This window comes from Lathyrus oleraceus, chromosome 5 (genome assembly GCF_024323335.1).
Source record: "Lathyrus oleraceus cultivar Zhongwan6 chromosome 5, CAAS_Psat_ZW6_1.0, whole genome shotgun sequence".
Taxonomy (NCBI): Eukaryota; Viridiplantae; Streptophyta; class Magnoliopsida; order Fabales; family Fabaceae; genus Lathyrus; species Lathyrus oleraceus.
The window spans coordinates 399,938,609-400,010,697 of record NC_066583.1 but is presented as its reverse complement, the minus strand read 5'-3'; the positions used below and the strand labels follow the sequence as shown (position 1 = coordinate 400,010,697).

The following is a 72,089-nucleotide window of genomic DNA, read 5'->3' as shown; positions in this document are numbered from 1 at the left end:
TTCACTTTGTTTAAAACAGTTTATAAAACTTTATTTGTTTAAAATAATGATATTTATCAATTAAAACATGCAAACATTTGTTAAACGGAAACCAATAAGAGTGCAAAGAATTGGATAAAGGCTCAAATTTATTTGATAGAATGGTAGTCCACAAATGGTGAGACTCCATGGATCTTTACAAATTCGAAATTGGTGATATATATTGGAAAAAGGGCTACATTGAACATAATGACCATTTCTCCACCAACTCTGAATCCAATGTATTTGAAGCTTCAGTTGATGATGACTAAGCGAGAATCTTTGATAGACAACGGTTATAGAACAAAGTCTTGTCAAGATGCAGTTACTTGCCAAATCCCTAATTTTTGCCTAAATTTCCCCAGGGTGAGGTACTCAATCTAGCGGGATATGTATATTTTATTTTATGTCTCTAACTTTTGCCTGGACCGCCCTTTCGGGTTTTCAATCCACCGAGACGCTCATTTTTGCCTAAGCCGCCCTTTTGGGTTTTCAACTTAGCGAGCTATTCTGTTTTTATTTTTAGGCAAAGTATTTCTTGACTGCATCTGAATTCACAGGACGAGTGAAATCCTCCCCATCCATAGTTGTAAGCAACAAAGCACCTCCTGAAAAGGCTCTCTAAACAACATATGGACCTTCATAGTTTGGAGTCCACTTACCCTGGAATCGGGCGCGAAAGACAAGACTTTCTTGAGCATGAGATCACCTTCTCGGAACACACGAGGTTTGACTTTTTTATCAAAGGCTTTCTTCATCCTTTGCTGATACAACTGACCATGGCACATGGCAGTTAATCTCTTCTCTTCAATCAAGTTCAACTGGTCATAAAGACTCTGAACCCATTCAGCCTCAGTCAACTTGGCTTCCATCAAGACTGTCATTGATGGGATCTCAACCTCCACGGGGAGCACAACCTCCACGCCATATACAAGGGAGAAAGGGGTTTCCCTTGTTGAAGTGCGGACAAATGTACGATAGTCATGCAAAGAAAATGGCAGCATCTCATGCCAATCTTTGTATGTAACAACCATCTTCTAAATAATCTTCTTGATGTTCTTGTTAGCAGCTTCAACAACCCCATTCATCTTGGGTCTATAGGGAGAAGAACTATGATGTGCAATCTTGAACTCGCTACACAGCTCTTTCATCATCTTGTTGTTCAAGTTAGATCCATTATCAGTAATAATCTTGTCTGGCACCCCATATCGGTATATGAGTTGATTCTTGATAAACTTCACAACCACCTGCCTGGTCACATTCGCGTATGATGCCGCTTCAACCCACTTGGTGAAGTAATCAATAGCTACGAGAATAAAACGGTGACCGTTTGACGCCTTTGGTTCAGTCATGCCAATCATGTCAATTCCCCACATGGAGAAAGGCCATGGTGAGGAAATAACATTCAGAAGTGTCGGGGGAATATGAATCTTATCTGCATAAATCTGACACTTATGGCATTTCTTCACATACTTGCAGCGGTCAGACTCCATTGTCAGCCAATAGTAGCCTATTCTCAACATCTTCTTTGCCATAGCATGTCCATTGGAATGAGTACCAAATGAACCCTCATGGACTTCAGTCATCAACAGGTCTGCTTCGTGTCTATCCATGCATCTGAGCAAAACCATGTCAAAATTCCTCTTGTAAAGCACATCACCATTAAGGTAGAAATCGCCAGACAATCTCCTCAAAGTCTTCTTATCTTTAACAGATGCCCCAGGCGGGTAAATCTGACTCTGAAGAAAACACTTGATATCGTAATACCATGGCTTATCATCTTTCACTTCTTCAACTGCAAATACATGAACTGGTCTATCCAAGCACATCACAATAATATTAGGAACTTCATTCCAATACTTCACCACAATCATTGAAGCAAGCGTAGCGAGAGCATCCGACATCCGATTCTCATCTCGAGGAATATGATGGATGTCAACCTCAATAAAGAAAGTTGAAATCCTCCTCGCATAATCTCTATATGGGATGAGGCCAGGCTAATTCGTCTCCCATTCACCCTTAATCTGATTAACAACAAGGGCCGAATCACCATAAACATCAAGATGTTTGATCCTAAGATCAATACATTCTTCCAAACCCATAATTCAAGCCTCATACTCCGCCATATTATTCGTGCATTTGAAAGTTAGCCTTGCTATAAAAGGAAAATGTGTGCCTTGAGGAGTAATAATCACTTCCCCAATACCATTTCCATTCTGATTAACAGCACCATCGAACACCATACCCCATCGGGAACCAGGCTCTGGCCCTTCATCGAGCGTAGGCTCATCGCAATCTTTCATCTTCAAATACAGAATCTCCTCATCTGGGAAGTCGTACTGAATAAACTGATAATCTTCAATTGGTTGATGTGCCAAATGATCAGCCAAGATACTACCTTTAATAGCTTTTTGAGCTCGATACTCAATATCATATTCAGATAACAACATCTTCCAACGGGCAATCCTCCTAGTTAAAGCAGGCTTCTCAAAGATATAATTGATTGGATCCATTTTGGATATCAACCAAGTTGTATGATTCAACATATACTGGCGTAAGCACTTAGCAGTCCAAGCCAAAGCACATCATGTCTTCTCAAGCGTTGAGTATCAAGACTCACAATCAGTGAACTTCTTACTTAAGTAGTATATCGCAAACTCTTTCTTCCCTGATTCATCTTGCTGACCTAGTACACAACCCATGGAATCATCAAGCACAGTCAAGTACATAATCAACGGTCTCCCTTCAACAGGCGGGGACAGAATCAGAGGCTCGGACATATACTCTTTGATACTGTCAAAGGCCTTCTGGAAATCCTCGGTCCAATCATGACGATGATCTTTCCGGAGGAGCTTGAATATAGGCGCACATGTGGCAGTCATGTGGGATATAAATCTCGAAATGTAATTCAAGCGGCCAAGAAACCCTCAGACTTGCTTCTTAGTTTTGGGCGTATGCATCTCCTGTATTGCTTTGACCTTGGCAGGATCAACTTCAATACCTCTTTTGCTGACAATAAAGCCCAATAACTTGCCGGAACGGACTCCAAATGTACACTTGTTCGGATTCAGATGGAGTTTGTACTTTCTCAAACGCTGAAAAAGCTTCAACAAGTGTTCTACATGTTCAACTTCCATTTTCGACTTTGCAATCATATCATCAACATACACCTCGATCTCCTTGTGCATCATATCATGAAACAAGGTAGTCATAGCACGTTGATACGTGGCTCTGGAGTTCTTCAAACCGAAGGGCATCACTCGATAACAGAATGTTCCCCAAGGTGTGATGAATGTTATCTTCTCCATAAATGAGAAGACATTGAATTTGGTTGTATTGTCTACCAACATATCAATGTGTGGTAGAGGAAAATCATCTTTCAGACTAGCTTTATTCAAGTCACGGTAGTCTATACACATTCGGCCTTTTCCATCTTTCTTAGGCACAAGCACAATATTGGCCACCCATTGAGGATATGTAGAAGTCATCAGAAACCCTGCATCAATTTGCTTCTGAACTTCTTCTTTAATCTTCACTGCCATATCAGGATGAGTTCTCCTAAGCTTCTGCTTCACATGCACACACTCAGGCTTCAGCAGTAAGAAATGTTGCACAATATCAGTATCTAGACCAGGCATGTCTTCATACGACCAGGCAAAGACGTCGACATATTCTCGTAGCAACTCAATCAACCCCTCCTTAACAGACTCTTCAAGGAGTGCCCCAATCTTCACCTCACGAATGCAATCTTCAGACCCCAGGTTGACTGTTTCCAGATTCTCAAGATGCGGCTGAATGATCTTATCCTCGTGCTCAAGCAGACGGGTAATCTCATCAGGAATCTCTTCAACATCATCTTCTTCTGCCTCAAATGCAGAGAACTCAAAGTTGGGAGATGGTGTTGGATCATTATGTTCAATGGGTTTAATTAACCTGCATAATGATTTTAAGTATAAAAGAGATTTCAGAATTCAAACAAGGAAAATCATTATGTAGATGAAAAGATTGATTTTATTCTCTTTTTTAGGGTTTTATGGTGATCACCAATTTCATGCAAAAAGCAAAAAGGGAAAAATAATTTTGATAAAACAAACATTTAACATGTGATTATTGAATGAATATCATTGTATTAATCAAATTTTGCCAACAATGTCTTCACTTCTCCTTTTGGCATGGGAGAAAGGTTTTTAAACAAAATGAACACATTACGTTGACTTATGGATAACTGTTGGAAAATCAACAGCGACCCAATTATAGCAGATTCCGCCAGGTATGACAAAGTTGCCAAGGTCTTCCTCTTCATCATCTTCAACAATGGCAGCAGCTTCCTGATCCTCAACGGTGTGGATAAAACCACCACTCTGGAACAGCCCACGCTCATTGGAAACACCAGAAGAATACCCTATACCAGCTCGGGACTTATTATCTTCCAACTTGATCATTTTCCCCAAACCAGTAGTTTCACCATACTCAATGGCCAACTTTTCATTGTTGTAGGAGAAAAATGATGAAAGTCCTTTCCTTGAAGGTTTAGCAATAGACAAGGCTTGGAACGGAGTCCCAACCTCATCCTCAGCATCAATATAGGAGAAGGAAGATAAATGACTAACCAAAAGAGTCTTCTCTCCCCCTATCACCACCAACTTCTTATTCTTTACAAACTTCAATTTTTGGTGTAGGGTGGATGTCACGGCGCCTGCCTCGTGAATCGATGGTCTGCCAAGCAAACAGTTGTAAGACGGATGAATATCCATGACCTCAAAAGTGATATGGAAATCACTAGGTCCAATCTTGATCAGGAGTTCTAATTCGCTGATCACAGTTTTGCGCGATCCATCAAACGCCTTCACAACAACTCCACTCTGCCTCATGGGAGGCCCTTGGTACGAAAATTTAGCGAGAGTGGATTTTGGCAACACATTAAGAGATGATCATGTGTCCACCAACACATTGGACAGGGCATCATCCTTACAGTTCATTGATATGTGTAAAGCCAAATTGTGGTCTTTTCCCTCCTCGGGAAGATTAGCATCGCAGAAGCTCAAATTGTTGCGAGCGGTTATATTTGCAACAATGCTATCAAATTGCTCTATTGTGACATCATGGTCCACGTATGCCACGTCCAACACCCTCTGCAAAGCTTCACGGTGTGGCTCAGAATTCATCAACAAAGATAAGACAGATATCTTTGATGGAGTTTGTAGCAGCTGATCAACAACGTTATATTCACTCCTATTGATGAGCCTCAGCATCTCATCACCATCCTCTTTCAGAATGCCAGACTGGCCAACTAGGATAGGAGTGTTATTATTTTTGACAACAACAAGGTCAACAACAGGAACAGAATTATTAGAAGAAGAAGTCCCCACAAGACCGGCAGGATTAACAACAGTTATTCTCATGACGTCTTCGTAGGATTTCGGCTGCACCGAGAAAACACGACCACTACGGGTCACTCCACTGACGTCTAAGATGCTCACCATGGAAGTTGAGGGCAACAACACCTCCTTTCCATCTTCTAGCATCACAACGTTAAATCGGTAGGGAACAACTTTGTCAGATACATACGGGACCGGACCCGCTGGCTTGATCACAAGAGATGGTGATACCATCTTCTTGCTGCCATCATACTTGACGACAACAGGCTCAGGAATTTTAAACACCGGGGTGATAACATAAACTTTGTCCTCATTACGGTTCTGAAGTATTTCAATCATCCTTTGATCAATCATCTCTTGGATGTCCTTTCTTACTTGTCGGTATCCTCTCTCATTGATAGTGCACACCTGGCACCTATCATGGTCATGCTCGTAATGACTGTGTTCACACAATAGCTTATGCATCTCGACCAAAGATTGCCTTATGTCATTAACATACAGGACTTTATACTTGCTAGGGCATCCCTGGACCATGTTAACAACTGCCTTCCCATGCTCGGGCAATGGGTTCTTCTTAACATTAGGACCTACGTCCTCGAAAAACAATATCCCACTTCTCACAAGGTCTTGCACCTTGGTCTTCAATGGATAACAGTTTTCCACGTCATGTCTGGGAGCACCGGAATGATATACACAATGAAACTCTGGCTTATACCACCATTGAGGGTTGGTTGGTACATCAGGAGGGTCTCGTGGAGTGATCAACTTCCTATCAATTAAGGAAGGATAAAGCTCAACATATGTCATTGGAATCGGGACAAAGGTTACCCTCTTCCTCTCGTAGTTGTTGGTGCTTGTGTTATTATTATTGCGAGGCTGGTAGGCCTGTTGTTGTTGACGATGTTGTTGTTGTTGATGATGATGAACTTCTCTAAAAGCAGGTGCTATATGAGCCACCTGGTGTTGGTTGACGGCAGGACGCACATCCTTCCTCCTTATAAAGGGCCTTCTCTTAATATGGGAGGACACAACATGAGTCTCTCCCTCCTTCTTCCTAGCAAAGCCTCCATATTCCTTTGCTGAGGAGCTATCTTCTTTAGATAACCGTCCTTCACGGACCCCTTCTTCCAATCTCATCCCCATATTCACCATTTCGGTGAAGTATGAGGGAGAACTGGCGATCATTCTTTCATAATAGAAAGAGCTCAAAGTCTTTAAAAAGATCTTTGTCATCTCCTTCTCTTCTAGGGGTGGCACTATCTGAGCTGCCAATTCTCGCCATCTCTGGGCATACTCCTTGAAGGTCTCTTTGTCCTTCTGCGGCATCACCCTCAATTGGTCCCTATCCGGAGCCATATCCATATTATATTTGTACTGCTTGACGAAGGCCTCGCCTAAGTCGTTGAAAGAGCGGATGCTTGCAGTCTCCAACCCCATATACCACCGGAGCGCAGCACCAGTCAGGCTATCCTGAAAATAGTGGATAAGAAGTTGATCATTGTTGGTCTGAGTTGACATCTTGCGAGCATATATCACAAGATGGCCGAGAGGGCATGTGTTTCCCTTATACTTCTCAAAGTCAGGCACTTTGAATTTAACAGGGATCTTCATGTTAGGCACTAGGCACAACTCAGCAGCAATTTTACCAAAGAGGTCCTTACCCCTCAGAGTCTTTAGTTCCTTGCGCAACTCAAGGAATTGGTCTTTCATCTCGTCCATCTTCTCATAAACATCCGGACCCTCAGACGGTTCAGAATGATAGATGGTGTCTTCAACACGATGTAAGGTGTGCATTACGGGAGGTGGCACAGATAGGACCTGGCTAGTGTAACACGGTGGGAGAACTGACTTTAGTTAAATGTTGCGGATAGCAAGAGTCGCCACCGACTTTTATTTTATCCAAAAGGAAAGGACATAAAAGAACAGGAAAGACCTTAAAAAGATTTTGAGTTCGGGGGGTAGGTTATACAAAGGGAAGGTATTAGCACCCTTTATATCCATGGTTATCCATGGGCTCTTAGTTACTTAGCTCACTTTGTTTGTTTGCAAGAGTGTAGTGTGTGATTAGAAAAATTTCTTTAAGTACTTTGTAATGACCCTCGTATGGGTGTATACAAAGCCTAGTTTAGAAATTGTGAGGTGTAAAAGTAATTTTGAAAAGTGTGAGCAAGTAACTATGAGATACCTACCCTAGATTAAGTCTTTCGTGTTCTCGTATATTCTTTCAATGGTAAGACTGTCCCTATTATTAAGGAATGGGTAGTCATTACTTTGGATGTGTTTAAGGGACGGGCGTAGGGTCATCGTATGGTCAATGAAGGCAACATAAGGGGTGTCTTTAGCAACTCGTAGGGACTATCATCATATTTACCGAAGGGACAAGATCATTATATCGTAGGCAACCTCGTAGGGACTTGATCTTTTATGTTTATAGGGACTTGATGATTTTTCTGTTTGAAGGGACTTTGCTTAAGGCACCCCTATTTTCGAGGGACTTGACCATTTAAAGAAGGCAACCAAGAGGAATACCCTAGGAAGTACAGATGGCGATCAAAGATCGACTTACGTGTGTGAGTGTTATTTTTCAGATATTTGTCTTGAATTTAATTTTCTAAGTTCAATTATTTACAGTTAGTTTTTTTTGCACTCCCTAAATTACTAACCACGCTATAAATATTTACAAAAGTAAAAGCAAGAAAAATAAATTCCTAAACTATTACATGGCTATGGGACAGATACATAATAATCAGGCGAGAAAGAATAAATTTACAACCTATACATTTGTTCATAATATTATAAATAAAACGAAATTAAAATAAGGAAAATGATGAAGCAAAAATAGAATAGATAAAAGCAAATAATAATAAAATAATAAATAAACGATGGTAATAAAGCAATAATAAAATAACAATAATAATAAAGTGATAATAAAAAGGTTAGAATTTTAAAAGAAATTATTTTAGGTTAGACAAGTTAGATTTTTTTAGAAGTTATTAGAAAAATATGAGTTTAAAATAAATTAGTAATAATAAAAGAATTTAAAATATATTAATGTACAAATTATAAAATAAAAGAGTTATATGAAAAATATTAAGTTTGTTATTTACAAAATAAATAAAGGTTATAGAAAATATCAAATTATTAGATTAATAGGTTTATTATTATTATTCAATTAGAAAAATGGTCAATTAGATTTTATTTACAAAATATATAAGGATTTATTATTATAAGTAAGTAATAAAAAAAAGTTATTAAAATAGTTAGTATTTATTATTTATTTACAAAAAAAAATAAAGGTTATAGAAAAATATTAAATAATTAATTTAGTAGGTTTTCACGCCCTACATTACTAAACCACGCAGTTAATATAGGATCAATGGTAGGAATTTAAATGGCAGAAAAATAAATGGCAGAAAAATAAAATGGCAGAAAATCAATGGCAGAAAATAAAACCCTAATTATTACAACGCTTTGGTGCAGTTACATAATAAAGATGGCGAAAAGTAAAACTGAAAATAATACAAGTTAAAACTTAAAATATTACAAGGGCGAAGCAGTTACAGTGTATGAATAACATAAATATGAGCGAAAATAGGAAATAATAATAAGGTTTGTTAAGGTTTAAGAAAAGGTTTATGGTTTAGAGGAAACAACACGGTTAAAGTTTTAGGTTTGAAATTTAGAGTTTGTGGCGAAATTGTCAGGGTTTAGGAAAAATCAGGGTAGTTAGTTATGAAAAAAAAAAGTGCAGATCTAAATATATGTATATATATAAAAAAAATGAATTAAAAAAAACAACGGCGTTGCTAGCGCAAAATTGCGATCATCGCAACTGGATCGGATAACACAAATGTCACGCCTCATACACGTATATGTGAAAACGGCGTATTGACACGATCCGATCCGAAAACATAATCAAATATATCAACAAAATAGATAAAGTATATATCATATATAAATTATTACCAAACTGTGTGTATGATAGTATAGATCAGCCACTCTCAGTTTCTCTTTTTTGTTCTGTCTTTCGGTCTCCCTCTATCAGTCATGCTAGTAAATATATATAGGAACAAATTAGGTTAATGATAATGGGCCTAAGTTTATTTTGAAACCCAATATTAAATTAAAAACTGAATAAAGTTAAATAATTAAAATAGTTAAAATTAAAATGAAAACTAATTAACCTATTTATTTATTCTAGACCCAATATAAAAATAAATAGACTCAAAAAAAAAATCAGGCACCAAAATGCTCGAAAAAATAAAATGAACACGTCAAAATAATCAGCGCGAAATAAATGACTCGGAAAAATACAGCGTTTGGTCGGATTTTGAAATAAAAATTATGACCGTTTAAACTGCTCAGACTGATCAACATATGACCAAAAATAGTCGTAAAAATATTTTTAGCATGTCAAATTAAACCACGTGAACCGCAGATTAATGTTACCGACATTTGCAAACTTAAACTTGACATTTTTTCGTTGACTAATTTTAGGCACAGTTAAAAAGTTAATTTGACCAGTCTGTTTGTAAATTCCGAGAAACTATTCTGGCTAATATTAAGACAGAAAAAATGTTATGCTATGAAGATGATGCAAATGAATGTGAAACAAAAAAATTGGTTAGAGTTAAAAATAGAGGGCAAATTTTGGGGTGCAACAGCTAGATGCCGACAAAGAAGCGAGAGTAGGAGCAAAACCCTCTGGCACAAAATTAGCGGGCATTCTCCAAGGGAACCCGACTGGCATAGACGGAGAAAAATGGGCTATTGCAGCAGACCCAGTGGAAGTTGCTATCTCTGATAGGACAGTCCTCGCGGGAGGAGTTACAGGAGTTAGCGAAGCTTGGCTCTGGACGGCCAGCACTAACTCCATCATGGCAGTTAGCCTAGAAATCTCTTCCTTCAGATCCCGGTTCTATTGTTCTAAGTTCTCCATTATCCTTGGATGATTAGCTCTAGTATGATACCAGTGTGTCAGCTTGTCTTCAAAATAAATGAAGAGCAAAGAGTTAGACCACTGATCAAGAGCTTGGAACAAAAACTGCTTATGCATATGATGCATGCAATGTTTGTGCATATGATTTGTTTTTTATTTGAGGAACTTTATAGAGATCTATTTGCAAATATTTGAAGATATTTAACTTTTAAGACATATATGGAATACTCATAGCAATAATATTTGGAAACTTTTTACACCAATGAAGTAGTACAGTTTTGGTAACCAAATACAATACAAGAGGAAAGGAGAATAAACATCCTATGGAGCCCTAGAAACAATCGTCCAAAGCTCTTGAGATCGGAAGATAAGTTGCACAAAGCCTCTTCACCTCTCTCTCATAAGTTGCTTCCATGTCGGCCTTCTCCTTGGCGAGCCGATCATACTTTCTCTTCCAAAACCTGGATGACTGAGGAAGAAGAGAAGTAACCACATCACCAGGCTCATCAATAACCTAATGCTCTAGAAATTCTATCACTGTATCCTTATCTTTGAGCTGCTGAAGAAGTTCCTCACGCTCACGAATCCAAGCACGTGACCGGTCTTCATCTCTCAACTCCTCAACTCCTTGATTAGGTAGGGTTGAAGGCCCAACCATAACCATAGGGGTAGGTCTCGGATAATCATAAGGAATTCGGTACTCAAGAGCTCTCTTCCTCACCCAAGCGGTGTAGGGTTCCAAAGCAATACAATTCTTCGGACCAAGCTCCTTCCTTCCCTTCCTATGAACTTTGCGCTAGGTGCGGACCATCCTTTCCTTCAAGTTCTGGGGATCTTTACCCTCTTGAAAGAACACACCTTCCAACAAAATATTGTTAGGTTTATCCTTTAAGGGGAACCCAAGCTGACGGCGAGCCAAAACAGGGTTGTAGTTAATTCCACCATATGTACCAAGAAGAGGTACATTGGAGAATTCACCACAAGAGTCAATCATCTGAACGCCATCATAAACACGATTATACCAAAAGATATCATCATTAGTGAGAGACATGAGTCTCGCAGACCACCGTAGACATCCCTTGTTCTCCTTGAAGGCAAGCGTCTGAGGCAAGTGAGAAATAAACCACTTGTATAACAGAGGCAGACAGCACACAATGGATCCACCACCCTTTGCATTCCTCATATGCAAAGATAAATAAGTGTCGCCCAACAGAGTTAGAACGAGATTAAGAGAAGAGAAAATCCTAATAGCGCTCACATCCACAAAATTGTCGATGTTGGGAAATAACACTAGCCCATAGATGAGTAGTACAAATATGGCTTCAAAGGCGTCCTCACTCATGGCCTTCCCAAACAAAGTAGCTTGGGCAATGAGAAAATCAGATGGGAGACCTTGAATTCCTCCTTTGGTAGTCATATTAGCAACAATGTCAGATACATCCATATGAAGCATATCAACAATCTCCTGAGAAGACGGAATCTTCTCTAAGCCACTGAACGGAAACTGATCAAGAATAGGTATACCCATATGATAGGCATACTCCTCAAGTGTAGGCAAAAGCTGGAAATCCGGAAAAGTGAAGCAACGATACAGAGGATCGTAGAACTGTACCAACACACTCATCAGACCCTCATCCACCTTGGTAAAAAGAATAGACAGAAGCTTCCCATGGCGAGCTTTGAACTCCAAGGGCTCTAATACATAAGATGTCAAACTCCTTAACTCTTTCAAGTCGGGTTGTCTGAAACTGTACTTCTTCATATTCCTTCTTTGCTTATCCATGTCTGAAAATTTGCAAATAGACCTCTTAAGTTCCTTGAAAATTTTATTGTCAATGATATGGAAGCAAGTGAATGCATGAATGCATGGATGCAATAATCACACTCAAGGATCAAACGATTCACACCATACAAAGGTCACGGGATGGCTCACGTCATCGTCAATATCAATCATCCATTTTGGTGGATTATGGTTTACACCTTATCAACATCCAAGTTCCATTGATATTGAGGATATACGAGAACGGATCAACCGCAAATCAAGGGTTTGTTGTAAGTCACGAGCATGGAGTCTCGGTTAAGAACCACCCAATGGAAGTGTACTATGGTTAAACCTGACAATCATGTTCTAAAAAGGTCCCCATAGTCATCATACCATCTTTCGGATATTATCAGATAAAACGACTACTCGTATTCCAAGAATATTCTCAAGAGAGACTCTTATGAGTGTAGTATCGTGTAACAATCGTATCAAATCTTACACTTGAACGACCTTTGCACTACATCCTAAAATAGGCCAAGATGGGCTAGGTATCTAAGGTCCTTGGTGTAACACCCCGATAAAAATAAGATAATTATTTAAAATAAGTTAATAATATATTTATTAATTTAATTAAATAATTGGATTATTATTATTGGAATATAATGTTGGAATCAGTAAAAAGAGTCCCATTTGGCAAAAAGAGGTTTTCACGTGAAAACAGAGAAACGACTCTAAAGTGGAAAAAGGGCAAAGAGCAAGAGAACAAGGGTTGAAGGAAGGAAAAGCTTGAAGCTCAGAGATTTGCCGGATTAACTCAGGTAAGGGGGGTTATCGTCGTTTGATGGGTATTATGGGTTAACATGTAATGGGTAGTGATAAACCATTGATTTGACTCTGATTAGAATGATGTATGCTGAAATTTGTGAAATATTGGATGAACGAAATTTGGATTATAATTGAAGGAAATTCGTAGGAATTAGAGGTAATAAGGTTAGAAATTGTGAGATTGAAAGTGTATGATCTGTGTTAGACAATATGAATGAATGTTGTGTAAAAATTGGAATGTGGAAGGTTGGATCTGAGAATCTCGTAGCAGAGAAAACCATAGCAGATCTGGAAATCTGGTTTCTGGTCATACGCGTATGGCACTAGGCAATACGCGTATGAGATGGTCTGGTACGCGTATGGCACTAGGCAATACGCGTATGGATGAAGAAGATGATGATTTTAACGTAGTTTTGTCTCTGTTGGTACGTGTATGAGGATGTGGTACGCGTAGCATACGCGTATGAGGCAAACAATACGCGTATGGGATTGGCTGAGAAATGGGCCATACGCGTATGGGACTAGGCAATACACGTATGGGCAGAATTGTGATTTTTCTGTGCTGTTGTTGTGCAGTTTTTGGTTGTTCAGCTGAGTAATGTAATTTTAGCTGATGTATGATATAGTAGGGATCGTTTCCCGTTGTTTTGAGCAGTGTAGGTATTAGTAGAGTGTGCTAATACGGTGATTTATTATTTAGCATGATATGATATGATTCTGTGATAAACATGCTGATGATGTATGATGGTATACATAATACTGTGAATGTATCTGTTATGTATGCAATTGTGAATGGACTGTTTATGGCTTAGAGTGTGAGCATATGTCTATTTTGAATTGTTGTTGATGTTTGCATACTAGGTGATTTAGCATGTATATTATGGCCTTTACGGTGGTAGCTAATTCCCATGGTGAGGAATTAGTGAGTGAGTTGTTGTGGATTGTTGTTGATGTTTGCATGCTAGGTGATTAGCGTGCATATCATAGCCCTTGGGGTGGTAGCTAATTCCCATGGTGAGGAATTAGTGAGTGAGTCACTAGGTCTCAAATGAGTGGGACTAGTGAGCTTGGTAGCCGTATCTGGATTTGATCGGTGAGATTGAACTATATGTTCACGAATAGTCGGTACCGCATGCATGGAGTCTCATTGCATAATGTATGTATGGCGTATAATATGAATGGACGTATTCCAATATTATGCGTGTGTTTTGTGTTTGTGTTGAATATGATTTTGAGTTGATGTTACCATTGCTGAATGTGTAATCTGATTTGGGTGATGAATGCGTTAAGTTACTTAGCATTACATGATATTTTATAATGCTTATTATATCGATTGAGGAACTCACCCTTACAACTATGTTTCAGGTAACGAGCAGGTGATTGAGTAGAAGCTAGTCCTTGGAGTCTAGTGTAGTTCCTTAGTGGGTCATGCTCTGGTAGATGTAACATCGGGACGGGATGTTTTACTTGTTTTTCATTGTTGATTGTTGAACAAGTTTACATGTAATGTGTTACATGTTTTGCATTGTTGTTAGATTTTATCCGCTGCGAATTATGCAAATGTTTTATTTTAATTAAATAAATGAGCATGACAGGATATTTTGGTGAATGGTGTGAAGTGTTTGTGTGACACCCTTAATGGCATATCTACTCTGATTATATTTTGTGGTTTTAATTAAATATTTGGGGTATTTTTAGAAGGGTGTTACATTAGTGGTATCAGAGCATAGTCGGTCGAGTCAAGTCGTAATTATTCTGTTTCCCTGTATGTGATAGGTGTTGTGCAACCCTATCAGTACTTATTGTTTTAGCTTGTTGGGTTTTCAGAATAGAGATGGCTGGAAGAGGTAGAGACGATGCTGCGATTGCTGAGGCTCTGGGTATGCTAGCTGGAGTACTTGGAGGGAATCCGAATGTTGTGGGAATGGGAGCTGCTCGTCAACTGAGTGAGTTCCAGAAGAATAATCCTCCAATGTTCAAGGGAACATACGATCCAGATGGTGCTCAGAAGTGGTTGAAAGAGATTGAGAGGATCTTCCGAGTGACTGAGTGTGCCGATAACCAGAAGGTCAGGTTCGGTACGCATATGCTGTCAGAGGAAGCAGATGATTGGTGGGTTGCTACCCGCACTGAGTTGGAAGCTGCTGGAAGTACTGAAATCACGTGGGCGGTGTTCAGAGAGAGATTCCTGAGGAAGTACTTTCCAGAGGATGTTAGAGGAAAGAAAGAGATAGAGTTCTTGGAATTGAAGCAGGGCAACCGGTCTGTTACTGAGTATGCTGCTAAGTTCACAGAGCTGTCGAAGTATTACACTCCCTATGATGAGGCTACTGGGGAATTTTCAAAATGTGTGAAGTTTGAGAACGGGTTACGTCCCGAGATCAAGCAGGCTATTGGGTATCAGCGGATTAGAGTGTTTTCTTACTTGGTTGACTGTTGCAGGATTTTTGAACAGGATACCAAGGCCAGAGCGGAGAACTATCAGCAAAGGGTTGATAGGAAAGGCAAGAATCAGAATGATCGTGGGAAACCGTATGCAGCTGGCAAAGGTTTCCAGAGACAGAGTGGGATGAAGAGGCCTAGTGGGGGAGACTCCAGTGCCCCTGCTAAGTGTTACAGATGTGGTCAGGCGGGACATCGTATCCATGAGTGTACCAGTAATGAGAAGAAGTGTTTTAAGTGTGGAAAAGGTGGTCACTTGGCTGCAGAGTGCCGGTTGAAGACTGTGACTTGTTTCAACTGTGGAGAAGTGGGTCATATCAGCCCACAGTGTCCTAAGCCGAAGAGAGAGAACTAGTCGGGAGGCAAGGTCTTTGCTTTATCGGATTCTGAGACTTCTGCAGATGATCGTTTGATCCGAGGTACGTGTTATATTAATGGCTTTCCTCTTGTAGCTATTATTGACACAGGTGCGACTCATTCCTTTATATCTTTGGATTGTGCTGTGAAACTTAATTTAGAGATATCTGAGATGCATGGGAGTATGGTGATTGATACTCCTGCGAAGGGTTCAGTGACTACTACTTCAGTTTGTTTAAATTGTCCTTTGACTATTTTTGGTAGAGACTTTGGGATGGACCTTGTGTGTCTTCCACTAGTGCAGATTGATGTTATCCTGGGTATGAACTGGTTGGTGTTTAACCGAGTCTATATCAACTGTTTTGATAAGACTGTGATCTTTCCTGAGATTGAGGAAGAAAAGAGTTTGTTTCTATCAGCAAGGCAGGTGAATGAGGCAGTAGTAGACGGAGCAGAGTTGTTTATGCTGCTAGCGACTTTGGAGGCTAAAGATAAACTGGCGATTTGTGATCTAGCCGTGGTGTGTGGACTACAGGAAACTGAATAAAGTGACGGTCAAGAATCGGTATCCTTTGCCGAGGATTGATGATTTGATGGATCAGTTGGTTGGTGCGAGTGTGTTCAGCAAAATAGATTTGAGGTCTGGGTATCATCAGATACGTGTGAAAACTGAAGATATTCAGAAGACTGCTTTCAGAACAAGGTATGGACATTATGAGTATTCTGTAATGCCTTTTGGTGTGACTAATGCGCCTGGGGTATTTATGGAGTATATGAATAGGATTTTCCATCCGTACCTAGACAAGTTTGTGGTGGTGTTTATTGACGATATTTTGGTGTATTCGAAATCTGAAGAAGAGCATGCTGAACATTTGAGAGTGGTTTTAGGAGTTCTACGAGAAAAGAAGTTATTTGCTAAATTGTCCAAGTGTGAATTTTGGTTAGAAGAGGTTAGTTTTCTTGGTCATGTGATTTCCAGAGGTGGTGTTGCTGTTGATCCTTCTAAGATAGAAGCGGTATCTAAGTGGGAAGCTCCGAAGTCACTTTCTGAGATAAGGAGTTTTCTTGGACTTGCAGATTATTATAGGAAATTTATTGAGGGATTTTCTAAGTTGGCGTTACCGTTGACGATGTTGACTAGAAAGGGGCAAGCGTTTGTTTGGGACTCAAAATGTGAAGAAGGTTTCCAAGAGTTAAAGAGAAGGTTAACTATTGCTCCTATTCTGATATTACCGAGTCCGTCAGAACCATTTGAGGTTTACTGTGATGCTTCATTGTTGGGTTTAGGTGGTGTTTTGATGCAGAATAAGCAGGTTGTAGCTTATGCTTCGAGACAACTGAAGGTTCATGAGAGGAACTATCCGACACACGATTTAGAATTGGCAGCTGTGGTATTTGTTCTGAAGTTATGGAGGCATTACTTGTACGGGTCAAGATTTGAGGTTTTCAGCGACCATAAAAGTTTAAAGTATTTGTTTGATCAGAAAGAGCTGAATATGAGACAGAGGAGATGGTTAGAGTTTCTGAAGGATTATGACTTTGGTTTGAATTACCATCCGGGTAAAGCAAACATAGTGGCTGATGCATTGAGTCGGAAATCATTGCATATGTCTATGTTAATGGTTAAGGAATTGGATTTAATTGAGCAGTTTAGAGACTTGAGTTTGGTGTGTGAGAGTACTCACAATAGTGTTAAATTGGGAATGTTGAAGTTAACAAGTGGTATTTTGGATGAGATTAGAGAGAGTCGGAAATCCGATGTGCTTTTGGTGGACAAGTTGACTCTAGTGAATCAAGGTCAAGGTGGTGAATTCAGAGTTGATGAGAATGGTGTTTTGAAATTTGGTAATCGGGTGTGTATTCCGGATGTTACCGAGCTTAAGAAGAGTATTCTTGAGGAAGGACATCGTAGTGGCCTGAGTATTCATCCTGGGGCTACGAAGATGTATCATGATTTGAAAAAGTTATTTTGGTGGCCGGGAATGAAAAGAGAAATTGCGAGTTTTGTTTATTCTTGTTTGACTTGTCAGAAGTCAAAGATTGAGCATCAGAAGCCGTCTGGGCTAATGCAACCGTTGGTTATTCCAGAGTGGAAGTGGGATAGTATCAGTATGGATTTTGTTTCTGGTTTACCGAGGACAAGTAAGAATTTTGAAGCTATTTGGGTGATTGTTGACAGATTGACAAAATCGGCTCATTTCATTCTGATCAGAATGGATTATCCGTTAGAGAGATTAGCTGAGTTGTATATTGAGAAGATTGTAAGTTTGCATGGTATTCCGTCGAGTATTGTTTCGGATAGAGATCCTAGATTTACATCGAAGTTCTGGGAAGGTTTGCAGAGGGCTTTGGGAACTAAGCTGAGATTGAGTTCTGCATATCATCCGCAAACTGATGGTCAGACTGAGAGGACGATTCAGTCACTAGAGGATCTTTTGAGAGCTTGTGTTTTGGAAAAGGGAGGTGCTTGGGATTGTTATTTACCTTTGATTGAGTTTACCTACAACAATAGTTTTCATTCGAGCATTGGTATGACATCGTTTGAAGCTTTGTATGGTAGGAGATGTCGGACACCTTTATGTTGGTATGAGTCCGGTGAGAGTGTTGTGGTTGGACCGGAGATTGTTCAACAAACTACGGAAAAGATTAAGATGATTCAGGAGAAGATGAGGATTGCTCAGAGTCATCAGAAGAGTTATCACGACAAGAGGAGGAAGTCACTTGAGTTTCAAGAGGGAGATCATGTGTTTCTTCGTGTTACTCCGATAACTGGGGTTGGTCGAGCTTTGAAGTCGAAGAAGTTGACACCTCGATTTATTGGTCCTTATCAGATTTTGGAGAGGATAGGGGAGGTAGCCTATCGTATCGCTTTACCGCCGTCACTTGCGAATTTGCATGAGGTTTTTCATGTGTCTCAGTTGAGGAGGTACATTCCTGATCCGTCGCATGTGGTCCAAGTAGATGATGTACAGGTGAGAGATAACCTGACTGTTGAAACATCACCTATGAGGATCGAGGATCGAGAGTTGAAGCAGTTGCGGGGTAAAGAGATTGCTTTGGTAAAGGTAGCTTGGGGAGGACCAGCAGGTGGCAATGTGACTTGGGAACTTGAGAGTCAGATGAAGGAGTCTTATCCTGAGTTGTTCGCTTGAGGTATGTTTTCGAGGACGAAAACTCTTTTAGTGGGGGAGAGTTGTAACACCCCGATAAAAATAAGATAATTATTTAAAATAAGTTAATAATATATTTATTAATTTAATTAAATAATTGGATTATTATTATTGGAATATAATGTTGGAATCAGTAAAAAGAGTCCCATTTGGCAAAAAGAGGTTTTCACGTGAAAACAGAGAAACGACTCTAAAGTGGAAAAAGGGCAAAGAGCAAGAGAACAAGGGTTGAAGGAAGGAAAAACTTGAAGCTCAGAGATTTGCCGGATTAACTCAGGTAAGGGGGGTTATCGTCGTTTGATGGGTATTATGGGTTAACATGTAATGGGTAGTGATAAACCATTGATTTGACTCTGATTAGAATGATGTATGCTGAAATTTGTGAAATATTGGATGAACGAAATTTGGATTATAATTGAAGGAAATTCGTAGGAATTAGAGGTAATAAGGTTAGAAATTGTGAGATTGAAAGTGTATGATCTGTGTTAGACAATATGAATGAATGTTGTGTAAAAATTGGAATGTGGAAGGTTGGATCTGAGAATCTCGTAGTAGAGAAAACCATAGCAGATCTGGAAATCTGGTTTCTGGTCATACGCGTATGGCACTAGGCAATACGCGTATGAGATGGTCTGGTACGCGTATGGCACTAGGCAATACGCGTATGGATGAAGAAGATGATGATTTTAACGTAGTTTTGTCTCTGTTGGTACGTGTATGAGGATGTGGTACGCGTAGCATACGCGTATGAGGCAAACAATACGCGTATGGGATTGGCTGAGAAATGGGCCATACGCGTATGGGACTAGGCAATACGCGTATGGGCAGAATTGTGATTTTTCTGTGCTGTTGTTGTGCAGTTTTTGGTTGTTCAGCTGAGTAATGTAATTTTAGCTGATGTATGATATAGTAGGGATCGTTTCCCGTTGTTTTGAGCAGTGTAGGTATTAGTAGGGTGTGCTAATACGGTGATTTATTATTTAGCATGATATGATATGATTCTGTGATAAACATGCTGATGATGTATGATGGTATGCATAATACTGTGAATGTATCTGTTATGTATGCAATTGTGAATGGACTGTTTATGGCTTAGAGTGTGAGCATATGTCTATTTTGAATTGTTGTTGATGTTTGCATACTAGGTGATTTAGCATGTACATTATGGCCTTTACGGTGGTAGCTAATTCCCATGGTGAGGAATTAGTGAGTGAGTTGTTGTGGATTGTTGTTGATGTTTGCATGCTAGGTGATTAGCGTGCATATCATAGCCCTTGGGGTGGTAGCTAATTCCCATGGTGAGGAATTAGTGAGTGAGTCACTAGGTCTCAAATGAGTGGGACTAGTGAGCTTGGTAGCCGTATCTGGATTTGATCGGTGAGGTTGAACTATATGTTCACGAATAGTCGGTACCGCATGCATGGAGTCTCATTGCATAATGTATGTATGGCGTATAATATGAATGGACGTATTCCAATATTATGCGTGTGTTTTGTGTTTGTGTTGAATATGATTTTGAGTTGATGTTACCATTGTTGAATGTGTAATCTGATTTGGGTGATGAATGCGTTAAGTTACTTAGCATTACATGATATTTTATAATGCTTATTATATCGATTGAGGAACTCACCCTTACAACTATGTTTCAGGTAACGAGCAGGTGATTGAGTAGAAGCTAGTCCTTGGAGTCTAGTGTAGTTCCTTAGTGGGTCATGCTCTGGTAGATGTAACATCGGGACGGGATGTTTTACTTGTTTTTCATTGTTGATTGTTGAACAAGTTTACATGTAATGTGTTACATGTTTTGCATTGTTGTTAGATTTTATCCGCTGCGAATTATGCAAATGTTTTATTTTAATTAAATAAATGAGCATGACAGGATATTTTGGTGAATGGTGTGAAGTGTTTGTGTGACACCCTTAATGGCATATCTACTCTGATTATATTTTGTGGTTTTAATTAAATATTTGGGGTATTTTTAGAAGGGTGTTACACTTGGCTTCTAAGGTTTATATTGGAAAGAGTAATGCCTAACCACGACTACTCGTGTGACATTATTGATCCCAATAAGACCTTCACCAATTGAATGGGCTTGCAAGTCAACTTGCTAAGGAATAACTCCACACAAGTCAACAAGACTATGTCATTCTCCTATCATAAGTGCACTCGAGTTCGGGTATAGAACTCATCTCACAAGAAACCACCAAGCATACAAGCAATTAGTATATCAAGCAATTCATACATTACAAACAATACAGTCATCCCAAATTTACACAAAAATATATCACAAATAAATATAAACATACAATACATACAAGTAAAAAGTAGGCTAAACCCACTAGGAAGAGCATCCCCAGCAGAGTCGCCACTTTTCTGTAGCAGGGTATTCGTTGCCTTATGGTTTATTGATTAAACCAAAAGTAAACATACAATTCGAGTCGCCACCGTACTTTTATTTGTCCAAAGGAAAGGCTAAAAAGCGAACAAAAGCCAAGTAAGAAGTTTTATCAAATAAAAAACTAATAAAAATGTCAGAGATCTGGGTAAGGGGGTTGGTTTTCAATTCAGCAGCACTTCAGATCTCCACTTGGTTACCATTTGAATGAGAATGAGCTTCTATTTATAGCTGAAATGTGATGCAAGGCAATGCTTGGCTCGTGTGCATGAAATTTGGATCCTCCATGCATGGGCCTGTATAGGCGTATGCGAGGCCCAAGAATGAATGCAAATCCATGTTGAACTCATATGGAAGTGAATTGGACGTGCACAAGGCTTGGCATTTGCTTACACATGAAGTTATGATGTGAAATGCAAAAATGAACATAAACATTAAGCTCTTCGAAACTCACTCATGGAAAGTCCAAAAAATTAATGTGAGTAATGGTTGGAAAGCCCTTGAAATAGGAACAAAAGTCATGTTGGGCAAAACTTCATTTGGAGTTTGGAAAATTATGAAAACTGGCTGTGAAGTTTTGGGTACAAAACATGTCTAGGTTCCCTTTGAAATTTTTTACCAAAAGCAAGCATCTTCAAGCCCTTATGTTTCAGTTATCCAAGTCTCAAATGGAAAAACCTCCAACATCAAAGTTGTAGATATTTTCAATATGATCAATTTAGACTCAAATTTTTCATCATTTGGATTTTTCATGAGAAAGTTATCGGCACTTGAAATTGGACATTTTTCAAATTCAATGACCTAGGTCCAAAGTGACCTATAATGTTTTGTATTATCACATGTGTTTCTTTTAGGATTATGAAATTTTATCCAACATAACATTTGAATTAGACATCGTAAGATTTCCAATGCATTTTGTCTCACCTCAAAATCACAAAAATTAAGGAAGTTAGGTCCTTGGGAAGTTGACCCAAAATTAGGTTTTCAGTCAAAATGACCTATAATGTTTTAAAATAAATTAGTAATAATAAAAGAATTTAAAATATATTAATGTACAAATTATAAAATAAAAGAGTTATATGAAAAATATTAAGTTTGTTATTTACAAAATAAATAAAGGTTATAGAAAATATCAAATTATTAGATTAATAGGTTTATTATTATTATTCAATTAGAAAAATGGTCAATTAGATTTTATTTACAAAATATATAAGGATTTATTATTATAAGTAAGTAATAAATAAAAAGTTATTAAAATAGTTAGTATTTATTATTTATTTACAAAAAAAAATAAAGGTTATAGAAAAATATTAAATAATTAATTTAGTAGGTTTTCACGCCCTACATTACTAAACCACGCAGTTAATATAGGATCAATGGCAGGAATTTAAATGGCAGAAAAATAAATGGCAGAAAATCAATGGCAGAAAATAAAACCCTAATTATTACAACGCTTTGGTGCAGTTACATAATAAAGATGGCGAAAAGTAAAACTGAAAATATTACAAGTTAAAACTTAAAATATTACAAGGGCGAAGCAGTTACAGTGTATGAATAACATAAATATGAGCGAAAATAGGAAATAATAATAAGGTTTGTTAAGGTTTAAGAAAAGGTTTATGGTTTAGAGGAAACAACACGGTTAAAGTTTTAGGTTTGAAATTTAGAGTTTGTGGCGAAATTGTCAGGGTTTAGGAAAAATCAGGGTAGTTAGTTATGAAAAAAAAAATGTGCAGATCTAAATATATGTATATATATAAAAAAAATGAATTAAAAAAAACAACGGCGTTGCTAGCGCAAAATTGCGATCATCGCAACTAGATCGGATGACACAAATGTCACGCCTCCTACACGTATATGTGAAAACGGCGTATTGACACGATCCGATCCGAAAACATAATCAAATATATCAACAAAATAGATAAAGTATATATCATATATAAACTATTACCAAACTGTGTGTACGATAGTATAGATCAGTCACTCTCAGTTTCTCTTTTTTGTTTTGTCTTTCGGCCTCCCTCTATCAGTCATGCTAGTAAATATATATAGGAACAAATTAGGTTAATGATAATGGGCCTAAGTTTATTTTGAAACCCAATATTAAATTAAAAACTGAATAAAGTTAAATAATTAAAATAGTTAAAATTAAAATAAAAACTAATTAACCTATTTATTTATTCTAGACCCAATATAAAAATAAATAGACTCAAAAAAAATAAAAGTCGGGCACGAAAATGCTCGAAAAAATAAAATGAACACGTCAAAATAATCAGCGCGAAATAAATTACTCGGAAAAATACAGCGTTTGGTCGGATTTTGAAATAAAAATTATGACCGTTTAAACTGCTCAGACTGATCAACATATGACCAAAAATAGTCGTAAAAATATTTTTAGCATGTCAAATTAAACCACGTGAACCGCAGATTAATGTTACCGACATTTGCAAACTTAAACTTGACATTTTTTCGTTGACTAATTTTAGGCACAGTTAAAAAGTTAATTTGACCAGTCTGTTTGTAAATTCCGAGAAATTATTCCGGCTAATATTAAGACAGAAAAAATGTTATGCTATGAAGATGATGCAAATGAATGTGAAACAAAAAAATTGGTTAGAAGTAAAAATAGAGGGCAAATTTTGGGGTGCAACAGCTGCCCCTGTTCAATTTTCTGAAACCTGAGGAGTTAGATTGGCCTGTGTGCCATTCGTGACTTGGAAGGTTGAAGGGGATTGAACACAAAAGCCCAAAAATTTGCACTCGCCGGTGCGTAAAGTAACACTGATGACTGGTTGTATATGCTTAAGTGGGCTTGAAGATGCCACTTGGAAGAACTGGAGATGGGCTTATAGATGCCATCCATAATATCAGGAGGTGATAATATCTTGATGTTGATACTGGATATCAGTACTAGGTCTTCGTATAGGCCGTCTCTGAATCGTATCTAAGAACATACTTTTAATTTAAGTGTCAGAACCAAATCTTCATGGCGATTTCTTTCTGAATTAAGTATCAGCACTAGACCCTCATATAGATCGTCTCTGAACTGTTTTGAACTGTTGAATAGACCAGTAGAAATAAATCTTCGTGATGATTATCTCTTCTGGAAATATCCTGGATTAGGGAATAGATCTTCGTATAGACCGTTTGCCTAATATCCAAGAACAAAAGAGTGTCAGGATGAAATCTCCTGAAAATATCCTGGACTAGGGAATAGATCTTCGTATAGACCGTTTGCCTACTATCCAAGAACAAAAGAGTATCAGGATTAACTCTCCTGAAAACATCCTGGACTAGGGAATAGATCTTCGTATAGACCGTTTGCCTACTATCCAAGGACACCTTGAGTAATGATTAAGTATCAGCACTAGATCTTCGTATAGATCGTTTCTGACCTGTTGTGAATTGTTGATAGTATTTTATTTGTATATAACCATCATGCAAGGAAAAGGTTAGTTTATGCAATATGTATGCATGCATGGCATGATGCATCTAAGTAAATGTATTATGCACTTATGGATATGCCATGGTATGATGTAAATGATGTATGTATGAATCATGCGGCCTGAAGCGTCCGGATATCTTTGTATAACAACTGCTGGCTAGGGAAAATAAATCTCGATTCGTTGCTGAAGAATATGAGGAACTCGTTCCTGTCTTGTTTGATAGTATAGTATTTGTCACTTCCCGTATTCGTTCGTCGTACTTCTATTGAAGGAATAAGTTCCTGAGTATCCCGACTGAGGATAAAAGAGATGGACATAAATTCAAAGGGAGACGTAATTCGAAGTATCTATAAAGATAGATTTGCTCTACTGGGGATTTGTAGTGGGGATGAACCGGCGAAGCTTCGTTGAACTACTACCCTCGTTCGTCCTTAGTAAATACTATTACTGCATTTTATGCATTTCTGGTAGACATCAATAGTATTCAAAAGCATACATACATTCAAACACAACCAATTGACGTTTTCGCTTATGTAAATAGAGTAAAAGTAAATCTGGATTATGAAATTTTATTTATATCACAAAGTGACCTATACATAGGCAAGTTTGTACAAGGAGACAGAAATCCTAGTAAGAGGAATTCTTCGTAAATTTTTTATAAAACAAAGAAAACAGCTATGTGAAAAATGATCCTATTGAGTTTCAATTCTACTATTGCCATTATCTTCAAATATCTCATCTTCTGCTGTTGAGACAGAAACGATTGGATTGATCTTTATCTGTTTGAACTTGATTTAGGTAGCACCATCAGTTGAAGTTACATGAGTGATCCAAACGAGACATAGTCATACGCTTTAATCCCTAACTTTTGCCTGGATTGCCCTTTCAGGTTTTCAATCCACCGGGATACCCTTTTTTGCCCAAGCCGCCTTTTCAGGTTTTCGACTTGCCGGGTGTACATTTTTTTTATATATATCCCTAATTTTTGCCCGAACCCTTTTGGTTTGCCGGGATGCCCTTATTTTTGCCTAGGCCAGTCAACCTAGCGGGTCTCTTTTTATGCGTAGTATTTTTTAACTATGTCTGTGTTTACAGGCTGTGGAAAGTCTTCACCATCCATAGTAGTAAGCATCATGGCACCTCCTAAGAATACTCTTTTGACCACAAATGGTCCTTCATATGTAGGAGTCCACTTGCCCCTAGGATCACCCTATGGTAGTATGATACGCTTGATTACCAAGTCACCAGCCTGATATACCTTTGGCTTAACCTTCTTATTGAAAGCTTTGATCATCCGTTTCTGGTACATCTGACCATGACAAACAGCTGCCACCCTCTTCTCATCAATCAAATTTATCTGGTCGAGTCGAGTCTGAATCCATTCATCCTCGTCTAAACCTGCCTCTTTCATGATTCTTAGAGAGGGAATCTAAACTTCCACTGGTAACACGGCTTCCATTCCGTAGACCAAAGAGAAAGGAGTTGCCCCTGTCAAAGTGAGCACTGAAGTGCGATAACCATGAAGAGCAAAGGGTAACATCTCATGCCAGTCTTTGTATGTTACTGTCATCTTTTGTATGATCTTCTTAATATTCTTATTAGCAGCCTCCACGGTGCCATTCATCTTTGGCCGGTACGGAGAAGAGTTATGGTGTTTTATTTTGAACTGCGTGCAGAGTTCAGCAATCATCTTGTTGTTCTTCCGGAGAGAGCAGGTTTCTCAGATGTATATTTGATAAGATCCATCTTAGAAATCAATAAAGTGGTATGATTCAACATATACTGTCTTAGTCGGCGAGCAGCCTAAGCCAAAGCATAGCAAGCTTTCTCGAGCTGGGAGTATCTTGTTTCACAGTCGGTACCTTTTGCTAAGGTAGTATATTGCATGCTCTTTTCGACCAGACTCGTCATGTTGCCCCAACACACACCCTATTGAATTTTCTAACACGGTCAAATACATGATTAGAGGTCTTCCTTCAACTGGTGGCATCAGATTTATAGATTCTTGGAGATACTTCTTGATTTTGTCAAAAGCTTCTTGACATTCATCATTCCATATCATCTCTTGATTTTTCCAGCGAAAACCTCTACATAGTCACGTAACATCCGACTCAATCTTTCTTTGACACTGTTTTCCAAGCCTGCTCCTATTTTGACTTCTTTCTTGTCTACTTCAGTACCCAGATTTACAACCTCAATTGATTCCTCATGCGGCTGTGTAACTTTCTCTTCTTGTTGTAATAACCTAGAAAGCTCTACAGGTACTTCACAATCTTCATCCTTTCCATCTTCAGCTTGATAGATCGGATTCTCGAAATTATAATTGGCAATAGTAGAACTGTTATCAACAGGATCCAGAGTGGATGAGGATCTGCATTTTAGTGATGTGGGTGTGTGTAAGAACACATAGCTGATGAAAATAAAATAAAAGAAAAACAAAGAGCCCAATATTTACGAAAACGAAACGTCCATTGATTTTTATTGAATGAAGTATGCAAATGAAATGACATCCCGAAACAAGCATACCATTGTGCCCCGGGTAAGGCACAAGGCTTAAAAATAACAACGCAGTAATAGTATTTACTCCTGACTAAAGGAGATAGGAATAACGTCTTCAGTCTTCCAATTGTTGAGCCCATCACCCACAGTAGGAAAAATCCAGTTATCCAGATTGTAGTCTTCATTATAGTCACCCACAACATTGATTTGATCTTTCATGTTCCCTGGATTGGTGATACGAACAGCACGAGCACGACGAACAGCCTTCTGGGACTCTGCAGTGAAACCCAGACCAAACTTGTCAGACTTGTAAGGAATGTCGGGAAGCTGGCCCCAAATAGTACAACCACCTTCTTCAACCACAGCTCTAGCATCTTTGAGGGAAGCCATTGTAGGAGGTACTCTGGTAACCACAGGAACTCTTTTAACCACAGGAGGAGCTTCAGTAGCGGGAACGACCCAAGGAACTACTTCAAATGTCTGGCAAGGAGTCTCAACATATTCACTTTCCACTTCAACATACTTAAATGTATTCACATGACTGACCATATATTCTTCCTCTCCATAAACAGTTACGATCTTTCCCTTCACTGGATATCTCAACTTCTGATGTAGAGTGGAGGTCACAGCACCTGCCCCGTGGATCCAGGGGCGCCCAAGCAAACAAGAGTACGCAGGACGAATATCCATTACATAGAAGGTAGAATCGAAGACTTGAGAGCCTACTTTGATCGGGAGATCTATTTCTCCATGCCCCACTCTTCTTGAACCATCAAAGGCTCTCACCACTATATTACTTGATCTTAACACAGCATCTTCAGGACTGAGCTTGTTCAGAACCTCTTTGGGAAGTACATTCAATGAAGAGCCATTGTCTATCAACACATGAGACAAGGTAGTGCCCCTACATTCAATGGAGATATGTAAAGCTCTGTTATGGTTTCTTTTGGCAGGAGTTAAGTCAGCATCAGAAAAACCTAACCCATTATCATAAGTCAGATGTGCAACACAATTTTCAAATTGATCCACAGAAATTTCATTTGGTACATGAGCAGTCCTTAAGAATTTGATCAAGGCTTTAGCATGAGCCTCAGAACACAGCAACAAAGACAACATGGAAATTTTGGAGGGAGTATGCCCCAACTGGTCAACAATATCATAATTGTAACACCCTTCTAGAATACCCCAATAATTAATTAAAACAACAAAATATGAATCAGAGTAGATATGCAATTTCAGGGTGTCACACTTGACACTTCACACCATTCACCAAAATAACTTGTCATGCTCATTTATTAATCAAAATAAAACATTGCAAAATTCGCAGCGGATAAAAATCTAACAACATTCGAACCATGTAACACATTACATGTAAAATTGTTCAACAACCAAAAAATGAAAACAAGGTAAAACATCCCGTCCCGATGTTACATATACCAGAGCATGACCCACTAAGGAACTACACTAGACTCCAAGCACTAGCTTCTACTCAATCACTGCTCGTTACCTGAAACATAGTTGTAAGGGTGAGTTCCTCAATCGATATAATAAGCATTATAAAATATCATGTAATGCTAAGTAAATTAACACATTCATCACCCTAATCATATCACACATTCAGCAACGGCAACATCAACTCATAATCATACTCAACACAAACACAAAACACACGTATAATATTGGAATACATCCATTCATATTATACGCCATACATACATTATGAAATGAGACTCCATGCATGCGGTACCGACTATTCGTGAACACATAGTTCAACCTCACCGATCAAACCCAGATACGGCTACCAAGCTCACTAGTCCCACTCCTTTGAGACCTAGTGACTCACTCACTAATTCCTCACCATGGGAATTAGCTACCACCATAAAGGCTATGCTATGCACGCTAAATCACCTAGCATGCAAACATCAACAATAATCCACAATGGACATATGCTCACACTCTAAGCCATAAACAGTCCATCCACAATTGCATACATAATAGATATATTCACAGCATTATGCATACCATCATACATCATCAGCATATTTGTCACAGAATCATATCATGTCATGCCAAATAATAAATCATAGTATTAGCACAATCTACTAATACCTATACTTCTCAAAACCACGGGAAATGATCCCTACTATATCATACATGCAATATATCATTCACCAATATAGGCCAATCATCAAATATGTACACATAATTCCATTCCAAAACGTACACAATATTCAAATATCAATTTTTCACTTTTCCAACAGCGTTAACCCATTAACGCCCTGGGTTAACCCGTTAACGCAAAACAGAAATTAATTTTTTTAATTATCATAACAGTGTTAACCGGTTAACGCCCTGGGTTAACCCGTTAACGCAAGACAGAATACAAATTTAACAGTTTTTCAACAGTGTTAACCGGTTAACGCCCTGGGTTAACTTGTTAACGCAAGACAGAATGCAATTCTAACAGGGTTTTAACAGTGTTAACCGGTTAACGCCCTGGGTTAACCTGTTAACGCAAGACAGAATGCAATTCTAACAGGATTTCAACAGCGTTAACCTGTTAACGCATTTGGTTAACCCGTTAACGCAAGACAGAATACGTTTTTGGCAAATTATAACAGTGTTAACCTGTTAACGCCCTGGGTTAACCTGTTAACGCAAGACAGAAAATTTATTTTTTTAATTATCATAACAGTGTTAACCGGTTAACGCCCTGGGTTAACCGGTTAACGCAAGACAGAAAGCTGTCCCTGCGCTAACAACGAACAGAATGCAGAATTGCTCGCATTTTTCGCCGTTGGAGGACTTCCGGACCTCCGATTTCGATTCCGTAAAAAGCTACACGTCCAGAAAATTACGACTCATCCAAATATAGATTCATTCACGGTTTTAACGTAATTTATTCATCACCATTTTCAGCATTCATCATCCTGATTAGGGTCAATTCAATGGCTTATTACTACCCATTACATGTTAACCCATAATACCCATTAAACGACGATAAACCCCCCTTACCTGAGTTAATCCGGTAATTGATTCTTTGATCTTCAAAAATCGAGAATTCTCCTCCTGAGCCCTAGCCTCTTCTTCTCCCTTTCTCCACTTTCCAGTCGCTTCTCTGTTTTCACGTGAAAAACCCTTTTCTAATTGGGACTTTTTACTGATTCCAACTTATAATTCCAATAATAATAATCCAATAATATTCCAATTATTTAATTAAATTAATAAATATACTAATAATAATATATATGAATGGTTTATCTAAATAATACCCTCTCATTCATATTATCATCATAATATACTATTAAACTTAAATTAAATAATTATCATATTTTATCGGGGTGTTACAACTCTCCCCCACTAAAAGAGTTTTCGTCCTCGAAAACATACCTCAAGCGAATAACTCTGGATAAGACTCCTTCATCTGACTCTCAAGTTCCCAAGTCACATTGCCACCTGCTGGTCCTCCCCAAGCTACCTTTACCAAAGCAATCTCTTTACCCCGCAACTGCTTCAACTCTCGATCCTCGATCCTCATAGGTGATGTTTCAACAGTCAGGTTATCTCTCACCTGTACATCATCTACTTGGACCACATGCGACGGATCAGGAATGTACCTCCTCAACTGAGACACATGAAAAACCTCATGCAAATTCGCAAGTGACGGCGGTAAAGCGATACGATAGGCTACCTCCCCTATCCTCTCCAAAATCTGATAAGGACCAATAAATCGAGGTGTCAACTTCTTCGACTTCAAAGCTCGACCAACCCTAGTTATCGGAGTAACACGAAGAAACACATGATCTCCCTCTTGAAACTCAAGTGACTTCCTCCTCTTGTCGTGATAACTCTTCTGACGACTCTGAGCAATCCTCATCTTCTCCTGAATCATCTTAATCTTTTCCGTAGTTTGTTGAACAATCTCCGGTCCAACCACAGCACTCTCACCAGACTCATACCAACATAAAGGTGTCTGACATCTCCTACCATACAAAGCTTCAAACGGTGCCATACCAATGCTCGAATGAAAACTATTGTTGTAGGTAAACTCAATCAAAGGTAAATAACAATCCCAAGCACCTCCCTTTTCCAAAACACAAGCCCTCAAAAGATCCTCCAGTGACTGAATCGTCCTCTCAGTCTGACCATCAGTCTGCGGATGATATGCAGAACTCAATCTCAGCTTAGTTCCCAAAGCCCTCTGCAAACCTTCCCAGAACTTCGATGTAAATCTAGGATCTCTGTCCGAAACAATACTCGACGGAATACCATGCAAACTTACAATTTTCTCAATATACAACTCAGCTAATCTCTCTAACGGATAATCCATTCTGATCGGAATGAAATGAGCCGATTTTGTCAATCTGTCAACAATCACCCAAATAGCTTCAAAATTCTTAATTGTCCTCGGTAAACCAGAAACAAAATCCATACTGATACTATCCCACTTCCACTCTGGAATAGCCAACGGTTGCATTAGCCCAGACGGCTTCTGATGCTCAATCTTTGACTTTTGACAAGTCAAACAAGAATAAACAAAACTCGCAATTTCTCTTTTCATTCCCGGCCACCAAAATAACTTTTTCAAATCATGATACATCTTCGTAGCCCCAGGATGAATACTCAGGCCACTACGATGTCCTTCCTCAAGAATACTCTTCTTAAGTTCGGTAACATCCGGAATACACACCCGATTACCAAATTTCAAAACACCATTCTCATCAACTCTGAATTCACCACCTTGACCTTGATTCACTAGAGTCAACTTATCAACCAAAAGCACATCGGATTTCTGACCCTCTCTAATCCCATCCAGAATACCACTCGTTAACTTCAACATTCCCAATTTAACACTATTGTGAGTACTCTCACACACCAAACTCAAGTCTCTAAACTGCTCAATTAAATCCAATTCCTTAACCATTAACATAGACATATGCAATGATTTCCGACTCAATGCATCAGCCACTACGTTTGCTTTACCCGGATGGTAATTCAAACCAAAGTCATAATCCTTCAGAAACTCTAACCATCTCCTCTGTCTCATATTCAGCTCTTTCTGATCAAACAAATACTTTAAACTTTTATGGTCACTGAAAACCTCAAATCTTGACCCGTACAAGTAATGCCTCCATAACTTCAGAACAAATACCACAGCTGCCAACTCTAAATCGTGTGTCGGATAGTTCCTCTCATGAACCTTCAGTTGTCTCGAAGCATAAGCTACAACCTGCTTATTCTGCATCAAAACACCACCCAAACCCAACAATGAAGCATCACAGTAAACCTCAAATGGTTCCGACGGACTTGGTAATATCAGAATAGGAGCAGTAGTTAACCTTCTCTTTAACTCTTGGAAACCTTCTTCACATTTTGAGTCCCAAACAAACGCTTCCCCCTTTCTAGTCAACATCGTCAACGGTAACGCCAACTTAGAAAATCCCTCAATGAATTTCCTATAATAGCCTGCAAGTCCAAGAAAACTCCTTATCTCAGAAACTGACTTCGGAGCTTCCCACTTAGATACCGCTTCTATCTTAGAAGGATCAACAGCAACACCCCCTCTTGAAACCACATGACCAAGAAAACTAACCTCTTCTAACCAAAATTCACACTTTGACAGTTTAGCAAATAACTTCTTTTCTCGTAGAACCCCTAAAACCACTCTCAAATGTTCAGCATGCTCTTCTTCAGATTTCGAATACACCAAAATATCGTCAATAAACACCACAACAAACTTGTCTAGGTACGGATGGAAAATCCTATTCATATACTCCATAAATACCCCAGGCGCATTAGTCACACCAAAAGGCATTACAGAATACTCATAATGTCCATACCTTGTCCTGAAAGCAGTCTTCTGAATATCCTCAGTTTTCACACGTATCTGATGATACCCCGATCTCAAATCTATTTTGCTGAACACACTCGCACCAACCAACTGATCCATCAAATCATCAATCCTCGGCAAAGGATACCGATTCTTGATCGTCACTTTATTCAGTTGCCTATAGTCCACACACAACCTCATAGTACCTTCTTTCTTCTTAACCAATAACACTGGTGCGCCCCACGGTGACACACTCGGACGAATGAATTTCTTATCCAACAGATCTTCCAGCTGACTCTCCAATTCAGTTAACTCAACAGCAGACATACGGTACAGAGCCATCGATATCGGCCTAATACCAGGTACCAAATCAATCGAGAACTCAACGTCACGCTCTGGCGGTAATTCATTCACTTCTTCAAGAAACACATCAGGAAAATCACACACCACGGCTAGATCGCAAATCGCCAGTTTATCTTTAGCCTCCAAAGTTGCTAACAGCATAAACAACTCTGCCCCATCTGCTACTGCCTCATTCACCTGCCTTGCTGATAGAAACAAACTCTTTCCTTCCTCAATCTCAGGAAAGATCACAGTCTTATCAAAACAGTTGATAGAAACTCGGTTAAACACCAACCAGTTCATACCCAGGATAACATCAATCTGCACTAGTGGAAGACACACGAGGTCCATCCCAAAGTCTCTACCAAAAATACTCAAAGGGCAATTTAAACAAACTGAAGTAGTAGTCACTGAACCCTTCGCAGGAGTATCAATCACCATACTCCCATGCATCTCAGATATCTCTAATTTAAGTTTCACAGCACAATCCAAAGATATAAAGGAATGAGTCGCACCTGTGTTAATAATAGCTACAAGAGGAAAGCCATTAATATAACACGTACCTCGGATCAAACGATCATCTGCAGAAGTCTCAGAACCCGATAAAGCAAAGACCTTGCCTCCCGACTGGTTCTCTTTCTTCGGCTTAGGACACTGCGGACTGATATGACCCACCTCTCCACAGTTGAAACAAGTCATAGTCTTCAATCGGCACTCTGCAGCCAAGTGACCACCTTTGCCACACTTGAAACACTTCTTCTCAGTACTGGTACACTCATGGATACGATGTCCAGCCTGACCACATCTGTAACACTTAGCAGGGGCACTGGAGTCTCCCCCACTAGGTCTCCTCATCCCACTCTGTCTCTGGAAACCTTTGCCAGCTGCATACGGTTTCCCACGATCATTTTGATTCTTGCCTTTCCTATCAACCCTCTACTGATAGCCCTCCGCTCTGGCCTTGGTATCCTGTTCATAAATCCTGCAACAGTCAACCAAGTCAGAAAACACTCTAATCCGCTGATACCCAATAGCCTGCTTGATCTCGGGACGTAACCCGTTCTCAAACTTCACACATTTTGAAAATTCCCCAGTAGCCTCATCATAGGGAGTGTAATACTTCGACAGCTCTATGAACTTAGCAGCATACTCAGTAACAGACCGGTTGCCCTGCTTCAATTCTAAGAACTCTATCTCTTTCTTTCCTCTGACATCCTCTGGGAAGTACTTCCTCAGGAATCTCTCTCTGAACACCGCCCAAGTGATCTCAGCACTCCCAGCAGCTTCCAACTCAGTGCGGGCAGCAACCCACCAATCATCTGCTTCCTCTGACAGCATATGCGTACCGAACCTGACCTTCTGGTTATCGGCACACTCAGTCACTCGGAAGATCCTCTCGATCTCCTTCAACCACTTCTGAGCACCATCTGGATCGTATGCTCCCTTGAACATTGGAGGATTGTTCTTCTGGAACTCACTCAGTTGACGAGCAGCTCCCAATCCCACAACATTCGGATTCCCTCCAAGTACTCCAGCTAGCATACCCAGAGCCTCAGCAATCGCAGCATCGTCTCTACCTCTTCCAGCCATCTCTATTCTGAAAACCCAACAAGCTAAAACAATAAGTACTGATAGGGTTACACAACACCTATCACATACAGGGAAACAGAATAATTATGACTCGACTCGACCGACTATGCTCTGATACCACTAATGTAACACCCTTCTAGAATACCCCAATAATTAATTAAAACAACAAAATATGAATCAGAGTAGATATGCAATTTCAGGGTGTCACACTTGACACTTCACACCATTCACCAAAATAACTTGTCATGCTCATTTATTAATCAAAATAAAACATTGCAAAATTCGCAGCGGATAAAAATCTAACAACATTCGAACCATGTAACACATTACATGTAAAATTGTTCAACAACCAAAAAATGAAAACAAGGTAAAACATCCCGTCCCGATGTTACATATACCAGAGCATGACCCACTAAGGAACTACACTAGACTCCAAGCACTAGCTTCTACTCAATCACTGCTCGTTACCTGAAACATAGTTGTAAGGGTGAGTTCCTCAATCGATATAATAAGCATTATAAAATATCATGTAATGCTAAGTAAATTAACACATTTATCACCCTAATCATATCACACATTCAGCAACGGCAACATCAACTCATAATCATACTCAACACAAACACAAAACACACGTATAATATTGGAATACATCCATTCATATTATACGCCATACATACATTATGAAATGAGACTCCATGCATGCGGTACCGACTATTCGTGAACACATAGTTCAACCTCACCGATCAAACCCAGATACGGCTACCAAGCTCACTAGTCCCACTCCTTTGAGACCTAGTGACTCACTCACTAATTCCGCACCATGGGAATTAGCTACCACCATAAAGGCTATGCTATGCACGCTAAATCACCTAGCATGCAAACATCAACAATAATCCACAATGGACATATGCTCACACTCTAAGCCATAAACAGTCCATCCACAATTGCATACATAATAGACATATTCACAGCATTATGCATACCATCATACATCATCAGCATATTTGTCACAGAATCATATCATGTCATGCCAAATAATAAATCACAGTATTAGCACACTCTACTAATACCTATACTGCTCAAAACCACGGGAAATGATCCCTACTATATCATACATGCAATATATCATTCACCAATATAGGCCAATCATCAAATATGTACACATAATTCCATTCCAAAACGTACACAATATTCAAATATCAATTTTTCACTTTTCCAACAGCGTTAACCCGTTAACGCCCTGGGTTAACCCGTTAACGCAAAACAGAAATTAATTTTTTTAATTATCATAACAGTGTTAACCGGTTAACGCCCTGGGTTAACCCGTTAACGCAAGACAAAATACAAATTTAACAGTTTTTCAACAGTGTTAACTGGTTAACGCTCTGGGTTAACCTGTTAACGTAAGACAGAATGCAATTCTAACAGGGTTTTAACAGTGTTAACCGGTTAACGCCCTGGGTTAACCTGTTAACGCAAGACAGAATGCAATTCTAACAGGATTTCAACAGCGTTAACCTGTTAACGCATTTGGTTAACCCGTTAACGCAAGACAGAATACGTTTTTGGCAAATTATAACAGTGTTAACCTGTTAACGCCCTGGGTTAACCTGTTAACGCCCTGGGTTAACCTGTTAACGCAAGACAGAAAATTTACTTTTTTAATTATCATAACAGTGTTAACCGGTTAACGCCCTGGGTTAACCGGTTAACGCAAGACAGAAAGCTGTCCCTGCGCTAACAACGAACAGAATGCAGAATTGCTCGCATTTTTCGCCGTTGGAGGACTTCCGGACCTCCGATTTCGATTCCGTAAAAGGCTACACGTCCAGAAAATTACGACTCATCCAAATATAGATTCATTCACGGTTTTAACGTAATTTATTCATCACCATTTTCAGCATTCATCATCCTGATTAGGGTCATTTCAATGGCTTATTACTACCCATTACATGTTAACCCATAATACCCATTAAACGACGATAAACCCCCCTTACCTGAGTTAATCCGGCAATTGATTCTTTGACCTTCAACAATCGAGAATTCTCCTCCTGAGCCCTAGCCTCTTCTTCTCCCTTTCTCCACTTTCCAGTCGCTTCTCTGTTTTCACGTGAAAAACCCTTTTCTAATTGGGACTCTTTACTGATTCCAACTTATAATTCCAATAATAATAATCCAATAATATTCCAATTATATAATTAAATTAATAAATATACTAATAATAATATATATGAATGGTTTATCTAAATAATACCCTCTCATTCATATTATCATCATAATATACTATTAAACTTAAATTAAATAATTATCATATTTTATCGGGGTGTTACAATAATCACTCTTACGAATGATCTTCAGCACTTCTTCCATCTGTTTAGAGAGATTTTTAGCAGTCGGTGCTTCAGCTTGCACAGGTTCAACCACAGAGCCTTTGCCTCGAGCATCAGTACTTGGCTTAGAAGTGGAGGTAGTAGTTGGAAGAACTGTATTTTTTGAGGTAGCTGGAGGAGAGAAAATTCTTCCACTTCTGGTGATCTTACTAGATCCAGCAATATTATCAACATCAAGGTTATCATCAGTAACAGGTGTATCAGTCAAAGGTTCCTGCTTAACACCATGGATATAAACATCAGAACCGTAATTCCAGGGTATAGCTTTATCAGAAGTATAAGGAATAGGGCCAGGAGTGGTAATAATCATGGGAGGCACTCTAACTTCAGCAACAGTCTTCACCAGGCCTTCAGCAGTAATTTTGATAGGACCCTTGGAAGTGATCTTGACAGTCTGTTCAAGAGCCATTTCTGCTGAGGTAAACAGCGAGAAGATAAGATACTTGTTCATAAGAAACCTGTGATGCAATAATATGGTATGTAGATGCTTATGCAATGTTTTCAAGGACCGTAGGATTTAAATTTGTTTAAACCACCAAAAAGTAAACTTTTATTAGTAATAAACTTGTTTGCCCCTTGGGCTTACAAAAAATGAAATGAATACAAAAAATGGGGTTTTAAGTCTCCCACGGACGTTTCCTCTTTGTGTTGAGGTATGAGTTGAGATTCCGCTCCTCGTGAAGTTGTTTTGTTAGCTCCAGGATTCTTTCCTGACTTGCCTTGTAATGAGTCTCAAAAGTATCTCTTTGCTCCTTCAACTGGATCCAGGACCTCTGTAACTCTTCCATGTCAGTGGGCATGTCTGGATGAAGAATGATGTAAGAAGTATCTCCTTCAGCAACAGGCTCCATGGTAACTGGCAGGATAGCAGGATATGGCATCATAAGAGTCTGAGCACGAGATCGTACCCATCTGAGATATGGTTCCATAGGAATATTGTACTTGGGTTCCAGAGTCTTGCTGTCAACCTTGTTCACTTTACCCCATGCTCGTATGAACCTTTGACGGTAACCTTGAAGATCGTTGTCGTAGTCGAACACAATACCCTGAATAAGCATGTCATGAGGACCATCAGTCCGAGCGTAACCAAACTGACGTAGAGCTAAAGAAGGGTTGTAGGTAATGCCCCCTCTTATGCCAAGGAGTGGCACATTAGGGAACTCCCCACAACGGTCAATGATGGTAACATTCTCCATAGATCTAGAGCACCAATGAATATCTGAATGAGAAAGTGACATAATCCTCTTGGACCACCTGAACCCTTGTTCATTCTTCATCACTGATCGAGGAAGGTGAGAAATAAACCACCTAGATAATAGAGGTATGCAACACATCAGAGTTCCTCGTGCCTTCGTAGTACGGGTATGAAGAGTGTGTAAGATGTCTCCAAGTAATGTAGGCACTGGATTGCGAGTCAGAAATATGTTGATGGCGTGTACGTCTATGAACTGGTCTGGATTGGGGAACAGTACTAAGCCATAAATCAATAGGGCTAAGATCTCCTCAAAAGCATCATAACTCATAGCCTTCAGGAATACTTGAGCTTTCTCCACCAATACCTTAGCAAGAATACCCTTAACTCCACTCCTTGTTTCTAGGACAATGTCTGATTTCTTTAAATGTAAGGTTGCAGCAATGACTTCAGCTTTAGGCTCTTTTTCCAAGCCTGTGAAGGGTTTCTGATCAAGAATAGGTATACCCAGAAGCTTGGAGAACTCTTCCATTGTAGGAACCAGCTGATAGTCGGGAAATGTGAAGCAATGATGTTTAGGGTCAAAGAACTGAAACAGGACACTCATCATGTCTTCATTGAACCCTGAAGTGACTAGATCCAGTAGGTGACCATGCCTCTTGATGAACTGGGAGTTTTCAGAAACTTGAGAGACCAATTCCTTAAGCTTAGGAGGTATTCCTACAAAGTTGATCCGGATAGTATTCCTACGAGCAGAAGCCATGACCTGCAACAAAGAACAAAGATAAATCCTTTGGTCCTTGAAATGGTTAGTGAAAATGCTATGCTTATGATGCATGATGATGCTATGATGTTATGCTCAATCACAAACATGTGGCACACACAAACAAGTCACACAATAGCCCTAGGTTTGAAGGCTTGCATGAGGTTTAAAGGTAAGTACCCTCCCCTGAAGTTTAGTTGATTCATCCTGTCCTACAAAAGTAACCAGGTTCTAAGGGATTTCAAAATCATTGATCCTTCACAAGGGTGGTTGTTCAGTAGGAAACTTACTTGCCAACCAAAACCCTCCAAGTTTAGGATCTCAATGAGTGTAGTATCGAGTATCAACCAACTTCAGTCTTCACCAAAGCCGGTTATCTCACTACTTTCTAAAGGCCAAGATGGGATGACTAGGGTTCTAAAAGTCAGTTAGTGTATTGACAACATATGGCAGCCTCATATTATCCTCAACTTGCTTAAGGAACATAAGCACCAACCAAGAAGTCACACTAACTATGGCCACCAGATCAACCATATCGATATACGCCGTACAGTTTCCTTGGTCTATTGCCATTTACCTAAGGTACACTAGATCCGGGTTAGGGTCTTTCACACATAAGAGCACCCAACAGATAAGTGTAAAGCAAACAAGGCAAACAATTTTAAAGTGATCTAATTCCTAAGGGTACCCCTCTTTTATTAAATCCCCAGCAGAGTCGCCAGTTCTGTAACACGGTGGGAGAACTGACTTTAGTTAAATGTTGCGGATAGCAAGAGTCGCCACCGACTTTTATTTTATCCAAAAGGAAAGGACATAAAAGAACAGGAAAGACCTTAAAAAGATTTTGAGTTCGGGGGGTAGGTTATACAAAGGGAAGGTATTAGCACCCTTTATATCCACGGTTATCCATGGGCTCTTAGTTACTTAGCTCACTTTGTTTGTTTGCAGAGTGTAGTGTGTGATTAGAAAAATTTCTTTAAGTACTTTGTAATGACCCTCGTATGGGTGTATACAAAGCCTAGTTTAGAAATTGTGAGGTGTAAAAGTAATTTTGAAAAGTGTGAGCAAGTAACTATGAGATACCTACCCTAGATTAAGTCTTTCGTGTTCTCGTATATTCTTTCAATGGTAAGACTGTCCCTATTATTAAGGAATAGGTAGTCATTACTTTGGATGTGTTTAAGGGACGGGCGTAGGGTCATCGTATGGTCAATGAAGGCAACATAAGGGGTGTCTTTAGCAACTCGTAGGGACTATCATCATATTTACCGAAGGGACAAGATCATTATATCGTAGGCAACCTCGTAGGGACTTGATCTTTTAAGTTTATAGGGACTTGATGATTTTTCTGTTTGAAGGGACTTTGCTTAAGGCACCCCTATTTTCGAGGGACTTGACCATTTAAAGAAGGCAACCAAGAGGAATACCCTAGGAAGTACAGATGGCGATCAAAGATCGACTTACGTGTGTGAGTGTTATTTTTCAGATATTTGTCTTGAATTTAATTTTCTAAGTTCAATTATTTACAGTTAGTTTTTTTTGCACTCCCTAAATTACTAACCACGCAATAAATATTTACAAAAATAAAAGCAAGAAAAATAAATTCCTAAACTATTACATGGCTATGGGACAGATACATAATAATCAGGCGAGAAAGAATAAATTTACAACCTATACATTTGTTCCTAATATTATAAATAAAACGAAATTAAAATAAGGAAAATAATGAAGCAAAAATAGAATAGATAAAAGCAAATAATAATAAAATAATAAATAAACAATGGTAATAAAGCAATAATAAAATAGCAATAATAATAAAGTGATAATAAAAAGGTTAGAATTTTAAAAGAAATTATTTTAGGTTAGACAAGTTAGATTTTTTTAGAAGTTATTAGAAAAATATGAGTTTAAAATAAATTAGTAATAATAAAAGAATTTAAAATATATTAATGTACAAATTATAAAATAAAAGAGTTATATGAAAAATATTAAGTTTGTTATTTACAAAATAAATAAAGGTTATAGAAAATATCAAATTATTAGATTAATAGGTTTATTATTATTATTCAATTAGAAAAATGGTCAATTAGATTTTATTTACAAAATATATAAGGATTTATTATTATAAGTAAGTAATAAAAAAAAGTTATTAAAATAGTTAGTATTTATTATTTATTTACAAAAAAAATAAAGGTTATAGAAAAATATTAAATAATTAATTTAGTAGGTTTTCACGCCCTACATTACTAAACCACGCAGTTAATATAGGATCAATGGCAGGAATTTAAATGGCAGAAAAATAAATGGCAGAAAAATAAAATGGCAGAAAATCAATGGCAGAAAATAAAACCCAAATTATTACAACGCTTTGGTGCAGTTACATAATAAAGATGGCGAAAAGTAAAACTGAAAATATTACAAGTTAAAACTTAAAATATTACAAGGGCGAAGCAGTTACAGTGTATGAATAACATAAATATGAGCGAAAATAGGAAATAATAATAAGGTTTGTTAAGGTTTAAGAAAAGGTTTATGGTTTAGAGGAAACAACACGGTTAAAGTTAGCGGGAATTCCCCAAGGGAACCCGACTGGCATAGACGGAGAAAAATGGGCTATTGCAGCAGACCCAATGGAAGTTGCTATCTCTGATATGACAGTCCTCGCGGGAGGAGTTACAGGAGTTAGCGAAGCTTGGCTCTGGACGGCCAACACTAACTCCATCATGGCAGTTAGCCTAGAAATCTCTTCCTTCAGATCCCGGTTCTATTGTTCTAAGTTCTCCATTATCCTTGGATGATTAGCTCTAGTATGATACCAGTGTGTCAGCTTGTCTTCAAAATAAATGAAGAGCAAAGAGTTAGACCACTGATCAAGAGCTTGGAACAAAAACTGCTTATGCATATGATGCATGCAATGTTTGTGCATATGATTTGTTTTTTATTTGAGGAACTTTATAGAGATCTATTTGCAAATATTTGAAGATATTTAACTTTTAAGACATATATGGAATACTCATAGCAATAATATTTGGAAACTTTTTACACCAATGAAGTAGTACAGTTTTGGTAACCAAATACAATACAAGAGGAAAGGAGAATAAACATCCTATGGAGCCCTAGACACAATCGTCCAAAGCTCTTGAGATCGGAAGATAAGTTGCACAAAGCCTCTTCACCTCTCTCTCATAAGTTGCTTCCATGTCGGCCTTCTCCTTGGCGAGCCGATCATACTTCCTCTTCCAAAACCTGGATGACTGAGGAAGAAGAGAAGTAACCACATCACCAGGCTCATCAATAACCTGATGCTCTAGAAATTCTATCACTGTATCCTTATCTTTGAGCTGCTGAAGAAGTTCCTCACGCTCACGAATCCAAGCACGTGACCGGTCTTCATCTCTCAACTCCTCAACTCCTTGATTAGGTAGGGTTGAAGGCCCAACCATAACCATAGGGGTAGGTCTCGGATAATCATAAGGAATTCGGTACTCAAGAGCTCTCTTCCTCACCCAAGCGGTGTAGGGTTCCAAAGCAATACAATTCTTCGGACCAAGCTCCTTCCTTCCCTTCCTATGAACTTTGCGCTAGGTGCGGACCATCCTTTCCTTCAAGTTCTGGGGATCTTTACCCTCTTGAAAGAACACACCTTCCAACAAAATGTTGTTAGGTTTATCCTTTAAGGGGAACCCAAGCTGACGGCGAGCCAAAACAGGGTTGTAGTTAATTCCACCACATGTACCAAGAAGAGGTACATTGGAGAATTCACCACAAGAGTCAATCATCTGAACGCCATCATAAACACGATTATACCAAAAGATATCATCATTAGTGAGAGACATGAGTCTCGCAGACCACCGTAGACATCCCTTGTTCTCCTTGAAGGCAAGCGTCTAAGGCAAGTGAGAAATAAACCACTTGTATAACAGAGGCAGACAACACACAATGGATCCACCACCCTTTGCATTCCTCATATGCAAATATAAATAAGTGTCACCCAACAGAGTCAGAACGGGATTAAGAGAAGAGAAAATCCTAATAGCGCTCACATCCACAAAATTGTCGATGTTGGGAAATAACATTAGCCCATAGATGAGTAGTACAAATATGGCTTCAAAGGCGTCCTCACTCATGGCCTTCCCAAACAAAGTAGCTTGGGCAATGAGAAAATCAGATAGGAGACCTTGAATTCCTCCTTTGGTAGTCATATTAGCAACAATGTCAGATACATCCATATGAAGCATATCAGCAATCTCCTGAGAAGACGGAATCTTCTCTAAGCCACTGAACGGAAACTGATCAAGAATAGGTATACCCATATGATAGGCATACTCCTCAAGTGTAGGCAAAAGTTGGAAATCCGGAAAAGTGAAGCAACGATACAGAGGATCGTAGAACTGTACCAACACACTCATCAGACCCTCATCCACCTTGGTAGAAAGAATAGACAGAAGCTTCCCATGGCGAGCTTTGAACTCCAAGGGCTCTAATACATAAGATGTCAAACTCCTTAACTCTTTCAAGTCGGGTTGTCTGAAACTGTACTTCTTCATATTCCTTCTTTGCTTATCCATGTCTGAAAATTTGCAAATAGACCTCTTAAGTTCCTTGAAAATTTTATTGTCAATGATATGGAAGCAAGTGAATGCATGAATGCATGGATGCAATAATCACACTCAAGGATCAAACGAGTCACACCATACAAAGGTCACGGGATGGCTCATGTCATCGTCAATATCAATCATCCATTTTGGTGGATTATGGTTTACACCTTATCAACATCCAAGTTCCATTGATATTGAGGATATACGAGAACGGATCAACCGCAAATCAAGGGTTTGTTGTAAGTCACGAGCATGGAGTCTCGGTTAAGAACCACCCATTGGAAGTGTACTATGGTTAAACCTGACAATCATGTTCTAAAAAGGTCCCCATAGTCATCATACCATCTTTCGGATATTATCTGATAAAACGACTACTCGTATTCCAAGAATATTCTCAAGAGAGACTCTTATGAGTGTAGTATCGTGTAACAATCGTATCAAATCTTACACTTGAACGACCTTTGCACTACATCCTAAAATAGGCCAAGATGGGCTAGGTATCTAAGGTCCTTGGCTTCTAAGGTTTATATTGGAAAGAGTAATGCCTAACCACGACTACTCGTGTGACATTATTGATCCCAATAAGACCTTCACCAATTGAATGGGCTTGCAAGTCAACTTGCTAAGGAATAACTCCACACAAGTCAACAAGACTATGTCATTCTCCTATCATAAGTGCACTCGAGTTCGGGTATAGAACTCATCTCACAAGAAACCACCAAGCATACAAGCAATTAGTATATCAAGCAATTCATACATTACAAACAATACAGTCATCCCAAATTTACACAAAAATATATCACAAATAAATATAAACATACAATACATACAAGTAAAAAGTAGGCTAAACCCACTAGGAAGAGCATCCCCAGCAGAGTCGCCACTTTTCTGTAGCAGGGTATTCGTTACCTTATGGTTTATTGATTAAACCAAAAGTAAACATACAATTCGAGTCGCCACCGCACTTTTATTTGTCCAAAGGAAAGGCTAAAAAGCGAACAAAAGTCAAGTAAGAAGTTTTATCAAATAAAAAACTAATAAAAATGTCAGAGATCTGGGTAAGGGGGTTGGTTTTCAATTCAGCAGCACTTCAGATCTCCACTTGGTTACCATTTGAATGAGAATGAGCTTCTATTTATAGCTGAAATGTGATGCAAGGCAATGCTTGGCTCGTGTGCATGAAATTTGGATCCTCCATGCATGGGCCTGTATAGGCGTATGTGAGGCCCAAGAATGAATGAAAATCCATGTTGAACTCATATGGAAGTGAATTGGACATGCACAAGGCTTGGCATTTGCTTACACATGAAGTTATGATGTGAAATGCAAAAATGAACATAAACATTAAGCTCTTCGAAACTCACTCATGGAAAGTCCAAAAAATTAATGTGAGTAATGGTTGGAAAGCCCTTGAAATAGGAACAAAAGTCATGTTGGGCAAAAATTCATTTGGAGTTTGGAAAATTATGAAAACTGGCTGTGAAGTTTTGGGTACAAAACATGTCTAGGTTCCCTTTGAAATTTTTTACCAAAAGCAAGCATCTTCAAGCCCTTATGTTTCAGTTATCCAAGTCTCAAATGGAAAAGCCTCCAACATCAAAGTTGTAGATATTTTCAATATGATCAATTTAGACTCAAATTTTTCATCATTTGGATTTTTCATGAGAAAGTTATCGGCACTTGAAATTGGACATTTTTCAAATTCAATGACCTAGGTCCAAAGTGACCTATAATGTTTTGTATTATCACATGTGTTTCTTTTAGGATTATGAAATTTTATCCAACATAAAATTTGAAGTAGACATCGTAAGATTTCCAATGCATTTGGTCTCACCTCAATATCACAAAAATTAAGGAAGTTAGGTCCTTGGGAAGTTGACCCAAAATTAGGTTTTCAGTCAAAATGACTTGTAATGTTTTGAAATTAATGATGACCTTACATGTTTCAAATGAATTTTTTATGAATATGAAAGTTGTTCATATGGTTCTTAATAACATTGTTTCTCTTGGGGTAATCTTCATTTGACAAACACATAAAAAGTTGTATCTCAGTGATCTTCAGTTTAGTCAGATGACTTGACTAGTCAACTTCTCAAGGCCAAACTTCAAATCTTGATGAATGAATGATTGAGGAACCTCACATAAGCTCATATATTCATATAATAATTAATTAAAGAACTTCCCTTGATTGAATTTGATCATAGTTTGAGGTTGCTTCATGAGCAAGGCACAGTCAAAGCACAATTGAATTAGGGTTTCCTTGGGAAACAATCCTCAAGCCCTTTGGGTTATCTTGATCAAATTGGCAAATTGAGATACTTGGGAGACATATATGATGATTAGGAGATTTGTGGACCATTTTCATGCTTTTTCTCATTTTCATTTGGCCACTTCATTGAGCTTAGGAGCCTCCTAGGAGCATTGTGAGCATATGATTACTTGAGCTTCAAAACAAAAAGAGTTAGTGACATATTTTTGTGCTTTTGGTTAGTAATCAAAAATAAGAAAAGAAATAATATACAATACAATCATGCTTGGTGGTCTCAAACCACTCACACAAGTCCCAACCCTACGGTTAAGGAGCCACACATGCTATGATCCTTGAGGCAATGCAAAGCAAATGATATGATGCCATGAGGGATCTTAGGGTCAAAATTAGGGTCTTACACCTAGCTAGGGTTGAACCTTTAGGATGTAAATCTATTTGTTCTCCAGTAGTTGTATCCATATTTTGTGGATTGACCGAGGATTGTATCGGTGGTTCAAATTCTTTGCGACACCTTTGTATCCTTTGTGATCGTTTTGTCAGCATAACCATCATATATACATATACATGTACATTCATATAATTTCATAATTTGCATGTCCTGCATCTTCATATTTGATTTGTTTGAGATTCTTATTCTCTTCTATGGCGGTATTTTATCCCCATACAAAATCTGGCGTCTGTCCTCCTTCAATTGTAGAGTGTCAGCCCCTTAAGCAGAAAGACTTTAACCTTTCTCTGTTTCCCCACTGAGTTTGTTTCCTCGTGAATGGTTGTTATTTCAGTTTCCTCTCCAGTAGATTTTCTAGATGGAATTACTCCCCTTGAGTTCTTTCCTCATTGGGTTGAGTCTTGATTGATTGTTTATTTCTAGCTCTTACCTAGATAGATGCTTTGGTACCCTAAGAGTCTATTACCTAGTAACTGGTAATATTCTTCTTAGTTTGCAGTTTGTTACTTCTTGCCCAATACCCGACAAAAGTATCCTTATTTTTTTTCTCCTCGGTAGAGTCCCCAGTGGATCTATTCCCCACGAAGTATATCCTTGATATGTTCATCCTAACCGGTGACATATATCTTTCTTTTCCCTGCGTGAGTCTATCCTTGATATGTTCACTTTAACTAGTGACGTATATTCTCATTTTTGGTATTCTACCCAGTAAAAAGGTAGTTGTAATCCCTATTTTGTTCCTCATAGAGTTAATCCTTGATATGTTCATCTTAACAGATGACGGGTTTTCTATCCAGTAATCGGTAGTTGTAAATCCCACTTTATCCCCTTTTCAGAGTCTATCCTTGATATGTTCATCTTAACTGATGACAGATTTTCTCTTTGATTGGTTTTCTACCCAGTAACTGGTAGTTGTAAATCCTACTTTTTCCTCCTCGCAGAGTCTATCCTTAACATGTTCATCCTAACCAATGACGAATCTTCTCTCTGACAGTTTTCTCTTAAGCTTTCGATAGATGTAATTCCTACCCTTTTTGTTCAGTTGGTATATCCTTGACATGTTCATCCTAACCGATGACGGGTATCCTCCTTGGCATTTCCAGGCAAGTCTATCCTTGATATGTTCATCTTAACCGGTGACGGATTTTCTTTCCTGTTGAGTTTATCCTTGATATGTTCATCCTAACCGATGACGGATACTCTCACCCTTGGTCTTCTGCCCAGTAACTAGTAGTTGTAAATCCTATTTTTCTGCATTTTTCCTAGCAAGGCTATTCTTACCCAGTAACCGGTAATGAGTACTCTCTCCTGGCGATCCTCCGCGAGTCATCCTTGATATGTTCATCCTAACCTATGACGGATGTTCTCTCTGTCAGATCTTTATTATCTCCTTACCCAGTAACAGGTAGTAGATAATAGATTTCTACTCCTCCTGTGTTGAAGTTTATTGCTTCCCCAGTTGAGTTGAGTGCGCATTTCCTTAGTGAAATTGTTTTTCCCCTGCATGATTTGAGTACTTCAGTTTTATCCTGACTTACTCGTATCCCCTGCAGATGTTGTTATTTCCCCGGCTGAGTCTTTCCATTTCGTATGGAATTCCTCTAGTCCCCCAGTAGTTTTAAGACGTAGCCTGACCTACGCATAAATCCTTTTATCACCCTAGAGTCTCTGTCTCCCCAGTGATTTTTCCTTACGGAATGCATTATTCTCCTGCGGATTTTCGGTCTCTCTGATTTCTTTTTCCTTTGTGGCAATATTTCCCCACAGAGCATTAACTTTTACATTCATGTCATATGCATCATGAGGTCTCTTAGGGACCAAAATTTGTTTCTATATGTTGTTATTTAAGCCCATTCTACTGAGTCAACATGAAGATTTTTAACCTTCACCTCCTTAGTTAGAAAACTACTTAAATAGGGGCAACTGTAAGACCCCAATTTTGACCATAAGATCCCTAATGTAATTCCATCATAAGCATTAGCATTGGGATCATAACTTGGAATCCTCCTTACCCCTCTTTCATTGGGTTTGTTTTAGGAGAGACCACCAAGCACTTTGTGACTGTATCATACTTGTATTTTATCATTTCACTAACCAAAATACCAAAAATATGTCTTTGCATTTGTCTAACTCTTTTGTAGGAAAGGGCATGATTCCATTGATTCATCAAAGTTCACATCTAGGGTTTGAGACCCTCATGAACAAAGAGCACAACCAAGAATTGATCCAAGAATGTTTATGAGCATCATATATGAGTCCCAATGTTCTCTAGATTTTATATTGGTCAAGTTTTCTTCAAGAGTGTGAGGGTAATCTGCCTTGGAAACCCTAGTTTGACTGGGTATCTTGAGTAACTTCTCCAACAAGCTATCTCACCAATTGATCAAATTTCTAAAGGTAAACTTCAAAATTCATCATATTATGCATATATTATCTACCATGATCCAAGAAAGTCAAGAGAATTGGATGTTAGCAAGTTGGTTGATGGTGGTTGGCCAGATGGATTCATCTGATCAAAACTGGGTCTTCCTAGACCCTATCTCCTACAATTTTCACCATATGAAAATGATTCCAAGAGAAAACTTACTCTAAATGACATTCCAAACAACTTTTATGTTTAATTCTAGAGCTAGTTTTGCTTGGAAAATCTCTTTCTATGTTGAAACATTATAGGTCATTTTGTCTAAACCCTAATTTGAAAGTCAACTTCCCAAGGCCATAACTTGCTCAATTTTTATGAGATGAAAGATTTCCAAGTTTCACAATCAAATTCAATGTGTCTAATTAAACTTTGATGTTTGGAGTTATATCTAATTAAACTTTTTTGAGCATGTGATATGAGGTTACATTATAGGTCACTTTGACCTATACCATTGATCAAGTGATTTTTCCAAACTTCAAAAATGCATAACTCTATCATTTTAAATCCAAATGACATGAAATTGGTGACTATTTTTAAGGTATTTGAGATATCTACAACTTTGATGAAGACGCTTTTCTCATTTGAAGCTCACATGAAAAGTTAAGCAAGGTGAAATATTGAGACATATGGCTTGACACTTAGAAAAATTTTGATATGTCAAAACTTTCCAAACATCCACCTCAAATTTCTCCAAGTTTCAAGCTCCAAATGGAAAAGCGTTGAACATGAAAGTTGTTCCTCTTGGTCTCACCTTTCCAAAGAGCTCAAATTCATTCATTTTGGACAAGGAATGCATAGGCTGCGCATGGCATGAACATGGTGTCATCACTTGGAAAAGATCAAACTTCAAATCCAAATGCACACTTGCCTTGAAATCCAAACTAAATTCTGACTATCTAACATTCATTTATGGACTTATGGCAATGATTGTATGGGCCTATGCACGTCCATGCACCCATGCATCATCAATGACCAAATTTGGAAAGTGATTTCAAGTGTGCAAATATCAATGGTTTCAACTATAAATAGAGCCTCATATGCTCAACAATCAACACACATTCGCGCCAGCTTTGATCCCTTATCTCTAACCCTCACTTTGCAAAGGATAAACCTGAGAAATTCATTTGAATTTGAGGTTGAATTTCCACTGTTTTGAAATTCAAATCTCCAGGAATCCACAACCTTTGAAGCCTTCAATCCTTCTTCTGCAAAGCAAGTGGAGCGAGATCAAGCACAAGCAAGATTAAGATCAGTTGAATCCAGACCTCCATTGAAGATATTTTCCAGAAATTTTGATCTCTTTGATTGTCTCAAATTCTTGCTCAATTCTATTGATTCTTTGGTTGTTTGAATTCCTACCAATGTAGGCAAGAAGATTAAGTTGCTTTGAGGCTAAATCGAAGCAACTCAGTTAATGTACCTCAAATTTCAACTCCATGTATCTCTCAATATACTTGGAGTTAGAGTGAATTGAGGCCAGATTCGAGCTCAGTGCCATTTTTACTTTGAAATCATGTCCTTGTTTTTAATTTTGGTGATGGTTGATGGTGGACCAGTCCGGTGAGGTCCACCGGAGAAGAAGACCGGAGCTACAGTTTCGGCGATGTGTTGGCATCTCTCACAACCATATGATCCATCTCATTTGTTTTAATTTGGTTCATTCCTTTTGAATACCATACCTATTGCACGCTGACTGATGTGCACGGTGGAACGCGTGTTTCTCGCCACTTGATTTGCCACCTCAATTAATGAGGGAGATCAAGTGGTCCACGTTTTTTCTGATATTTTAATTTTCATTTTAATTGCATTATTTTCAATAATTCATATTAAATTCAATATTGATTCAAAAAATATGGGACATTCACCAAAAAAATTCAAAATTTTCTCTTTCATATTCCGAATTAAAATCATTTTTTGGATCATTATTAATATTTTTCATGAATTAATTGATTTTGAATTTGTTTTTAATTGTTTAAAAATATTTTTAAATGTCCAAAAATTATGAATTTTTTTCTCCAAGGTCCTTTGACCTTGTTTGACCTATGATAAATCTCATGGCCATTTATTTGGTATTTTGATGAGATTTTAGGAATTGGACAAACCATATTTAATTTAAATGCACTATTTTAGTATTTTTTTAATTTGAATAAATTTCAAATAAATTTGTTGACCAATTGTGATGACTTGTTTATGTTTGACTTTTGTTGTTGGGCCTTGGTCAAGGTTGACTTGACTTTGTCAAATTAATATCATTGGATTTAGGGGATTGATGGAATGTACATTCCATCTCCCAAAATGAATGGATGATATTAATTTGGTAAAAATCCTCCTTTGACCAATTTGTGTTTTGATCCATTCCCCTCCCTCTTCATCTCATTCCCCTTCTTTATGCATTCATCTCATTTGGCCTATGATATCTCAAAGTCCTAATGCTAGTTGATTGAAAAATTGACATGAGTATGGATGAGATTAGGCCACACTTTTTGCATATTCTTTATGTGTGTGGTATGTTTCATGGGCATAGTCCATTATACTATGTCTCTAACATGCATTAACACCAAAATTCTATTGCCCGACCTCAAATAGTTGTGATTTCTACATAAGTCCAATTACGATTGCTTAACATAACGCTAAATTTGTGACATAAAAGGCATAAGCATTCTAGTTAGTGAGATTGTAAGTCTCCCCTCTTTCATGGTATTGTGTGGAAACTTGGCCTTCTTTCCTTCCTTTGGAAGATGTTTTGGTTCAAGGATTCATGCTTGTGATAAGTGGGTTGAGTGTTCTCCAAAGAATGTCTTGCAATGAAAAGCAAAAGAAAAACAATACTAACTTCTAACCTATTAACTACTAACTTTTAATTTCAAGCCTTTACTTTAATGCAATTTACTTTTAGCACTCTATTTAATTTGCCATTGTTTATGTTAATGCATTTTTTACTTTGTCCTTTTGGACCATATTGTGTGATATATTTTGTTTGTGTATACTTTGCTTGTTTGTATGGTCTTTGACCATTAATGTACATAATAACAACAAAAAAACCCTAAAAAACTTTTGTGTGGACTGTTGGCTTGATCTTGGGCAAATGGACTTAGAATCTAGGAAACCTTCCTTTGCTAAAGGACTTGGCCAATGCCAACTTGCTGAGGAATCAAGTGCTTGTAATTTGAAATTCATCTGATACATCTTTGAAGACCTCTCTAAGTTCATCTACAACATGATCATTGTGAAGCTGTTATTTTGAACCTGTGACTTGTGGAATTCATCTGTTACATGGGCTATTTTGGAGAAGATCATGGAATGGATAAGCTTGGATGTGGCCATCTTTATTTGATGCCTTTCTCTTTAAGATAATATAATTGTGCATTTGTGTGTTGCTTGATTCTAAAAATCCAAGGGAATTCTGGGTTTCTATTGACACTCTTGTCTATTGGATTGCTACCTATTTGGTCAGATCTTTTCAACTCTAAACTTTTAATTTTGTACATAGAATAGTCTCTTCATCTTTTACCTATTTCTTTAATTTCAAAATCTCTCCCTCCATTTTTCAAAATCTTCTTTGTGTGAACTACTTTTGTTCTAAACTTAGACCACTTTTGCAAAAAGATAGAAACTTTGGCCTTATGCCATTTCATTCTCAAACTTCTTTCCTTAAATCAAACTTGTAAATAGACTTAACTATACTTGACTTAAACTTTCAAAAAGCCAAAAAAGAACTAACTCATTCAAACCATTTTTGGGCCTTTGTGCCTTTCAAACATAATTTTTGTTAAAAAAAATACATCCATTTTGAAATTTGTATCACGAACTACGAGGTTTTGATCCCTCATTTTTATGTTGGTACGTAGGCACAAGGTCTTGTCAAACACAAAAATATAATTAATAAATTCTTTTCTCATCCCCCACTCTATTTGTTTGTAAACATCACTTTATACCAAGTACATATGCACACAAAAAGGGCTCCCTAGGAGTACCTAGGACACTTTGGGTGCTAACACCTTCCCTCTGTGTAACCAACCCCCTCACCTGTAATCTCTGACATTTTATTAATTTTGATTTGAAAACTTCTTACTATTAGGTTTTGTTCGTACTTTTACCCTTTTCCCTTGGAAACAATAAAAGCGCGGTGACGACTCTTGTCATTTGATCTCTAGCTTGTCGATAGCTTGATGATCATGAATTTCCCACTACACAAACACACTTACGTTTGGGGGCTACCAAGCCAGGAAGGAAAACCACTAAACAAAATTAGTTTAAAGAATCTCAGCAAACAACTTCAAGTTACAGTCTTTTCACCTAATCTCTACCCGTGTGATTTCTATCTAAGAACTCTTAGACATGAGACCTTACTCACTCCCCCTCAATCACAGCAGTGATACTAGAACAAATACCAAAAAGAAAGAAGACACACTTCAAGGACACACACTTGATCTTGCTTAAAAGCTTCAATCAAGTAGACAAATACACTCGTACTTCAAAGCTTAGAGTGGACAAATTACAACTCAAAAACTTAGTCAAATTCACACATCAACAAGATGGATGAATGGCTCACAATTCACAAATGCACATAAGACTAAAACCCTAGTACTCACTCACTTCACCGTTTGTGTTTTCTATCTCTAAAATAGGGTTTACATAGTCTTTAAATAGAATCTTTCTAAATGGGCCCGAGCAGCATGAAACCCTAATTCTATTTATTGCGTATTCCCTAAGAAATAACAGCGAATCATTCCTTTTCGGGAAACAAAATATTATGGCTTTAAATAGAATTACTCCTTGAATAATGCATGCAATCTCCACATAAGCACACAAAGACTTGCATGAAAAGCATAACAACAAAATACATAACATTTAAACTGAATGTTCTATATGCACATGTCGTAACATCGGGTCTGACATCTTGAATAAATCTTGCATAACTATATCAAACAACCTGCAGAAAGTTGATATCACATGTCAAGACTACAAGCATGACATCTTGTGATAACACTAAGTCTTACCAAAATTGATGCCAATTCATAGAACCAACAAACTCCCCCTTTGGCAAATTTTGGCTAAAACAAACAACAGATCACACGTTTACAAGAAATCAATCAGAGCATCAGTTCAGCAACAGAAGAAAACATACACACATCACTAGCAAAAATAGCAACTAGTAAACTCACAAGCACTTGCACATACAACACTAGCAAGAACCAACTAGCAAACATCAGGACACACAAGTGCTTGTACTCTCCCTCAAGTCCATGCAACTTCCCAGAACACAACAGCTCCCCCTTAAGCCAATCCACAACAAGCAACAACGACATTGCTTCACACAAACAGAACATAGAGAATTCTCCCCTTGTACCAAACAAATAAACACCAGAATTCTCCCCCTATATCAAACAAGCAGAGCAACAACAATACTACAGAGCTAAGCTAAGATACTCAGCTACATCTACAACTACTTCTCCCCCTTTTTAGCCAAAAGAGACCAAAGAGACAAAATCAATGTCTATCTAGTCATTAACAAAAATACCAGAAGTTAAAGAGTTACATCACCAAGTACATACACAACTGTAAGAATTCTGAGAAACAAACAAAAAAAAACACAAAGAAATCCACCAAAAAACCAAGAAAACCATCCAAACAAGAGGGACCAAAGCTAACACAGCTACTCAGTAGAGCTTGAGTTTGCAGCCTCTTTAGCAGCACCAGAATCAGAATTGCGACTCGCATCATCATTGTTAGCAGACCTCTCATTAGAGGTGTGGGCTTCAGCTTCTTCTTCATAGTTGACATTAGCATGTTCAACATTTTCACCCTCAGCCTGCTCCAAGCTTTCAATCAAGGCTTCCAAACATTGTTTTCTAGCTGTGGCTACCCTAATCCCTTCACCTAGCTCTTTGCATGTCTCCTTAAGCTCAGCAATTGCTCCAACGTTTGAGACTGGCCTCCTCATGGCAGATGTCATGACAATATCCTCGATATGACTGCCTTCAAAGAGTTTGTAGTGCATAGACAAAGCTGGTTTTCTCCTACTAGGTAAATCATTTGAGCACAGAATACCAGGATATTGATTCAAGATAATTCCACAGATCATATAGGGAAAGGCAATTGGTAGCTTAACTGCATTAGTAGTTGCATGCTTGATGATTTGATCAAACATATATCTACCATAGTCAAATTTCACTTTTGTCCTAACAACAAAAATAAACCTCCCAAGAGTATTAGCAATGGTGGAGATATGGTTGGTAGGTACCCAATTAGCAGCTCCTATTTTATGCAGGATAGCATACTTGATAGTCAACTTCCCAACAGGAAGATGCTTTTTGAAAGGCCAAGCTTTCACCTGTTTAGCTGTAATCTCCCTACAGACCTGATTGTCTGTAACCTCTAATTCTCCTGCACCCTCATTATTTCTTCCTAGAAAATTATTAATAACAGTAGGAGAGAATGTTATACACTTACCCATCACATACACCTTGCAGAACTCCTTGTTGTTCTTATCAGAAATATCCTCAGGAATATTAACAATAAATTCCTTAACTAAACCTTCGTAGCATTGAGAGAACCCAGCAACAGTCTTCAAAAGCCCAACAGCTTTTATCAGGTCCATGACCTCCTTGACATCAGCAACATCTTTTCCCAATTCCCTTTCCACAACTACCCTTCTCTGAATCACAAATTTCCACTTAGCAGCTCCATCCTCAAGATGGAAGGAGATGTTATCCAAATGAAACGCCGGTACTTTAAAAAAATCATAAATTATTTTATAATACGACATGATTTTTTTTAATGAGATTAAGTTTATACCTCTAAACAACAATGGTGTAGATGTTTACAAGAGTTAAATATTATAAATATAACCACTTCAATAGTTTCACACAACTTAACGAGAAGATTATGAAAAAAGTATTTCTACAATGTTATTACATGTATTCTTATACCATTTAAAACACTTAGTATTAAAAAGTAGTATATACACATATATGAAACTAATTAGAGCGTTTTAATTTTAATTTTATTTAAAAGATTTGGGTTGTTGGTCATGAAATACGAACAACGTGTGTCTTGATTATCACATGAAATCTAAACGGTGCTTAAAATAAAACAAGATAAAATAATATTAATCATAAATATGTTTGTTACATTACTTTAAATATTTTTTTTGTATGTTAATTTATAATAAATTTTCTAATTTTAAATATTTTACTGAAAAAAGATAATAACTTGTTCTTTTATACAAAAAATTATCAAATAAATTATTAAATAAATATGTTTCAACCATCTATATATTTTATTTTTTTAAATCGTGATTCATTATTTTAATTCAAATAATTTCATATGAGTGTTAAATTTTTTTTTAAAAGGTAGATAACCTATTTTTGCATGATGAATTTATTGAAACTTTAATATATTTTTCTATTTTCATTTTTATTATCATTTCATGATATTGATTTTGTATTTATTTTAAATTTCTTAATTTTTCATACAAATAATATTCCTACAAAAAGTAATAAATTTTTGAATCATATATATATTTTTGTAAAACCTATCCTTTACAAACTAATCATTAATCAGTTAAAGATCTTAAATAGGAAATGGTTACAATATCAATCAATAATTTAATTTCCATTTAAAAACGATTAGTTTTCAAACCTTTTACATTATTTTTAACAAACTGTATATTATAATTTTATTATAAAACAAAAATAAGACTTAAGAAAAAATAAAATTGAAAATACATTACAATGCAAGCTCGATTAAATTTACTATAAAGAAATATCGACTAGATAATTTGAATAAAACAACGAAAGTAAACCACGGTCATGTAAATCATATGTTGAATCTTGGATATAAACATTTTTTTCAATGAGTAAGATCGAAAATAAATTTACATACTCTTATAAAATCGACAAAAGGTAGAAAATTTTATTAATTAAGATAAAATTAATGGTCATATGAAATCCAATATGAAGAAATTTAAATGAGTATCTCTAGGTTAAAGCAGTAAGCTTTTTCAACAAAAATAAAAATTAAATACCCATAAATAAAATAAATTATGATCATTATTTTACTCTCCATTAAGGTTTATATCAAAAGATTAATTATAACCATTTTTGTTTCTTTCACTGTTAAAAAATAGAAATCTACTTTTGAAGTACTTAGTTTTGATTAAATATTTAAAGATGTACTTGCTTATTGATAAGAGCTATAATTTGGTACTCATTAATCAAAAAGTAAAATAACATTTGGTATAATAGTAAAATGGTTAATAGTTTGACTATTATTGTTATAAATTTTCTCATCTCTTATTTTAAATTATAAAGATGCAATAATTTATAATTTTAATCCTATTGAGTTTTAATTGCTTTAAATTATTTTGTTACTTTTCTTGTTTGAATTCTTATAAACCTTTTCAGAATTGTCTATTGATTTTCACTGATCTAATAATTTTAAATTAGAGTTCCGATCATGTGCAACACAAGGGAGAGTATAAAAATATAACTTTGACAAGATTTGTGAATCAAATATATTATTAAAATATTTAATAGTTAGAATTAAATATCTTAAAGATTATACTAATTTTGTACATTTAGTGATTATTGCGTATAAAAGTTCATAATTATTCCTATTATACAAATAAAAAGATAAATGAAATAATAAATTACTAATTAATCGTTACTTTAATAAACCAACATAGAAACAAAGAAGCCCCTAACAAATTACAATACAATGATATAGTACCATGCCTATAAATTAAGGCATACTGCGGAGATAAATCATTAACACATTCTACATAAAAATTATAAGCATACACATATTAAAATTATGATGATGGAGAAGAAATATGTTTCTCTTTTCATGGTTGTGATGGTTCTAGGAATGATGGTATCAAAATTTGAAGCACGTCAAATTGACGACATTACATGCCCCGAGGCTCTTTTGTCCTTGTTGCCATGTCTTCCCTTTTTGCAAGGAACTGGAGGTGCTACACCACCTAAAAACTGTTGTGATGGAGCAAATAGTTTAAATCAAAAGGCCAACACCACCCCGATTCGAAGGGATGTTTGCAATTGTCTCAAACCCGCAGCATCGAGATTTGGAGTTAAACCTGACAAATCAAAACAACTACCACAACTTTGTAACATTACTCTGTCGGTTCCTTTTGATCCTAGCATTGATTGCAACACGTAAGTAATATTTCTTCATAATACTTGATATAAAAATATGAGATGCATATTTTTTATAAGAGTTTAATGTTTGAGGTAAATATTTTTATTTTTTAAATTAAAATAAATGAAAATGTTTACGTCCTTATCGCCTAAAACATACGTCTCCTCCATGAAATCAACTATGCATAGTATTATTTGATTGAATATTTAAATAATTTTATAACCATTATTTGTTTTTTGTGCAGGGTTCAATAAATCTATTTCACGGGGACGGTGTTTATCGCAAAGATATATAAAATAATTGTATTAAGAAATTCTTAATTCCATTAGTATATGTATTTTCTCTTTTTACTTAAGTTGAAGTTGTCACTCTCGTGATGTATTTTTTAAAAATTATTTTGATTTAGTTATTCTCTTCTTCTTTTTGGCTATTGTCCAACACACCTAATAACTAGAAAAGATTAAAAAATAGTGTTAATTGTTAAAACTCATACATCCACATTTATGGTCTAATAGGTCATATACTAGCACTACAATTTTAAGCTTTTTAAGTTATTCTAGAAATTAAATCATAAAACTTGTTAACAAAGTCTCATTTAAATACGTGTTAAAAAAACTCAACCAAATAAAAAACTAATAAAATAAATTTAAACTAGGAACATATATTTTTGTAGATAAAACAACTAAATGATAGAAACTTAATAAAAAGATATTGTTTGTGTATAATATTTGTGCAATGATAATTTACATTGTTAATCAATTATATTTGTGAAACTGTTTAAACCATTTAAATTTAATATAATTACCTTTGAATTCATCTATAAGATTATTTTCGTGTTAATTTTCCCTTAATTCAAACCTATTTTTTTTATATTGAATCTATTTATTTCAAATAAAGGATATTATTATATATCTATCTTTTATGAGAAATCTTGTAGGACATAAACCAAACCTAGCAAAATAAATTTGTACATCCGGTTAGAACTACGTTTAAAATTAGTATTATCAACGACATATTATTGTAGTCCAAATATTTACCAATACGCACTATTCATTATTAACTTTTATGCGAAGGATTCCACCATCACTAGCTTGATGTTTTTGACTTAAAATTAAAATATAATTAGTTTTTTGAAGTTTTCCACTCTACATCTTATCATCCTAGTTGACTACATTTTCAAATATTTTATAATATATATATTATTATTTTTGCATCTTAGAATATCTTTTGATGGAATTTTTTAATAATATCATCTTCAACAGTTAAATAGAAGGTGTCCACTAAATCCTACAACAGGGAATTATATTTTCTATGTTTATATATGTTTTATGAATGGTAAGATTTAGATCTACATAGTTCTTTAAGATCTGTTTTTGAACAATCATCATAAAAAAATTGAACCACTCTTAACTTCTCCAATCACATCGATAACCATTTTTTTGATTTTAATCAAAAATTGAGTAATGTGGCTTGTTTTTGTAAGATATCTATATTGATATTTGTGATTTCAGGAACCAACATTTTGTTACTGATCTCAAGTCTAAGTGAGTCTTATTTAACTTATCCCTACATCATTTTAGTCATGTTGTTTTGACTTTTTTGTGATATATCAAATATAAATATTTTCCACAATATCATTCTCACCCGATTTCCCTCCCGACTACCTTGTTTATGATTAAAAAAATCATAAATTATTTTATAATACGACATGATTTTTTTTGAGATTAAGTTTATACCTCTAAACAACAATGGTGTAGATGTTATCAAGAGTTAAATATTATAAATATAACCACTTCAATAGTTTCACACGACTTAACGAGAAGATTATGAAAAAAAATATTTCTACAATGTTATTGCATGTATTCTTATACCATTTAAAACACTTAGTATTAAAAAGTAGTATATACACATATATGAAACTAATTAGAGCGTTTTAATTTTAATTTTATTTAAAAGATTTGGGTTGTTGGTCATGAAATACGAACAACGTGTGTCTTGATTATCACATGAATTCTAAACGGTGCTTAAAATAAAACAAGATAAAATAATATTAATCATAAATATGTTTGTTACATTACTTTAAATATTTTTTTGTATGTTAATTTATAATAAATTTTCTAATTTTAAATATTTTACTGAAAAAAGATAATAACTTGTTCTTTTATACAAAAAATTATCAAATAAATTATTAAATAAATATGTTTCAACCATCTATATATTTTATTTTTTTAAATCGTGATTCATTATTTTAATTCAAATAATTTCATATGAGTGTTAAATTGATTTTTTAAAAGGTAGATAACCTATTTTTGCATGATGAATTTATTGAAACTTTAATATTTTTTCTATTTTCATTTTTATTATCATTTCATGATATTGATTTTGTATTTATTTTAAATTTCTTAATTTTTCATACAAATAATATTCCTACAAAAAGTAATAAATTTTTGAATCATATAATATATTTTTGTAAAACCTATCCTTTACAAACTAATCATTAATCAGTTAAAGATCTTAAATAGGAAATGGTTACAATATCAATCAATAATTTAATTTCCATTTAAAAACGATTAGTTTTCAAACCTTTTACATTATTTTTAACAAACTGTATATTATAATTTTATTATAAAACAAAAATAAGACTTAAGAAAAATAAAATTGAAAATACATTACAATGCAAGCTCGATTAAATTTACTATAAAGAAATATCGACTAGATAATTTGAATAAAACAACGAAAGTAAACCACGGTCATGTAAATCATATGTTGAATCTTGGATATAAACATTTTTTTCAATGAGTAAGATCGAAAATAAATTTACATACTCTTATAAAATCGACAAAAGGTAGAAAATTTATTAATTAAGATAAAATTAATGGTCATATGAAATCCAATATGAAGAAATTTAAATGAGTATCTCTAGGTTAAAGCAGTAAGCTTTTTCAACAAAAATAAAAATTAAATACCCATAAATAAAATAAATTATGATCATTATTTTACTCTCCATTAAGGTTTATATCAAAAGATTAATTATAACCATTTTTGTTTCTTTCACTGTTAAAAAATAGAAATCTACTTTTGAAGTACTTAGTTTTGATTAAATATTTAAAGATGTACTTGCTTATTGATAAGAGCTATAATTTGGTACTCATTAATCAAAAAGTAAAATAACATTTGGTATAATAGTAAAATGGTTAATAGTTTGACTATTATTGTTATAAATTTTCTCATCTCTTATTTTAAATTATAAAGATGCAATAATTTATAATTTTAATCCTATTGAGTTTTAATTGCTTTAAATTATTTTGTTACTTTTCTTGTTTGAATTCTTATAAACCTTTTCAGAATTGTCTATTGATTTTCACTGATCTAATAATTTTAAATTAGAGTTCCGATCATGTGCAACACAAGGGAGAGTATAAAATATAACTTTGACAAGATTTGTGAATCAAATATATTATTAAAATATTTAATAGTTAGAATTAAATATCTTAAAGATTATACTAATTTTGTACATTTAGTGATTATTGCGTATAAAAGTTCATAATTATTCCTATTATACAAATAAAAAGATAAATGAAATAATAAATTACTAATTAATCGTTACTTTAATAAACCAACATAGAAACAAAGAAGCCCCTAACAAATTACAATACAATGATATAGTACCATGCCTATAAATTAAGGCATACTGCGGAGATAAATCATTAACACATTCTACATAAAAATTATAAGCATACACATATTAAAATTATGATGATGGAGAAGAAATATGTTTCTCTTTTCATGGTTGTGATGGTTCTAGGAATGATGGTATCAAAATTTGAAGCACGTCAAATTGACGACATTACATGCCCCGAGGCTCTTTTGTCCTTGTTGCCATGTCTTCCCTTTTTGCAAGGAACTGGAGGTGCTACACCACCTAAAAACTGTTGTGATGGAGCAAATAGTTTAAATCAAAAGGCCAACACCACCCCGATTCGAAGGGATGTTTGCAATTGTCTCAAACCCGCAGCATCGAGATTTGGAGTTAAACCTGACAAATCAAAACAACTACCACAACTTTGTAACATTACTCTGTCGGTTCCTTTTGATCCTAGCATTGATTGCAACACGTAAGTAATATTTCTTCATAATACTTGATATAAAAATATGAGATGCATATTTTTATAAGAGTTTAATGTTTGAGGTAAATATTTTTATTTTTTAAATTAAAATAAATGAAAATGTTTACGTCCTTATCGCCTAAAACATACGTCTCCTCCATGAAATCAACTATGCATAGTATTATTTGATTGAATATTTAAATAATTTTATAACCATTATTTGTTTTTTGTGCAGGGTTCAATAAATCTATTTCACGGGGACGGTGTTTATCGCAAAGATATATAAAATAATTGTATTAAGAAATTCTTAATTCCATTAGTATATGTATTTTCTCTTTTACTTAAGTTGAAGTTGTCACTCTCGTGATGTATTTTTTAAAAATTATTTTGATTTAGTTATTCTCTTCTTCTTTTTGGCTATTGTCCAACACACCTAATAACTAGAAAAGATTAAAAAATAGTGTTAATTGTTAAAACTCATACATCCACATTTATGGTCTAATAGGTCATATACTAGCACTACAATTTTAAGCTTTTTAAGTTATTCTAGAAATTAAATCATAAAACTTGTTAACAAAGTCTCATTTAAATACGTGTTAAAAAAACTCAACCAAATAAAAAACTAATAAAATAAATTTAAACTAGGAACATATATTTTTGTAGATAAAACAACTAAATGATAGAAACTTAATAAAAAGATATTGTTTGTGTATAATATTTGTGCAATGATAATTTACATTGTTAATCAATTATATTTGTGAAACTGTTTAAACCATTTAAATTTAATATAATTACCTTTGAATTCATCTATAAGATTATTTTCGTGTTAATTTCCCTTAATTCAAACCTATTTTTTTTATATTGAATCTATTTATTTCAAATAAAGGATATTATTATATATCTATCTTTTATGAGAAATCTTGTAGGACATAAACCAAACCTAGCAAAATAAATTTGTACATCCGGTTAGAACTACGTTTAAAATTAGTATTATCAACGACATATTATTGTAGTCCAAATATTTACCAATACGCACTATTCATTATTAACTTTTATGCGAAGGATTCCACCATCACTAGCTTGATGTTTTTGACTTAAAATTAAAATATAATTAGTTTTTGAAGTTTTCCACTCTACATCTTATCATCCTAGTTGACTACATTTTCAAATATATTTTATAATATATATATTATTATTTTTGCATCTTAGAATATCTTTTGATGGAATTTTTTAATAATATCATCTTCAACAGTTAAATAGAAGGTGTCCACTAAATCCTACAACAGGGAATTATATTTTCTATGTTTATATATGTTTTATGAATGGTAAGATTTAGATCTACATAGTTCTTTAAGATCTGTTTTTGAACAATCATCATAAAAAAATTGAACCACTCTTAACTTCTCCAATCACATCGATAACCATTTTTTTGTTTTTAATCAAAAATTGAGTAATGTGGCTTGTTTTTGTAAGATATCTATATTGATATTTGTGATTTCAGGAACCAACATTTTGTTACTGATCTCAAGTCTAAGTGAGTCTTATTTAACTTATCCCTACATCATTTTAGTCATGTTGTTTTGACTTTTTTGTGATATATCAAATATAAATATTTTCCACAATATCATTCTCACCCGATTTCCCTCCCGACTACCTTGTTTATGATTAAAAAAATCATAAATTATTTTATAATACGACATGATTTTTTTTAATGAGATTAAGTTTATACCTCTAAACAACAATGGTGTAGATGTTATCAAGAGTTAAATATTATAAATATAACCACTTCAATAGTTTCACACGACTTAACGAGAAGATTATGAAAAAAAATATTTCTACAATGTTATTGCATGTATTCTTATACCATTTAAAACACTTAGTATTAAAAAGTAGTATATACACATATATGAAACTAATTAGAGCGTTTTAATTTTTAATTTTATTTAAAAGATTTGGGTTGTTAGTCATGAAATACGAACAATGTGTGCCTTGATTATCACATGAAATCTAAACGGTGCTTAAAATAAAACAAGATAAAATAATATTAATCATAAATATGTTTGTTACATTACTTTAAATATTTTTTTGTATGTTAATTTATAATAAATTTTCGAATTTTAAATATTTTACTGAAAAAAGATAATAACTTGTTCTTTTATACAAAAAATTATCAAATAAATTATTAAATAAATATGTTTCAACCATCTATATATTTTATTTTTTTAAATCGTGATTCATTATTTTAATTCAAATAATTTCATATGAGTGTTAAATTGATTTTTTTTGAAAGGTAGATAACCTATTTTTGCATGATGAATTTATTGAAACTTTAATATATTTTTCTATTTTCATTTTTATTATCATTCCATGATATTGATTTTGTATTTATTTTAAATTTCTTAATTTTTCATACAAATAATATTCCTACAAAAAGTAATAAATTTTTGAATCATATAATATATTTTTGTAAAACCTATCCTTTACAAACTAATCATTAATCAGTTAAAGATCTTAAATAGGAAATGGTTACAATATCAATCAATAATTTAATTTCCATTTAAAAACGATTAGTTTTCAAACCTTTTACATTATTTTTAACAAACTGTATATTATAATTTTATTATAAAACAAAAATAAGACTTAAGAAAAAATAAAATTGAAAATACATTACAATGCAAGCTCGATTAAATTTACTATAAAGAAATATCGACTAGATAATTTGAATAAAACAACGAAAGTAAACCACGGTCATGTAAATCATATGTTGAATCTTGGATATAAACATTTTTTTCAATGAGTAAGATCGAAAATAAATTTACATACTCTTATAAAATCGACAAAAGGTAGAAAATCTTATTAATTAAGATAAAATTAATGGTCATATGAAATCCAATATGAAGAAATTTAAATGAGTATCTCTAGGTTAAAGCAGTAAGCTTTTTCAACAAAAATAAAAATTTAATACCCATAAATAAAATAAATTATGATCATTATTTTACTCTCCATTAAGGTTTATTAAGGTTTATATCAAAAGATTAATTATAACCATTTTTGTTTCTTTCACTGTTAAAAAATAGAAATCTACTTTTGAAGTACTTAGTTTTGATTAAATATTTAAAGATGTACTTGCTTATTGATAAGAGCTATAATTTGGTACTCATTAATCAAAAAGTAAAATAACATTTGGTATAATAGTAAAATGGTTAATAGTTTGACTATTATTGTTATAAATTTTCTCATCTCTTATTTTAAATTATAAAGATGCAATAATTTATAATTTTAATCCTATTGAGTTTTAATTGCTTTAAATTATTTTGTTACTTTTCTTGTTTGAATTCTTATAAACCTTTTCAGAATTGTCTATTGATTTTCACTGATCTAATAATTTTAAATTAGAGTTCCGATCATGTGCAACACAAGGGAGAGTATAAAAATATAACTTTGACAAGATTTGTGAATCAAATATATTATTAAAATATTTAATAGTTAGAATTAAATATCTTAAAGATTATACTAATTTTGTACATTTAGTGATTATTGCATATAAAAGTTCATAATTATTCCTATTATACAAATAAAAAGATAAATGAAATAATAAATTACTAATTAATCGTTACTTTAATAAACCAACCTAGAAACAAAGAAGCCCCTAACAAATTACAATACAATGATATAGTACCATGCCTATAAATTAAGGCATACTGCGGAGATAAATCATTAACACATTCTACATAAAAATTATAAGCATACACATATTAAAATTATGATGATGGAGAAGAAATATGTTTCTCTTTTCATGGTTGTGATGGTTCTAGGAATGATGGTATCAAAATTTGAAGCACGTCAAATTGACGACATTACATGCCCCGAGGCTCTTTTGTCCTTGTTGCCATGTCTTCCCTTTTTGCAAGGAACTGGAGGTGCTACACCACCTAAAAACTGTTGTGATGGAGCAAATAGTTTAAATCAAAAGGCCAACACCACCCCGATTCGAAGGGATGTTTGCAATTGTCTCAAACCCGCAGCATCGAGATTTGGAGTTAAACCTGACAAATCAAAACAACTACCACAACTTTGTAACATTACTCTGTCGGTTCCTTTTGATCCTAGCATTGATTGCAACACGTAAGTAATATTTCTTCATAATACTTGATATAAAAATATGAGATGCATATTTTTTATAAGAGTTTAATGTTTGAGGTAAATATTTTTATTTTTTAAATTAAAATAAATGAAAATGTTTACGTCCTTATCGCCTAAAACATACGTCTCCTCCATGAAATCAACTATGCATAGTATTATTTGATTGAATATTTAAATAATTTTATAACCATTATTTGTTTTTTGTGCAGGGTTCAATAAATCTATTTCACGGGGACGGTGTTTATCGCAAAGATATATAAAATAATTGTATTAAGAAATTCTTAATTCCATTAGTATATGTATTTTCTCTTTTTACTTAAGTTGAAGTTGTCACTCTCGTGATGTATTTTTTAAAAATTATTTTGATTTAGTTATTCTCTTCTTCTTTTTGGCTATTGTCCAACACACCTAATAACTAGAAAAGATTAAAAAATAGTGTTAATTGTTAAAACTCATACATCCACATTTATGGTCTAATAGGTCATATACTAGCACTACAATTTTAAGCTTTTTAAGTTATTCTAGAAATTAAATCATAAAACTTGTTAACAAAGTCTCATTTAAATACGTGTTAAAAAAACTCAACCAAATAAAAAACTAATAAAATAAATTAAACTAGGAACATATATTTTTGTAGATAAAACAACTAAATGATAGAAACTTAATAAAAAGATATTGTTTGTGTAAATATTTGTGCAATGATAATTTACATTGTTAATCAATTATATTTGTGAAACTGTTTAAACCATTTAAATTTAAATATATTACCTTTGAATTCATCTATAAGATTATTTTCGTGTTAATTTTCCCTTAATTCAAACCTATTTTTTTTATATTGAATCTATTTATTTCAAATAAAGGATATTATTATATATCTATCTTTTATGAGAAATCTTGTAGGACATAAACCAAACCTAGCAAAATAAATTTGTACATCCGGTTAGAACTACGTTTAAAATTAGTATTATCAACGACATATTATTGTAGTCCAAATATTTACCAATACGCACTATTCATTATTAACTTTTATGCGAAGGATTCCACCATCACTAGCTTGATGTTTTTGACTTAAAATTAAAATATAATTATTTTTTGAAGTTTTCCACTCTACATCTTATCATCCTAGTTGACTACATTTTCAAATATATTTTATAATATATATATTATTATTTTTGCATCTTAGAATATCTTTTGATGGAATTTTTTAATAATATCATCTTCAACAGTTAAATAGAAGGTGTCCACTAAATCCTACAACAGGGAATTATATTTTCTATGTTTATATATGTTTTATGAATGGTAAGATTTAGATCTACATAGTTCTTTAAGATCTGTTTTTGAACAATCATCATAAAAAAATTGAACCACTCTTAACTTCTCCAATCACATCGATAACCATTTTTTTGTTTTTAATCAAAAATTGAGTAATGTGGCTTGTTTTTGTAAGATATCTATATTGATATTTGTGATTTCAGGAACCAACATTTTGTTACTGATCTCAAGTCTAAGTGAGTCTTATTTAACTTATCCCTACATCATTTTAGTCATGTTGTTTTGACTTTTTTGTGATATATCAAATATAAATATTTTCCACAATATCATTCTCACCCCGATTTCCCTCCCGACTACCTTGTTTATGATTAAAAAAATCATAAATTATTTTATAATACGACATGATTTTTTTTAATGAGATTAAGTTTATACCTCTAAACAACAATGGTGTAGATGTTATCAAGAGTTAAATATTATAAATATAACCACTTCAATAGTTTCACACGACTTAACGAGAAGATTATGAAAAAAAATATTTCTACAATGTTATTGCATGTATTCTTATACCATTTAAAACACTTAGTATTAAAAAGTAGTATATACACATATATGAAACTAATTAGAGCGTTTTAATTTTAATTTTATTTAAAAGATTTGGGTTGTTGGTCATGAAATACGAACAACGTGTGTCTTGATTATCACATGAAATCTAAACGGTGCTTAAAATAAAACAAGATAAAATAATATTAATCATAAATATGTTTGTTACATTACTTTAAATATTTTTTTTGTATGTTAATTTATAATAAATTTTCTAATTTTAAATATTTTACTGAAAAAAGATAATAACTTGTTCTTTTATACAAAAAATTATCAAATAATTATTAAATAAATATGTTTCAACCATCTATATATTTTATTTTTTTAAATCGTGATTCATTATTTTAATTCAAATAATTTCATATGAGTGTTAAATTGATTTTTTAAAAGGTAGATAACCTATTTTTGCATGATGAATTTATTGAAACTTTAATATATTTTTCTATTTTCATTTTTATTATCATTTCATGATATTGATTTTGTATTTATTTTAATTTCTTAATTTTCATACAAATAATATTCCTACAAAAAGTAATAAATTTTTGAATCATATAATATATTTTTGTAAAACCTATCCTTTACAAACTAATCATTAATCAGTTAAAGATCTTAAATAGGAAATGGTTACAATATCAATCAATAATTTAATTTCCATTTAAAAACGATTAGTTTTCAAACCTTTTACATTATTTTTAACAAACTGTATATTATAATTTTATTATAAAACAAAAATAAGACTTAAGAAAAAATAAAATTGAAAATACATTACAATGCAAGCTCGATTAAATTTACTATAAAGAAATATCGACTAGATAATTTGAATAAAACAACGAAAGTAAACCACGGTCATGTAAATCATATGTTGAATCTTGGATATAAACATTTTTTTCAATGAGTAAGATCGAAATAAATTTACATACTCTTATAAAATCGACAAAAGGTAGAAAATCTTATTAATTAAGATAAATTAATGGTCATATGAAATCCAATATGAGAAAAATTTAAATGAGTATCTCTAGTTAAAGCAGTAAGCTTTTTCAACAAAATAAAAATTTAATACCCATAAATAAAATAAATTATGATCATTATTTTACTCTCCATTAAGGTTTATATCAAAAGATTAATTATAACCATTTTGTTTCTTTCACTGTTAAAAAATAGAAATCTACTTTTGAAGTACTTAGTTTTGATTAAATATTTAAAGATGTACTTGCTTATTGATAAGAGCTATAATTTGGTACTCATTAATCAAAAAGTAAAATAACATTTGGTATAATAGTAAAATGGTTAATAGTTTGACTATTATTGTTATAAATTTTCTCATCTCTTATTTTAAATTATAAAGATGCAATAATTTATAATTTTAATCCTATTGAGTTTTAATTGCTTTAAATTATTTTGTTACTTTTCTTGTTTGAATTCTTATAAACCTTTTCAGAATTGTCTATTGATTTTCACTGATCTAATAATTTTAAATTAGAGTTCCGATCATGTGCAACACAAGGGAGAGTATAAAAATATAACTTTGACAAGATTTGTGAATCAAATATATTATTAAAATATTTAATAGTTAGAATTAAATATCTTAAAGATTATACTAATTTGTACATTTAGTGATTATTGCGTATAAAAGTTCATATTATTCCTATTATACAAATAAAAAGATAAATGAAATAATAAATTACTAATTAATCGTTACTTTAATAAACCAACCTAGAAACAAAGAAGCCCCTAACAAATTACAATACAATGATATAGTACCATGCCTATAAATTAAGGCATACTGCGGAGATAAATCATTAACACATTCTACATAAAAATTATAAGCATACACATATTAAAATTATGATGATGGAGAAGAAATATGTTTCTCTTTTCATGGTTGTGATGGTTCTAGGAATGATGGTATCAAAATTTGAAGCACGTCAAATTGACGACATTACATGCCCCGAGGCTCTTTTGTCCTTGTTGCCATGTCTTCCCTTTTTGCAAGGAACTGGAGGTGCTACACCACCTAAAACTGTTGTGATGGAGCAAATAGTTTAAATCAAAAGGCCAACACCACCCCGATTCGAAGGGATGTTTGCAATTGTCTCAAACCCGCAGCATCGAGATTTGGAGTTAAACCTGACAAATCAAAACAACTACCACAACTTGTAACATTACTCTGTCGGTTCCTTTTGATCCTAGCATTGATTGCAACACGTAAGTAATATTTCTTCATAATACTTGATATAAAAAATATGAGATGCATTTTTTTATAAGAGTTTAATGTTTGAGGTAAATATTTTTATTTTTTAAATTAAAATAAATGAAAATGTTTACGTCCTTATCGCCTAAAACATACGTCTCCTCCATGAAATCAACTATGCATAGTATTATTTGATTGAATATTTAAATAATTTTATAACCATTATTTGTTTTTTGTGCAGGGTTCAATAAATCTATTTCACGGGGACGGTGTTTATCGCAAAGATATATAAAATAATTGTATTAAGAAATTCTTAATTCCATTAGTATATGTATTTTCTCTTTTTACTTAAGTTGAAGTTGTCACTCTCGTGATGTATTTTTTAAAAATTATTTGATTTAGTTATTCTCTTCTTCTTTTTGGCTATTGTCCAACACACCTAATAAATAGAAAAGATTAAAAAATAGTGTTAATTGTTAAAACTCATACATCCACATTTATGGTCTAATAGGTCATATACTAGCACTACAATTTTAAGCTTTTTAAGTTATTCTAGAAATTAAATCATAAAACTTGTTAACAAAGTCTCATTTAAATACGTGTTAAAAAAACTCAACCAAATAAAAAACTAATAAAATAAATTTAAACTAGGAACATATATTTTTGTAGATAAAACAACTAAATGATAGAAACTTAATAAAAAGATATTGTTTGTGTAAAATATTTGTGCAATGATAATTTACATTGTTAATCAATTATATTTGTGAAACTGTTTAAACCATTTAAATTTAATATAATTACCTTTGAATTCATCTATAAGATTATTTTCGTGTTAATTTTCCCTTAATTCAAACCTATTTTTTTTATATTGAATCTATTTATTTCAAATAAAGGATATTATTATATATCTATCTTTTATGAGAAATCTTGTAGGACATAAACCAAACCTAGCAAAATAAATTTGTACATCCGGTAGAACTACGTTTAAAATTAGTATTATCAACGACATATTATTGTAGTCCAAATATTTACCAATACGCACTATTCATTATTAACTTTTATGCGAAGGATTCCACCATCACTAGCTTGATGTTTTTGACTTAAAATTAAAATATAATTAGTTTTTTGAAGTTTTCCACTCTACATCTTATCATCCTAGTTGACTACATTTTCAAATATATTTTTTAAATATCTATATTATTATTTTTGCATCTTAAATATCTTTTGATGGAATTTTTTAATAATATCATCTTCAACAGTTAAATAGAAGGTGTCCACTAAATCCTACAACAGGGAATTATATTTTCTATGTTTATATATGTTTTATGAATGGTAAGATTTAGATCTACATAGTTCTTTAAGATCTGTTTTTGAACAATCATCATAAAAAAATTGAACCACTCTTAACTTCTCCAATCACATCGATAACCATTTTTTTTTTTTAATCAAAAATTGAGTAATGTGGCTTGTTTTTGTAAGATATCTATATTGATATTTGTGATTTCAGGAACCAACATTTTGTTACTGATCTCAAGTCTAA

The 72,089-nt window shown here is 35.0% G+C and overlaps 4 protein-coding genes across 4 annotated transcripts; 3 read left to right on the top strand and 1 right to left on the bottom strand.

The window, feature by feature from the left end:
- Positions 1 to 54,731: 54,731 nt before the first annotated feature.
- Positions 54,732 to 55,844, bottom strand: LOC127081028 (uncharacterized). Its single transcript, XM_051021319.1, has one exon. The coding sequence runs from the start codon at positions 55,842 to 55,844 to the stop codon at positions 54,732 to 54,734; it is 1,113 nt and encodes a 370-aa protein (XP_050877276.1).
- A 2,054-nt stretch (positions 55,845 to 57,898) lies between these two features.
- On the top strand, positions 57,899 to 58,491 carry LOC127081027 (non-specific lipid-transfer protein 1-like). The gene is made up of 2 exons (XM_051021318.1): positions 57,899 to 58,254; positions 58,482 to 58,491. The coding sequence occupies exons 1-2, from the start codon at positions 57,899 to 57,901 to the stop codon at positions 58,489 to 58,491; spliced, it is 366 nt and encodes a 121-aa protein (XP_050877275.1).
- Positions 58,492 to 61,996: 3,505 nt separating this feature from the next.
- Positions 61,997 to 62,588, top strand: LOC127081026 (non-specific lipid-transfer protein 1-like). Its single transcript, XM_051021317.1, has 2 exons — positions 61,997 to 62,352; positions 62,579 to 62,588. The coding sequence occupies exons 1-2, from the start codon at positions 61,997 to 61,999 to the stop codon at positions 62,586 to 62,588; spliced, it is 366 nt and encodes a 121-aa protein (XP_050877274.1).
- A 3,524-nt stretch (positions 62,589 to 66,112) lies between these two features.
- On the top strand, positions 66,113 to 66,705 carry LOC127081025 (non-specific lipid-transfer protein 1). Its single transcript, XM_051021316.1, has 2 exons — positions 66,113 to 66,468; positions 66,696 to 66,705. The coding sequence occupies exons 1-2, from the start codon at positions 66,113 to 66,115 to the stop codon at positions 66,703 to 66,705; spliced, it is 366 nt and encodes a 121-aa protein (XP_050877273.1).
- Positions 66,706 to 72,089: the final 5,384 nt, after the last annotated feature.

Coding starts and splice junctions, on each gene's coding strand:
- LOC127081028 (XM_051021319.1), bottom strand. CDS start 55,844: ATGTCGTATTATAAAATAATTTATGATTTTTTTAAAGTACCGGCGTTT.
- LOC127081027 (XM_051021318.1), top strand. CDS start 57,899: ATGGAGAAGAAATATGTTTCTCTTTTCATGGTTGTGATGGTTCTAGGA.
- LOC127081026 (XM_051021317.1), top strand. CDS start 61,997: ATGGAGAAGAAATATGTTTCTCTTTTCATGGTTGTGATGGTTCTAGGA.
- LOC127081025 (XM_051021316.1), top strand. CDS start 66,113: ATGGAGAAGAAATATGTTTCTCTTTTCATGGTTGTGATGGTTCTAGGA.